At 35.9% G+C, this 72,089-nt stretch overlaps 4 protein-coding genes and 8 long non-coding RNA genes across 16 annotated transcripts in view; 3 read left to right on the top strand and 9 right to left on the bottom strand.

Annotated features, from left to right (window-relative positions):
• Nucleotides 1–5,465: 5,465 nt before the first annotated feature.
• Nucleotides 5,466–7,401, bottom strand: LOC126876250 (uncharacterized). Its single transcript, XR_007694042.1, has 2 exons — nt 7,272–7,401; nt 5,466–7,109 (listed from the first exon to the last, which is right to left on the bottom strand). It is a non-coding gene; the product is annotated as an uncharacterized LOC126876250 (long non-coding RNA).
• Nucleotides 7,402–7,484: 83 nt separating this feature from the next.
• LOC126876244 (uncharacterized) lies at nt 7,485–8,700 on the bottom strand. 2 transcript variants are annotated; one of them, XR_007694034.1, is made up of 4 exons: nt 8,463–8,700; nt 8,155–8,250; nt 7,800–8,078; nt 7,485–7,724 (listed from the first exon to the last, which is right to left on the bottom strand). It is a non-coding gene; the product is annotated as an uncharacterized LOC126876244 (long non-coding RNA). The 2 variants fall into 2 exon arrangements; XR_007694033.1 differs by having other exon boundaries at nt 8,155–8,700.
• Nucleotides 8,697–16,708, top strand: LOC126876227 (uncharacterized). The gene is made up of 5 exons (XR_007694015.1): nt 8,697–9,209; nt 13,868–14,052; nt 14,454–14,622; nt 14,897–15,130; nt 15,282–16,708. It is a non-coding gene; the product is annotated as an uncharacterized LOC126876227 (long non-coding RNA).
• LOC126876205 (venom serine protease Bi-VSP-like) lies at nt 9,150–11,186 on the bottom strand. The gene is made up of 5 exons (XM_050639075.1): nt 11,047–11,186; nt 10,778–10,975; nt 10,514–10,609; nt 10,288–10,442; nt 9,150–9,959 (listed from the first exon to the last, which is right to left on the bottom strand). Exons 1-5 carry the CDS (start codon nt 11,063–11,065, stop codon nt 9,804–9,806), a joined length of 624 nt encoding a protein of 207 aa, XP_050495032.1. The 5' UTR covers nt 11,066–11,186; the 3' UTR covers nt 9,150–9,803.
• Nucleotides 16,709–33,459: 16,751 nt separating the features above from the next.
• LOC126876249 (uncharacterized) lies at nt 33,460–35,395 on the bottom strand. Its single transcript, XR_007694041.1, has 2 exons — nt 35,266–35,395; nt 33,460–35,103 (listed from the first exon to the last, which is right to left on the bottom strand). It is a non-coding gene; the product is annotated as an uncharacterized LOC126876249 (long non-coding RNA).
• Nucleotides 35,396–35,478: 83 nt separating this feature from the next.
• On the bottom strand, nt 35,479–36,694 carry LOC126876243 (uncharacterized). Of its 2 annotated transcripts, XR_007694032.1 has the most exons (4): nt 36,457–36,694; nt 36,149–36,244; nt 35,794–36,072; nt 35,479–35,718 (listed from the first exon to the last, which is right to left on the bottom strand). It is a non-coding gene; the product is annotated as an uncharacterized LOC126876243 (long non-coding RNA). The 2 variants fall into 2 exon arrangements; XR_007694031.1 differs by having other exon boundaries at nt 36,149–36,694.
• On the top strand, nt 36,690–44,701 carry LOC126876228 (uncharacterized). The gene is made up of 5 exons (XR_007694016.1): nt 36,690–37,203; nt 41,862–42,046; nt 42,448–42,616; nt 42,891–43,124; nt 43,276–44,701. It is a non-coding gene; the product is annotated as an uncharacterized LOC126876228 (long non-coding RNA).
• LOC126876201 (venom serine protease Bi-VSP-like) lies at nt 37,144–39,180 on the bottom strand. 2 transcript variants are annotated; one of them, XM_050639069.1, is made up of 5 exons: nt 39,041–39,180; nt 38,772–38,969; nt 38,508–38,603; nt 38,282–38,436; nt 37,144–37,953 (listed from the first exon to the last, which is right to left on the bottom strand). In XM_050639069.1, the coding sequence occupies exons 1-5, from the start codon at nt 39,057–39,059 to the stop codon at nt 37,798–37,800; spliced, it is 624 nt and encodes a 207-aa protein (XP_050495026.1). In that variant the 5' UTR covers nt 39,060–39,180; the 3' UTR covers nt 37,144–37,797. The 2 variants fall into 2 exon arrangements, with proteins under 2 accessions (XP_050495026.1, XP_050495025.1); XM_050639068.1 differs by lacking the exon at nt 39,041–39,180 and having other exon boundaries at nt 38,772–39,007.
• Nucleotides 44,702–62,660: 17,959 nt separating the features above from the next.
• On the bottom strand, nt 62,661–63,439 carry LOC126876248 (uncharacterized). The gene is made up of 2 exons (XR_007694040.1): nt 63,302–63,439; nt 62,661–63,139 (listed from the first exon to the last, which is right to left on the bottom strand). It is a non-coding gene; the product is annotated as an uncharacterized LOC126876248 (long non-coding RNA).
• Nucleotides 63,440–63,514: 75 nt separating this feature from the next.
• LOC126876246 (uncharacterized) lies at nt 63,515–64,720 on the bottom strand. 2 transcript variants are annotated; one of them, XR_007694038.1, is made up of 4 exons: nt 64,493–64,720; nt 64,185–64,280; nt 63,830–64,108; nt 63,515–63,754 (listed from the first exon to the last, which is right to left on the bottom strand). It is a non-coding gene; the product is annotated as an uncharacterized LOC126876246 (long non-coding RNA). The 2 variants fall into 2 exon arrangements; XR_007694037.1 differs by having other exon boundaries at nt 64,185–64,720.
• A 180-nt stretch (nt 64,721–64,900) lies between these two features.
• LOC126876218 (omega-amidase NIT2-A-like) overlaps nt 64,901–72,089 on the top strand; it is a 12,055-nt gene continuing 4,866 nt past the window's right edge. The window contains exons 1-3 of the mRNA XM_050639091.1: nt 64,901–65,239; nt 69,898–70,082; nt 70,484–70,652. Of these exons, the coding sequence (XP_050495048.1) occupies nt 69,999–70,082; nt 70,484–70,652 (253 nt within the window). The 5' untranslated portion in view covers nt 64,901–65,239; nt 69,898–69,998. The remainder of the gene's footprint in view (nt 65,240–69,897; nt 70,083–70,483; nt 70,653–72,089) is intronic.
• LOC126876208 (venom serine protease Bi-VSP-like) lies at nt 65,372–68,480 on the bottom strand. The gene is made up of 6 exons (XM_050639078.1): nt 68,423–68,480; nt 67,077–67,128; nt 66,808–67,005; nt 66,544–66,639; nt 66,318–66,472; nt 65,372–65,989 (listed from the first exon to the last, which is right to left on the bottom strand). Exons 2-6 carry the CDS (start codon nt 67,093–67,095, stop codon nt 65,834–65,836), a joined length of 624 nt encoding a protein of 207 aa, XP_050495035.1. The 5' UTR covers nt 67,096–67,128; nt 68,423–68,480; the 3' UTR covers nt 65,372–65,833.

Here is a 72,089-nt window from a genome sequence, read left to right on the forward strand (position 1 = left end):
TAGAGTCGTTAGAATTGAGTTGCGAGTGTTGTCGAGTGTTAGAGTTGCTAGTGAGAGAGAGAGAGAGAGAGAGAGAGAGAGAGAGTTACCAAATAGTTGTCAAGTTATTTGTTGTAAATACGAGCGTTGCATTTAGTTTTCCTGTTAATCAAACATCGTTTCTCTGTCTAACTAATATCTGTATTTTCAATCCATTATTAATATATTCCGATATTACAAGTGGGGGCTCGTCCGGGATTGAATAAGACAGAGAAACGATACGATTTAACGGAGCTATTTCTGCGGGAGTAGAAAAGAATAGAATAAAATGGCAAACGTTGAAGACGAACGATTGTCGGGTGAAGAGGATTTGACGCTGGAGGAGCTGAGGAGTAAGCTCGCACAGATGAATCTGCCTATATCCGGTGCGAGATCAGTGCTGGTTGCCAGGTTGAACAGAGCGTGCAAACCTGGTCGATCTACTCCTAAGGATTCGAAGCGTGGCGAAGAACCAACAAACCAGCGAGATCTAAGGAGCAAGCAGAGAGCCGAACGCAGTCAAGAGGGAGAGGAAGACCTCGAGAAGCTGAGGACGAAAGAGCTGAGAGCGCGTCTCGTTAGCTTGGGGTTGAAGGTAACGGGAAGAAAATCCGAACTACGCGCGCGGCTACAGGCGGCCCTAGAAGGAGACGATGTATCGTCGGAAGAAGAGAGCTCCGACGAAAGTGAAGGCGAGGACGATAAACAAGGCGCGCGAGAATACAGGAGAGGCACGCGAGCGGTGTATCAGGACCGCGATGAGTAGCAGCAGAAGGTATGCGTCGGTTCGATGTTGAGTCTTAAAGACGTGGAAGACTCATTAGAGAAATTCAGCGGGGATGATCTGCTGAGGGTAAATCAGTGGGTGGAAGACTTCGAGGAAATGGCAGAAGTGTGGGGTTGGTCAGACGCCCACATGGTGGCCTATGCTAAGAAATTACTCGCAGGCTCCGCTCAGGCCTTCGTACGACAAAAACGATGCGCGAAGTCCTGGGCAAAGCTAAAAAAGGCGTTGAGGAATGAGTTTGAAAATGTAGTAAGCGACCAACAGATACATGGCGAGTTATCCCATAGAAAGAAGAAAGCAGATGAGAGTCTGCAACAATATATGTATCACATGTGCGGGATTGCAAAACAAGGAAGGGTTGATACGCAATCCTTGATAGACTACATTATTCAAGGCATTCCCGACGAGGTCGCGAACAAGACTGTGCTATACGGAGCCAGGAATATCGAGCAATTAAAAGAGCGTTTCAGGCGCTACGAAGCGATAAAAAGAGATATGGAGATGAGGACGAAATTTGAGGAGCCGAAGAGTAACAGGGTAAAGCCGGTGGCGAAGCTTTCCGAAACCGAGAGGAACAAGGAACCCGGTCGATCTGGAGATGCGAGGAAGACGCGATGCTACAATTGCTTCAAATGTAGGGAGTACGGACACATCGCATCAAGTTGCGACAATTTGGGTGAGCCCTCAAAAAAAGTTTACAGCGTGTTTCGGTCGTTACAAACAAGGCGTGGTAAGGATGTTAAGATGGAAAATTTCAAATTGAGCGCGTTGATAGACACCGGTAGTGAGCTGACTCTAATGCGAGCAGATCAGCATGTGAAAATCGGAGCGCCCAGATTAAGTCGGGAAATCGTTGGATTTGGCGGTGTCGGTTCCGGAAGGAATTTTACGCTCGGGAAATTTTCCACGAACATTATTATAGACAATGAGTCGTACTGTATAACCATACACGTAGTTCCAGACACAGTGATGCAACATTCGCTTATTATTGGCGCAGACTTTTTGGACACTGTTGAAATAAGTATAAAAGGGGGAGAATCTTTTATTAGTAGAATAAAGGACGAAAATCCCGATGAGTGTCCGGAAGTCCTCAAGATAGATGTAGAGACACAGGCGAGTGAGATAGATTTGTCACACGTTAAGGACATGCAACATAGGCTAAAAAGAGATTTGAAGAGAACCAAAGCATTGCTAAGAGACGCTCAAACGATGCTGGAGAGATCGAAAGGTGACTCGACGGGTAAAGCAGCTTTACGACAGCTGAAGAACCAGTTAGAAGATGCAGAATGCGCTAGAGCAGTTGCAGTTAAAGCGAAACAGGCACTGGAGCAAGAACCGAATGAGACGCAGGCTTCGTTGCAGGAAGTACTGCGGCAACGTTCCGAAGCAGAAGATCGTGTTAATGTAGCTAGTCGCGAACGAACTGAGCTACTGTCGCAATTGGAAGAAAATAAAGAAGAGTTAGCAGAAGTTTTGAAGAAGTATCGGGCAGCTGTGCAGCAAGTGTCGGAGGAACGGAGAATAGTGGCAAGACACGTGGTGATTGGTAAAGTGGACCACGAGATGGTGTCCTCGTCGGATTCTTGCGGCCAGCAGGAGGACTTAGCGAACATCACGAGGAGGAAGAATCTGGCTAAACAACAGCAACAGGATGTTGTTGATGATATTTGCGAATTTACTGAGAAGGATAGCGTTGCGGATGTGAGGGTTGTTTCAAGTTTTCGGATAGACTCGAAGAGAGTGAATGCAAGGCGAACGAAAAGACAAGGGAAGTCGCACGTGCGGAATCCCTCCAATAATATCGATATACAGAGGATGTGGATGACGAGGACGACGATGGGATTGTCGAGGACACGATGAACGTGAAGACCTTCGAAAAAGAAGAGATCATAGTCTCGGTAGATGGTAAGTTGTTAACGTCTTCCATGTACGAACCGAGCCTACGAAAATGTCACGATGCTGCCACGACGATCAAAGCCCCTGACAAGAGTGAAATGGGTAAACAAACAACGGAGAGGAAGATAGAGGAAGAGCGAAAGAGGAGCAGTAGCATCGAGGACGAACAGGCCGCGGTGTTCCAAGAGGAACGAGATCAGCTGCGTGCGGACGCAAAGAGACGGATTGAGGAGATCCAAATCCGAAACAAGCGGGCGTATAACAGGAGACGCAAGAAGGCGACAGCATACAGGACGGGAGATCTAGTGGCAATCGAGAGGATGCAGAGGGGTCCCGGGCTAAAGCTGCATCCGAAGTTTCTTGGACCGTATCGGGTGATAAAAGTCCTGCGAAATGACCGATGCATAGTGCAGCGAGAGGGGGAGCACGAAGGGCCACGTACAACTTCCACGGCAGCCGATCACATGAAATGGTGGAATGCTGACGATAGTGATGTAAGTGCGAGCGGCGATGATGAGCACATCTGAGGGCAGATGTGATTGTCAGGAAAGGCCGATTGTAATATCGTAGAATAGCTTTGATTGGAGATCGGCTGAAAATAGAAAAACCGTGTACGTCGTGTTTCTGTGGTTCGTTTACATTTAAGAGTGCCTACGTGACTAAAGGCACGTAGTTGGTAGTTCTTACATAGGTATGAGGGAAACAATAGACAACGTTAGAAGAAGGACGGTTTCGCTATCCAAAGCGAATCGAAAAGTGTGCGTGTTGCGAGAATCAGAGTTGATCGAGACGTCGAAGCATAGAGTCGTTAGAATTGAGTTGCGAGTGTTGTCGAGTGTTAGAGTTGCTAGTGAGAGAGAGAGAGAGAGAGAGAGAGAGTTACCAAATAGTTGTCAAGTTATTTGTTGTAAATACGAGCGTTGCATTTAGTTTTCCTGTTAATCAAACATCGTTTCTCTGTCTAACTAATATCTGTATTTTCAATCCATTATTAATAAATTATAATTAATCGAACAAAATTACACCTTTAATATATTCCGATATTACATTACCGTGATGTAATATTTATCATGCTTATTTTGTACGTAAAACGAATCGTTGGAATATTCCCGAAGCTAACGAAGCATTTCCCAAAAGTTAAACCGAAGAGATTAACGCGAATAGTTAAGTGAAATTTTTCCATTAACTTGCTGACCAACCGGCAAATAAAAAATCATAAAAATTGTTTCAATGTGTTGAGGTCACGCATAACTTCTTTTTTCATTGACGATTACCAAACAGGTAAAATTTCGAAATTGTACGAAGGCCACGTGACCAGATCGTATTGGAATTTGAAGTGCATGGAAAAAGACAACTCGAAGTACAAACCTTGAGCTGTACTACTCGAAGTACAAACGTGAACTAATGGATGCAGAAAAGCAATTAACGCCAAACATCCGAACAGCATCTTGGAGCCCGTCATTGTTCTGAAATAAAAGAAGTGACGAATTAAAAAGACGCAGGACTAATAATAATAAAGGAAACTTAGTTCGTATTATAAATTGAATTTACATCAGAAAAGAAGCACGACCAAGCGAAACAGATCGTAGAAATGACAAATATCATCGATATACGTTTCAGTGTAATTTCACTTTTGAAAATTATTTAGTTTAATACGATCGTATTCATCGCTCCGAAACTTTCATTGTGCTGCAATTTGTGCTGCGTCTTTTTAATTTCTCTATCTTTCTGTGTTTTCGGAAAAATTACTTGAAAGATTAAGAATTGCTTGCCTTATTTTATTTTCGATTAGTTAGGATTTGATTATTCCAGGTAAGGTTTATTATTTATAACAGGTTTTATCACTTGTTTATTATTTAGGAGTTTGTTATTTTAGGATTAGTACCTTTTAGGATTTCTTATCCTTCGAGTTTCTGTTTCAGATATCTAGGTCTATTTCAAGATGTTTTATTACATTAGGATTATTTATTCGATTAAGATAATTTAAGAGTTTCACAATGTACAAAGAAATAATCGCGTGAAATTTAGATTTATGCTTTAAACGTATTAAACACGCGGTAATTTCAATGTCTATAGCCTCGAACGTGTTCTGATTAGTTGTGTCATTGTCTGTGACATTGAAATCACAAAAATCCATTGCAAGTGTGCTGTCATGCAATGTGGATGTAATTGGGTTTTTTGGGGTTAGGTTGGGGTTAGGTTGTATCATTTGATTTGTACAGTACTGTTTTAACGCAAGGACAGGAAAGTTATTATATATTTCCCGTCCATTATTTGAATCGTTGTGAAGTGTAACGAATTATATTCGATTCGAGGAGATGTTAATGAATTAGCCATTTCATATGTAATTACATGGAAATAAAAATCATTGCAAAAATAATTGATCTAATGACAACGGAATTTCCAATATTTTTTTGTTTCGTCACGTCTTTTTCGTAATATATCTTTTATAGGTACGTGATTTATTAATCGTTCGAATGGAAATAATTATTCGTATAATATTCAAACGATTCTAGCCATAAAATAAATTAAAACGATACCTGTCAATGATATGCAATCTGCGTATGACGTCAACCTCGATCTATGCTTATACAAGAAATTTTATCAATCAATGACTAGATATACAATAATCAAATATTATAAAATTTCCTGAAAACCTTTAAGTGTTAATATCTTTAATATTTGCAAGTTATTGTTTAGCGCTAATTAGTTAGAATGTAACAAGTGGTGTACCAGAATTGAGATAATTAAGCCACACGAACAATCTTATTTAGATCTTTTTAATTTTTTAATTCTCTTTTGCTCTAATACTTCGTAAAATTAATCTTCATTAGCTACTACACTTCATAGAATAACAAGAGATAATTTTTCTTATATAACGTTTCATTCATAAAATCTATCATTAAAGTATATCTTCATAAAAATATCATTCCATACTAACGGTATATTTGGTGTCATACGAGATAACAGTTACCAGTGATGACATATGTAACTTTATAAAGATATCTTGTTTTATTATATATTAAAAGAATGTACTCATTGCTGCTATATTTCAGATGAAAAAAAGGAGGCAATGATTTTACAGTAAAATCGTTCGTTTACAACTGATTCATTTACATTTCATGATAATACTGTGCATTCTGAATATGCTATGATTTGGTTTAAAATAATAAATAGTCCATTCTTGCATACTATTGCTCCAGCTTTACTTGTATTTTCCATATTGGTATAAATAGAAAGACAATTAATGTCGTTCGAGTCTATTTTCGGATCATTTATATTACGTTTAATCCATATAGTTATTATATGAGACATAGTATCGTAAAATTTGGAAGAATAAAACGTTCGTACAGGAAGTACATTTTATAAAAACTCCAACAAATCTGCGTGTGCACCTAAAATACAAACTGATAGTGATTGTTCATAAGTTTATATACATTATCTAATGTCAATCGAAGGTATCAATTCTTTTTCTCCATAAGAGTACTTTTTCATTTATATGTGTTCAAAAATACATGTGTTCAACCGTGAAGCATATGTCACCTACAACGAAAAAGAGTTTTCCTATACTTAATATTTCCTTTATATACCTATGAAAGTCTATTCTTCGCGTAGTATGAAATTATGAATAAATCTGGAATATTGTTCAATCTGAAAAGAAAAATAACTTATTGACATCATTCATTGATACGAGATTAAGAATGTTTGTTTTGTCTTGCAGAAAAAGAAGGCAGCCCTCCCTTTCTTTTAATGTGAAATAGAAAGCGAAAATTTGAAAACAGATTTTTTGGAAATTTACTTGCAAATATCGTTTTCAATATCGTGATTTTCTTCCCAATGGTACTGTACTTTCAAATTTTCCAGTATCCCTCTAAAAACAAAAAGTCGAACCTCGTTATTGTTAACGTAGGCATTACAAGGAAGAGAAGTATTAGAAAGCAGCTCCTTTTTATTATGGATTTCTTTATAATCATGTAAATAAGAAATTCCGGAAATTTTTTCCTCAAGAATTTAATTCTTGTGTTTTGATTGATAATTATTACACTGCATACTAACTTTTCGCATACTGTTCGCGTCTAACAGTTTCCTAATAATAACTACTTCAAAATTACATATGTTCTTGCACGAATTCAAAAGTACGTATGATACAATTACAATTGATTCTAAAATAATAATTATTTAAAGATATTAAGATACTAATTAAACGTTTCACTGTATTTCAAAATCTGGAACAACAAATTTTTATTTATAAAAAATGAAACTGTCTTTATATATTCTTTGTCATGATGCTATTTCTTATTACCGTGTCGACATTTTTTAAAATTCATTTTGTTATCTCTACGCAATACGAAAATTCATATACTGCTTAATATTTTTTGCATATTATCCATCCACCGCATGATATCTTCTGAAAAATCAAAATATTAATGTTATATTATTACAATGCTTCTTAAATATCAATTTTTGACAAATTTGAAATCCAATATATTTTGCACAATTATTATTTATCAAAAAATTCCAAGTTAGTAACTTTCTTTTCAAATGGCAAATAACATATACTTTGACTTACCTGTAAGTTTTTGTTCCTAATCATCATTTCCTCTTATAGAACATCATTATTGTTCTTATAATTACTACCAGTGTCATAGATATTGTAGTGGCTACAACTGAATTAATAGAAAATGATAAATAACTGTGTATAACACTAACACATAATTGTGTATAACAATGACACATAACTTTTACTTACATATCTGTCGATAAGGGATTACTTACTGTGATATCCTGTTGATGTTTCTTAAGGCACTTGATTAGGTGCGATACGGTATCATTCCTTATGGTATACTGTAGATAAGTATTTTAGAAAATAACAAGAATAAATCTAAATTATTCAGAGGTTCCAGTTTCGGCTTAGACATAAATACAGGACCATTTGCAAAGAAGAAAGGGTGCGTTTCTACAGCCTCGTTATAGTAACCATGAATACCAATCTCTGAATTACTGGTTACTAAACATAAATATCCTATAAAATTTAATATATTTCTTTAATTTTTAATACATACATGAGTTAGTAGTTCTAAATTATGAATCATCCTACCTGTGATATTACGCTTTTCCTTATAATATCATCACTCGAGTGAACAACATTAAGATCATGTAAACCATGTCATCCTATCTTACTGTGAAGATACTTAGTTATGTTATCTAACATTATAAAAATATCATCAAATTCAAGTCCTTTTATTCACATCACATGGCCACGACGATCTGGTTCTTCGTTATATAATGTTCTAAAATTTGTCGTATATATAGGATGTACAAACCGTGATATCAAGGTATCAGTTCTTCCTTCCCAAGGGACAGTTTCATTAAAATTCTGATAGAATTAAAAATTAATTATTAATATTCTAACAATCATATATGTTAAATACGTTATAGTCAACGATATATACCTGAGCGAATGTAGGGGTGATTCCTTGATAATTATAAATGTCATCAGCCCACATCATTGTGCCACTTCTTTGTACTCCAGCCTCTAGATTAACAGCCTAAACAAACATACGAAATTTTATAGAAGCTGTACAAAATATAGTATATATGCGCAATATTGAAGCGTTCAAGGGGATATAAAGGTAATGTACATCACATACACGTGTACTCTCATGCAACAAAATACAATTAGATTTAATAGTATAAGCTCTTTTATTCATCATAATAGATTGGAAATTTAAGTGTCTTACGAGGGTGAGTAAAAAGTTACCCGCTCTGTCGGTGTAGAATTTATTTTAAGCAATTGTCAAAAAAGACATACATCATTTTTTGACATAATCACTCGATTTCTGTATACACTTTGTCCATTTGCCGAAGGACCTTTGTATTTTCTCATTAAAAAATGTTTTGGGCTGAGCTGCGAACCACGAATGCATCGTCGTCTTCACCTTTTCATCAGCTTTTTCGGCATCCATCTCGCACAAACTTTTTAAAATCCAAATCTGTCGTGCACTATTGCATAAGCAGAGCCGTGGCTGATTTGCAAATGATTTGCCACATTATCCAGTGTCACTCGTCTATTCCATAGAGCATAAGTTCATGAGCACGTTCAATGTTGTCATCGTGGATGTGGACGGGCGTCCAGCTGTTTTTTCATAACACTCGTGCGATCTTCTTTGAACTTTTGTGCCCATTCAAACACACTTCGTGACAAAACACTTTCTCCATAATGTGCATTAAATCTTTGATAAATATAGGCATCAAACATAACCTCCGACCACAAGAAACGAATCACAGCATCCTGCACTGTTTTCCTGCAAATCACCATTGCAAAGCGCCATTACTCGCGCAACGGTCACAAACGAATTGACGTAACACAAAGAAACCTGCGCAACAGCACTGAACAGATATTGACGTCATACGAAGAGTGCAGATGGATCAATACGGTCGACAGAAGTTTTAACTATCTGGAGTGCGGATAAATTTTTACTGAGAGTCGTATAGGAATCTATAATCTGTAAGTACACCTTTGGCTGAATGGAAATTTCTCTTACATATAGTCAAAAATGCAGAAACTGTGTATTGAATTGGAAAGTGATAAAAAATAAGTGAAGTTTCGAGGTTGCATGTGATTGCATGAGTACACAGGACGTTTTTAGCGAATAAAAAATAATTTTGAAAGACACGAGACTTATCTTGTATTTTATGCACTCTCTGTGTCCGAATTTCCAGAAGCTCTCTATCTTATGAAGTGTTTTAGATTAGCCGGAAAATTTTGTACGTACGTACAAGAAGTATACGATCTAAGTGGAATATTCCATTATTCTCTTGATACAACAGAAACGAAATTTACAGAACTTCTCAGAAAGTTGGTTTATTATTACCAAATTAATAGAATTAATACACGTTTATCATCTTTACATACCTAAGTCGTGGAGGTTTATCGTGCGTAAAAAATTAGTGTCGTTTCAAAGTTACATTTCGTACATTTTAAGCCTATAATTTGTAACGTACAAAACAATGTAAATTTGAGCTGTTTCTTATCTCCACAATAAGAAAATCCAACTTTACGTTTTTTACACAATGATATTTATGGAACAGTAATATCATATTATTGCATCGCTTGGAGAATGAAGTCAAGGTACGATGTGACCCTAGTGTAAACGCTGGGATACCCAGCTGTGCCGCACTTATAAGCATAAGACACAATACCTATTAAATACGAGGTTAATTCATGTTGTATCAGCAGTGGTCCGCCGCGGTCAGCCTGAAAGGATCGTTAAATTTTTAATCAAAGATACTGAAATATATCGATCGAATTGTATTGAAATTATACTTATATACAGTAATAATCTTCTATTGATTTGTGTATTGAAATACTCCAATTTATAACGTACATGTTATATGTATTTTGAGCAAAACTAAGATTAGAAGGAAATTAGATTAAATACCATAACGAGGTGTGAGAAGTGGGCAAAACTATTAAATTGTGTTTATCTATTATTTTTAATGTTTAAGACGTCGATTTGATGTTAATTCGAATCGACGTGTCTTCAGATACCGTATAGTTTGTAGTAACTCTGTAACTTAATTACCGTACAAGAATCCTCTCCACCCTGAGCATGTTCGGCGCATATTATACCATCAGTGATATCAGGTGCATTAGGAAATTTGGAATAAGCTATTTTGCATTCGGCGTTCTTAATCACTGGCATTTGTACTTCCATTAATGCATTACGTCGTGGTCGTCCTACGAAGAAAATAAGAAAGATATTTAAGACTGGAACTATTTAATTTTATTATAAAATTGATATCACTTACTATATCTTAATGCTCCCCATCCAGCAACAAGGGGGTTATAGCCGACGAAGTTGCTCTTTCGTAGGGGCTCTTTCGTACAAATGGGATATACGTACCCTGAAAAATAAAAAAATAAATGAAAATGCAGGAAACGAATGACCAAAAGTATGAGAAAGAATTATACACGCTTTATGACACAATATATGTGTACAGTAAGAAATTTCAGGATATGATACTTCAGTAATACTCAATAGCATATATATATATATATATTTGAGGACTTACTCGAAAATGGCACCTCCTCCACCAATCTAAGAATGACAATATTATGATTGTGTATGTTTTCTATTCCATCCATATGTGCACAATGTGCTGCGGTCAAAACATGCCTAGCCGATATCAGGGAACCTCCGCACTTCCATAGTGGTTTGTCTGGGTTTCGGGGATTACGAAAACCTAATGCAGCGATCCATGGCCAAGCGCCTAAAATGCAATAGTCATAGTTGTGAATATACATAATTTTTTCTCACATAACGGGTAACAACGATTATTACCTATTCGATATTCGATCATACAGCAGACGATAAGTACATACGTACAAATACTCTGAAATAGAGATTTGATAAAGACAGAAATTAAATTTTTATTCCAGTGGAATACAAATTATTAAATAATTCTATATAATTTCTATTTGAACTATACTGAACTATAAAGTTCAAACGTGTAATTTCTGCCCTAACAGTTTTTGATCTCTATCCATATTATTACTCCTATATCAATTTTTTATTTCAAGCAAAAAGATACTCTTCCTAACATGAAGTAAAAGAAAGAAATAATTCAAGTTAATAAGTAAAGTTACTACCGATAAAATCATAGCATTATTATTTAGTCTAATTGAAATGTACATTGATGTGCTGTTTAATGCCTTTAAAGTTCATTCTTTGCAGTAAATGGCTTATTATTAATCGGAAAGAAAGACATAAAACGTACCAAGTTCAGCTGGTTTACCATCGACCACCCTGGTATGAGAGACGTTGCTAAAACCACAGTATGGTGGTCGCAAAGCCTTATACTTATACACAGTTTTTATTAAAATTTCTCTCTTCTCTTTGTTTGGATCGTTCGGACAGCAAACGATCGTAACATTGCCCTGGTATCTGCACACTGATCGTCTATAAAAATCGGTGGCTGTACGGTACTGTATCTGCCATATTTCTTGCAGAGGTTTACATTTTCTGTAGTCAAGGCACCTGCCTTCTTGATTGTCCGGTGTGGTACATTCTGGATCAAACAATTTTAAAACATTTATACAGTTCAAAGATGCGTAAGAAAGCGACACCGATTACTCAACTTTCGAAGTAAAAGGCCGATCAAGTCCACCGGATTGCCCTACAGACACGTATTAATCCGTAAGAGTTAGTCATCATGTTGATAATAATTATCTAAAGAAACTTTTCACGTGAAAATATAAAATTTTAATTGATTAGATATTGTGTTAGCCATACTTAAGAAAGAAAATGAAAATGAATGAAATGAAAGAAAAGGACTACCTTCAACCTCATGTTTTAAATAAACACTTTGTCAGTTTTGCGGTAAATAAATTCTTAGGAATTCAGGACAGTTTTTAGTGAATCATTTTGTTTCGACCGTTCGCGGAGAGACGCGATCGCGAGATAGCACGTCAACGAGAGTTGTAAGTTCCCGTTACGATTAAATAATCGACGCCACGAACTGATCGATCCCCTTATTTCGATTATGATAATAAGGGTAGTTCAACGAAATTCCACAGAATTAACACAAATAAATTAATGTTTATTTCAACAACTTATTAACTAGAAAGATATAAATGGAACAAAAAAAATGTAACTGCGTTTTGGTTGATAAGTAATGCGCGACATACCACATGTGTTGACGGTTCGACTTCTCGAAAAGTTCTGAACGCCTTTCGATTTTTTTCCTTTTTTCTGGAAGGCGACCCCCACTACGTTCGGATCACGCCACATTCTTTTACTGCGAGGTAAAATACGGGCCACGAGTCGACGTTTCTGGAAGTCGCCCTGCTTAATGAACCATGCGCTTGCCACTACAATGTTTGTTTGCCGGGCAGACGCGACGATCCGTCTGCGACATTATAGTGCCGCGATCGATAGTTAAGAATATGACCTATTGTAAGCCGCATGGCGTAACATTCTCCCCCCGTTGAGAGGGTACCGATCAAACTAGCGAGGTGTGGTTGAAGTTCCCATCTTATTTCGTCTCGGTGGCTAGTTGTTCGGGTTTCTCGAGATCGGGTTGAATTGACAGTGGGACAAGCCTTTTGACGCCCCGATCCAAAATGCTCTTTGCCGTCTGAACTGTAGCTGTCCGGATGACACCATCGGCGCCTGGTTGAACCTTGATAACTCGGCCCAGAGGCCAATGCATGGAGGGAACGTTGTCCTCTCTGAGGATGACGATTGTGCCCTTTTGGATGCTGTGTCCACCCTTGCTCCATTTATTGCGGTTGGTTAGCTCGTTCAAATACTCCTTATGCCAGCGGTTCCAAAAATGTTGTTTAAGCTGTTGGATATGCTGCCATTTGGAGAGTCGGTTCGATGGAATGTCTCTGAAATCTCGATCACGTAAGCACATTAATGAATCGCCAATGAGGAAATGTCCGGGAGTGAGGGCTAGGAGATCATTTGGATCGGTGGAGATAGGAGTTAGCGGGCGGGAATTGAGGACTGCTTCTATTTCTATGATAAGAGTATTACGGTGTTAAGCTCATATGTTTCTGTTTCTCCACTCGCGCTGCGCCATAATATCCTTTGATATTTCCGATCCTCTGGTCGTACGAGGAATTGCCGATACATTTTCTCGATGTCGCCAGTGAGTACGTACTGATGAGCGCGGAATCTAATTAATATACAAAATAAATTGTGAATTGATTCGAGAATATAGGATTTCCCCATTTTCATGATTATCGTGATTTTTGTATAAATATATTTTTTAAGATACTAATAATTAGGTACTTATAAATTAGTATTATCAATTATTTTGCATTTATAATTCCGCCTCTAGTATAAGTGTTAATTGAAAACTAACTTTATGTTTCAAAAAGTACTAGCAAAGTCGTTGAGTAACAAGCCACTGATGCTAACACAAATAGCATTGTCGTAATTAAATATTTCTAAATATTCATTTTTCATTTTGAACCTGTAGAAACAATTTATTATATATACTATTAGCTAAGTAATTGCATATTTAATTAAGTCGAAATATAAAACTTAGTTATTTTAATAATTTAAAAAATAAAAAACTGACAAACATTTCAATTTAATTTATGGTTGGAACAAAAGACAGTTATTCTTCATTAATTGAAATATTGCAATGCAGAGTACTTTCCAAAATACGCCGAGAGTATTCCTGATGGTGAAACGAGCGTTGCTTCATCGAACGCAGCTAAAGAAAACAACATCTATGTAGTTGGTGGTACGATGCCTGAAATAGAGGGCGCTAAATTGTACAATACCTGTACTATTTGGGGTCCCGATGGAACTTTGATAGCAAAACACCGAAAGGTAAGTAATATATTCCTTTATGGCTTTGAATTTGAAAATATTGGGGTGAAGAAAGTGACTCTATCTAGGAATAATTTAGGAATATACATATGTACATACGTATACTATAACCAATTCTATAATTTACGGTTTATAAAATACGTTATGATACGGGAAACGCCCATTTTTGTTGTAATGTGTTTGTTGTTGTATAAATTTTTCACATACTTAAAATATTATTATACTTATTTTTTCTCCTTTTTAAACATTATTAAATGATAAGATTTTTTAATAAAAGAAAGTGATAAAAACGCTGTCAGTTATTAAATAAAAAATAATTAAAGTTTAGGAGTTGGTAACTTTGATATTAAATTACAAAAGTTGCAGCAATAGAATTAGCGACCACATTTTTATGTTATTAGGTACATCTATTCGACATCGACATTCCTAATAAGATTACTTTTCGAGAGAGTGATTCACTCAGTCCTGGTAACTCCCTAACGACGTTCGATGTGAAGGGCTGCAAAATAGGTATTGGCATTTGCTATGATATTAGATTCGAGGAAATGGCACGCATTTATCGGAACAAAGGTACAGTAACTTAATCGATCAATACTTAACTAGCAAAAAATTAAATATCTTTCTTAAATATATTCTATATAAAATTAATATAATCTGTAACTCTGTATAAAAAGAAGCTTAATTTAAAAAACCAGTATATTTGCTGAAAATGAAACAAATAAAAGAATTAAAAGCACAATAAGAGGACTGTCCTCGCATATTCAGAAATGATGGAATGTGAACCGTGCAACTACGAAGTTAATTGGTATTCGGTGGCTTCATATTTCCTGCTTCTCTGGGTTAGGTTGCCAAATGCTGATATATCCAGCGGCATTCAATATGACCACTGGACCACTGCACTGGTCATTACTTCAGCGTTTCAGAGCGAATGATAATCAATTATACGTTGCCTGCATATCACCGGCTCGTGTTCCTTAAGCAAGTTACGTCGCATGGGGACATACACAGTTGACCAATCCCTGGGGAAAGATTCTTTACGATTTGGAAACTCAAGAGAATATGGCAGTCACCGATATCGGTAATTTACAGCTTAAAATTAAAAGCGAGAGATCCATGATGTAATTAATTTTTAGTCTCGTTAATTTATCGATTTAGCCATCTTCCTCTGTATTTGTTGAATTTATTAGTAAGCATTACTTATTACTTCGTATGTTTCTTTTTTCTATCAGATCTAAAAGTTGTTGAGGAAGTAAGGGCTCAGATACCTACATTTTCTCAGAGACGTACAGATTTGTACGACACTGTCTGTAAGAAGGAGTAACTCTACACTAAAACAGAAAATGTTTTTTTATAATATTTCTACTACGATATCCTTTTTTTTGTGAATTATTACTAATTTCTTATCATTTGTACTAAATGAATGACTCAATTAAGAAAACCAAAACGTTATAAATAATAATCTGTATATCTTGTGTATCAACATGTAATTGGATATTATAATAATATAGGAATGCTATAATAATATAGGATAATAATATAGGAGAATAGTAATATAGAAAAAAACTACATGCTTTTAAACACCTTTAATATCGATCACATAAATTGTTATAATTCACAATGATTACGCATACATAAAAGACCCCTTGATAGTAAAATTTACGATCAAAAGGCAATTACGTATCGTTTAACAACATTTAATTTATAACACCTTTTAAACATTTAGACAGATTAACACATAACACTTCTTATATATAAACATCAATTCGAAGTTATCAGCTTGGAGAAATTGGTCGATTAATACCTGTAGATTGTCTGTCTCGATGAAAGACTTAAAGAGAGCAAAAACATGATAATGCCGCTAATATAATATTCCTTCTTTCTTGTATCTGTCTGCCTCTCAGGTCGTTTTACTAATTACAATAAGTAATTTCGCCTTCTTTGCGCTCTCTTTTAACGCATTCGAGACCGAAAGAAATTCATATCAGTCAGTAGGCAAGGGTATAGTATACATATTTTATATATAACTTATGTAGTAATGTATATATCATGTTAATTTCATATTTTTTTCAATATAGAATTATTATATATATATATGACTGTACATAATACATTATAGAATAACATAGTATATAATTTTATATTTTAAAAATATGAGGCATACTATTTAAGATTGTCATCGATTTAAAATCAAAGTATGAAAAGGATACCCTGGAGAGAGTAAAACACAGAATCATTCTAACTAAACATTCAGATCGTACCGACACCTAGGTATCGTCTTACAATTAAATCTCGGTCTCGAATGGATTAAAATGAAATACATACTTGCAGCTTCAACATCTTCAATATCGAGAAGATTCAAACTTTACAAATAAATGTAAATTGCGATGTAAAACAACGCGATGTAAAAAGGGAAAAAGGAGGAAAGAAGGAACAGGGAAGCAAAGAGAAGAAACGAATTTTTCATTTTCTCTTGCCAGGAATATAAGATGCTAAGTAATCTTCCTAAGTAATCTCCTCCAGCTTTTTCTAGTTTGATCAATAATTATTAGTACATGTTAGGAAAACAAATAGAATTTTTGTTCTCAAGCGAGGTATAATCTAAATTTTGTATGTACACAAAAATGTTAAATATCTGTAATAAACATGGTATAATCAATTTTTTTACATAAAATTATATTGTATAGGCTATTGTTATTTAAACATTTTAAATTGGATGAAGAAAAAAAATGACGCAAATAAAACGTAGGACATTTTAATTAAAGAGACTAATATAGAGATTTATCTACTTAACTGTGATTAAATCATCTCCACTTAACGCTCTACCTCTTCTATTAATTATGCTTCGTTAAACTATGATTACAGAGGATGGGTTTTTTGATAAAATGACATTCTGACAAATATATATAGATCGATATATATAGATATAGATAGACAAATATATAGATTCTTACAACAGTAGTTATGAATGAACAGTAGTTATTGTATCAATTCCGTTCTTCAGAAGCTTCATTTGTGAAAAGACAATTCGCCAGAATATGGATTCACTGTAGTTATAGCTATAGGATTTCAATCTAGTTGACAGACTTGCTTTACGTAGAGAATATCTGTCTCTTGTTCTACCTTATCGCGATTCTCTCCTCATCTTATACGCTTTGTCGAGCAAAGTAATATTGGCATATATCTCGGCTCTGGTTACAATCATTAGTTTCCGCCTAAACGGTTAGAATCACATAGCTCGCGCTCTACTCTCGTTTATTCAACATTCAGGCCATATGGTCGCATGCGACGAGTTTTATGTTAATTCCGACCGATTACAATACCTTTCTTTCGTTTACAAGGAACGACGAGACTGGCAGTTGCGTGATTTCCAATGCAAAAGCCGCGATATCTGCACGATAACCTAACCTCAACCGATTTTGTTGTACTATTCTTACGTGGACTTCGTTTGTACCACTTTCGTAACAAAAATAGAATACGTAGAACACAGCATTCCGTTATGCGATATTGTCGATTCCTAACATCCGAAAAATCAGAGATAATTATTTCCCTACAGTTGTACATTTGTGTGAAAAATTACGAACGTAAAGTTGTTTGGTGCATGCACAGTCCTCCCCTCCGCTGCATTTGCGTGGACATGCTAGAAAGATTCACTTTTCCACGGTGAAACTGTATGTATTATAATTTCATTTTTACAAAGGTCGAACATCCTACTATGCATAAATTTAATATTAATATAAGCAGGTTTCGTGTTAAGTATTACATCTGACGTATAAGCACACGTGTGTACGAGCCTTGGTTTTAAATGTCTTATAGTAGACACCGAAAAGATTATTCAGTTGGATATCTGACTCAATATCAATATTTTACTAGGAGATAACATGTTAAGAACACGTTGGTGGATGGCATGGGAGATGATGAATGAAGACATACTTCTGTGAGATACATAAAATAGTAGTCAGAACGTATTTTGGCGCTTGGGGACAGCAACAGCTTTTTTTTTTTTTATTTATTTGTTGGAATTACAATCAATTCTCGCGTTGAGAATTTTCAGTAATTTTTCTGGCGTGGCGCAGTGACATGGCTGTTTATTTACAATAAGTTAATACTTATTATAGATAGGTATAATTTATAAGTATTATAAGTAAGTGCATTAGCTTAATTTGGATAATTAAATGAATCTAACGTTTAGGTCTAGCGGGTAGTGCCTCTTCAGCCTGCGAATCTGGTCCGTCGTATCGAGTAGTCCAGTGATTAGGGGGTTTCGGTGTTTCTTGACTCTTTTGCTATATCTGTCGCTATATTTTGCTATTTCCTCTTTGACTGTAGGTATCTTGAGGTCGCGATGGATGGTTTCGTTGGTAACATACCAAGGTGCGTCTATTAAGGCTCTTAGCGTTTTCGATTGGAATCGTTGTAGTATTTCGATGTTGGAGTTACTTGCTGTTCCCCATCGCTTCCTATATCCCTATATTCCGTACTTGCTTCGCTTGGTACTTTTATAATTTTCGCAGTTACAATAAAAAATTTAATTCTTAACAGATTAAAGATTTAACCTCTTGCTTTATAGTGTACAATAATTTTTTTTTTTTTTTTTTTTTGTATAGGTTATGTGATCCATAGTTTGAGTAAGCAGTACACACACACACACACACACACACACACACACACACACACACACACACACACACACACACACACACACACACACACACACACACACACATATTTACGTGACAAGCTTTCATTTCAATCTATATTTAAGATTAATATTTTATCAGTTTCTGTTCGTAACAACATCGAAGTAGTCAATAAGTTTGAGGAGTATAATTAAGGAAGCTATGAAGCAAGAGGTTAAGAACAAATTCTGAAAGAGGTTATGTACAACTCAGTAGTACTGCTTTACATTACTCTGCGAATTACTTTTCAAGCATAAAAATAGTTTAACAGCCACTTATAGTTACTTCCTTACCATTACATTCATTAAATTCGTTTGATTTTGTAAACAAAATAACCACGCTGACCAGTCTCTTATTTAAAATAGAATTATTTTGTCATATATCCAACAGTTTACTTTCTCTTCGTAAATATTATTAATAATTTTATCAATTTCGTATACTTCCATCCTTCGTATAAGTGACAATAAATCAGAAGAGCTTCATAGCAATATTGAACAACATACAGTCAACTACAGCACCATTAGATACATCCACCATACAGTCAACTACAACACCATTAGATAACAGCAATACAATAGATTATTATTTTCTACGTGTCATTGATTCATCATCATCATTTTCCATTTTTTTAGCATATGTAAAAACGTATCTGACGTAATCTTACCTCGCTCTTTGAGTACAAAAATCCATTCAAATGAAACAAAGGGAAAAGAAATAAGAAAACAAACACTCACATACGAATCTTCATTACATAACTGTATGTACTCCTCGAGGTATAATTACTCAGACACGTTACAGCGTACCTTCTTCGTTCCCTGATGGCTGATGTTGATCGTTGACGTTTATAGTGAAAGAATTTCGTCAACGGCGCCATCTGGATCCCTGTTGAAAAATTAAACTAGCCGCAACAGCACCATTAAGCTCATCACCCAGAGTAGCTTTTGTTGCTGAGTCGTGGAGGAATTATTATCATCAACGACATAAACTTTACCAGTTCCGGTAATGTTCTTCATGTGGTCCAGGCATTCGAACTCGCAACATCGCTTTCCAAGACGAAATTTTTTGCATGTCTGTAGTAAAAAGAAATCGATCAATTGTACAGATCAATCGTCACTCGACTGCTCGAGAATTCAGATCATCCAGAGAATAGAATAGAGACGTGGAAAAATGTAGTGCGATCATCGCAGTGGGAGGAAATAGGGGGATAGGGACCAAATGAATGAACGAGATGTTAAGGACAACTGACGATAAGTTCTTCTTTTGTCGGGAATTGCATGTTTGTGAATGGTTTGTGGGTGGTTAGGTGGAGAGAATTGAAGAGTTTGGAGGTGACTGGAAGAGTGTTTTGGGCAAGGTAGATTGCAGAATGGTTGCGGTAGCATTGTGTTAATTATGGGTTTGTACATGTAATCTTTGTATGTATCACTACATACAACCTAACGTATATTTTTAATAATACATCAGAGTTTTAGTTATTTCATAGCTATGAATTTTATACTCTATAATCTTGACGTTTTATTTCACAGAAGCGTTTGAATATCCATAAAAATTAAATGAACCAATGTATTCATTATCTTATAGAGAAGATATATTATTTTTAATTATGTTCCAATTATTTATCATGATCCTGATTTCCTTATTCTGAAAATTTGAAAGGAAGTTTTGTAGTTTGATACTTTCAGCGACAAAGGGTCAATATTGCTTTAGTATATTTCGTCACATATACATGTATATCTATATGAATTGAGGACTGCTTCTATTTCTATGATAAGAGTATTACGGTGTTAAGCTCATATGTTTCTGTTTCTCCACTCGCGCTGCGCCATAATATCCTTTGATATTTCCGATCCTCTGGTCGTACGAGGAATTGCCGATACATTTTCTCGATGTCGCCAGTGAGTACGTACTGATGAGCGCGGAATCTAATTAATATACAAAATAAATTGTGAATTGATTCGAGAATATAGGATTTCCCCATTTTCATGATTATCGTGATTTTTGTATAAATATATTTTTTAAGATACTAATAATTAGGTACTTATAAATTAGTATTATCAATTATTTTGCATTTATAATTCCGCCTCTAGTATAAGTGTTAATTGAAAACTAACTTTATGTTTCAAAAAGTACTAGCAAAGTCGTTGAGTAACAAGCCACTGATGCTAACACAAATAGCATTGTCGTAATTAAATATTTCTAAATATTCATTTTTCATTTTGAACCTGTAGAAACAATTTATTATATATACTATTAGCTAAGTAATTGCATATTTAATTAAGTCGAAATATAAAACTTAGTTATTTTAATAATTTAAAAAATAAAAAACTGACAAACATTTCAATTTAATTTATGGTTGGAACAAAAGACAGTTATTCTTCATTAATTGAAATATTGCAATGCAGAGTACTTTCCAAAATACGCCGAGAGTATTCCTGATGGTGAAACGAGCGTTGCTTCATCGAACGCAGCTAAAGAAAACAACATTTATGTAGTTGGTGGTACGATGCCTGAAATAGAGGGCGCTAAATTGTACAATACCTGTACTATTTGGGGTCCCGATGGAACTTTGATAGCAAAACACCGAAAGGTAAGTAATATATTCCTTTATGGCTTTGAATTTGAAAATATTGGGGTGAAGAAAGTGACTCTATCTAGGAATAATTTAGGAATATACATATGTACATACGTATACTATAACCAATTCTATAATTTACGGTTTATAAAATACGTTATGATACGGGAAACGCCCATTTTTGTTGTAATGTGTTTGTTGTTGTATAAATTTTTCATATACTTAAAATATTATTATACTTATTTTTTCTCCTTTTTAAACATTATTAAATGATAAGATTTTTTAATAAAAGAAAGTGATAAAAACGCTGTCAGTTATTAAATAAAAAATAATTAAAGTTTAGGAGTTGGTAACTTTGATATTAAATTACAAAAGTTGCAGCAATAGAATTAGCGACCACATTTTTATGTTATTAGGTACATCTATTCGACATCGACATTCCTAATAAGATTACTTTTCGAGAGAGTGATTCACTCAGTCCTGGTAACTCCCTAACGACGTTCGATGTGAAGGGCTGCAAAATAGGTATTGGCATTTGCTATGATATTAGATTCGAGGAAATGGCACGCATTTATCGGAACAAAGGTACAGTAACTTAATCGATCAATACTTAACTAGCAAAAAATTAAATATCTTTCTTAAATATATTCTATATAAAATTAATATAATCTGTAACTCTGTATAAAAAGAAGCTTAATTTAAAAAACCAGTATATTTGCTGAAAATGAAACAAATAAAAGAATTAAAAGCACAATAAGAGGACTGTCCTCGCATATTCAGAAATGATGGAATGTGAACCGTGCAACTACGAAGTTAATTGGTATTCGGTGGCTTCATATTTCCTGCTTCTCTGGGTTAGGTTGCCAAATGCTGATATATCCAGCGGCATTCAATATGACCACTGGACCACTGCACTGGTCATTACTTCAGCGTTTCAGAGCGAATGATAATCAATTATACGTTGCCTGCATATCACCGGCTCGTGTTCCTTAAGCAAGTTACGTCGCATGGGGACATACACAGTTGACCAATCCCTGGGGAAAGATTCTTTACGATTTGGAAACTCAAGAGAATATGGCAGTCACCGATATCGGTAATTTACAGCTTAAAATTAAAAGCGAGAGATCCATGATGTAATTAATTTTTAGTCTCGTTAATTTATCGATTTAGCCATCTTCCTCTGTATTTGTTGAATTTATTAGTAAGCATTACTTATTACTTCGTATGTTTCTTTTTTCTATCAGATCTAAAAGTTGTTGAGGAAGTAAGACAAGACGAAATTTTTTGCATGTCTGTAGTAAAAAGAAATCGAATCTGGTCCGTCGTATCGAGTAGTCCAGTGATTAGGGGGTTTCGGTGTTTGTTGACTCTTTTGCTATATCTGTCGCTATATTTTGCTATTTCCTCTTTGACTGTAGGTATCTTGAGGTCGCGATGGATGGTTTCGTTGGTAACATACCAAGGTGCGTCTATTAAGGCTCTTAGCGTTTTCGATTGGAATCGTTGTAGTATTTCGATGTTGGAGTTACTTGGACAGCAACAGCTGGTGATACTGTCATACACCTCCATTTATAAACTTTCGAAAATCGATGTGACCTTCAAACTTTAGTGTATTCTGTTTCACAGCACAAAATGTTTCCGAAACGTACGTTTATTGTTACAATAAACTTGACTAGTGGCTCTGAAATACTATCCTTGAAAAAACAATGGGGAAATTGGAGCAAAAGCAGAAGGAAATAAACAAAGACCTTGTTGGTTCGTAAAAATAAAATATGCTACAGGAAAAACTTTTTCCAACGGATTGAGATGCGACAAGCTTTAAAAGCTATGACGCGAATCGAGCGTTTGTCTACAAGAGCGCATTTTCGGTGGATATATATGTCGGAATGACATTGGGGATAGGGTTGTCGGTGTTTGAGGAGTCTTCATTGAAGGTAGCCATCGTTGCGGTGTAACGAAGATACGATTTATTGACACAGGTATGAATAACACAGGTTTGACAATCTACCACGGCGGTGAGACGTCCGCGACACTAGTGACAATGGTCTCCGGTTCGATAACGAATCCGCGGCCAACGGGATGACAGATGGGCGTTCTCGCTGAATCTAAGTCTGATTCGTAAAAATAATTGCTGAGCGTAAAGACGTTACTCTTTGGTCGACGGGAGCGCGTAAAAGAATGCCCGTCCCGTCCCGATGATGCCACAGAGGAAAACTATAATGGGGTGTGTCTAAGGACACGAGATCATCGGATTCGTCGAGGAAAGCCTTCGTTTAGGAAGTAAGGGAAATTGACGTTGCTGCTAATTGGTCAATCTCCATATCGGTGGTTAGAAAAAGATGGTAGCCGCCCTCGAGGGAAAGTTGCTAGTGGGAGACGCCGCTCGTTGAAAAATATGTCTCCCCTATCTTCCCGTAGTTGGGACAAAGACTGTTTGTCTGTTTGAAGGACTTTAGTTAACTAAACCTTAAGATTTATAACGGGCCCTCGGGCTAGCCGAACATGTACTGCGGAGACGCATCGACATCTGGCAATCATCTTACTCGAAGAATAGGGTCTGCGTGTGGCGAGCCACGGGACAGAAACCGTGGGAATGTTTACTGTCGCGTGTCGCCACGAATATTTCTTTTAAGGAGAGCTATAGAATTACTCCATACCTTTGTTAGGCAAAGCGTTCATCCCTTGACCGCGGCTACGTTGGGCGACAGACTGTCACCTCGAGCCAAAGCTCACCGTCACTAATCTCGAACAATTACAATCGGATTGAATAACTACAATAGTTTAGTTACAGTTATAGTAGACTTTAGATTGCAATGTTGCGGGGCTATCCAAAGGTTCCGGTGTCCTTTCATCTCCGACATATAGATATACATGTATATGTGACGAAATATACTAAAGCAATATTGACCCTTTGTCGCTGAAAGTATCAAACTACAAAACTTCCTTTCAAATTTTCAGAATAAGGAAATCAGGATCATGATAAATAATTGGAACATAATTAAAAATAATATATCTTCTCTATAAGATAATGAATACATTGGTTCATTTAATTTTTATGGATATTCAAACGCTTCTGTGAAATAAAACGTCAAGATTATAGAGTATAAAATTCATAGCTATGAAATAACTAAAACTCTGATGTATTATTAAAAATATACGTTAGGTTGTATGTAGTGATACATACAAAGATTACATGTACAAACCCATAATTAACACAATGCTACCGCAACCATTCTGCAATCTACCTTGCCCAAAACACTCTTCCAGTCACCTCCAAACTCTTCAATTCTCTCCACCTAACCACCCACAAACCATTCACAAACATGCAATTCCCGACAAAAGAAGAACTTATCGTCAGTTGTCCTTAACATCTCGTTCATTCATTTGGTCCCTATCCCCCTATTTCCTCCCACTGCGATGATCGCACTACATTTTTCCACGTCTCTATTCTATTCTCTGGATGATCTGAATTCTCGAGCAGTCGAGTGACGATTGATCTGTACAATTGATCGATTTCTTTTTACTACAGACATGCAAGAAATTCCGTGTTGGAGAGCGATATTGCGAGTTCGAGTGCCTGGACCATCTGAAGAACGTTACCAGAACTGGTATAGTTTATGTCGTTGATGATAAGAATTCCTCCACGACTCAGCAACAAGAGCTACTCTGGGTGATGAGCTTAATGGTGCTGTTGCGGCTATTTTAATTTTTCAACAAGGATCCAGATGGCGCCGTTGACGAAATTCTTTCATTATAAACGTCAACGATCAACATCAGCCATCAGGGAACGAAGAAGGTACGCTGTAACGTGTCTGAGTAATTATACCTCGAGGAGTACATACAGTTATGTAATGAAGATTCATATGTGAGTGTTTGTTTTCTTATTTCTTTTCCCTTTGTTTCATTTGAATGGATTTTTTTACTCAAAGAGCGAGGTAAGATTACGTCAGATACGTTTTTACATATGCTAAAAAAATGGAAAATGATGATGATGAATCAATGACACGTAGAAAATTATAATCTATTGTATTGCTGTTATCTAATGGTGTTGTAGTTGACTGTATGGTGGATGTATCTAATGGTGTTGTAGTTGACTGTATGTTGTTCAATATTGCTATGAAACTCTTCTGATTCATTGTCACTTATACGAAGGATGGAAGTATGCGAATTGGGAGAAGTCAGGTTGAGAGATGCAAGATTTATACGCTCGTTCTGTCAGTTATCCCAGTGTCTGTTACGCGATAGAAAATGAACGAACTGAATAATAAATGCATTATCGGCATGAAGATTGCTTGATGTAGGCCACCGCTTTTTTTCTATCCTTCCGATACCATTTTTCTTTTTTTTCTTTTTTTGCGAAACACTTTGCTAGTCGTGAGAAGCAGCAATTCCCTTCTGCGAATCAATTACGGTTCACGAGAAATTGTATTATAGCCTGGAACGTATTCAAATTATCTTCAATTATTCTCGGCTGTTTCCATTTCCATTCGTCTCTTACGTAAGTACTCGTTTGATGTGAGACAATAATCGTTAACACCTTTAATGTCTTCAGTATTATAGAATAAGACGCGAAAATACGTTGAAACCTGACTTTTAGATTCGCGAGACTCTATAAGGCTTCGAAAGTCTCTTGTTTCAGGCCGAATAAAAAATTGTAGATGAAGAATTACATTGCGAGGTCTGTTAAGGAAAATTTTAAATCGTATCGTTGTAATAGGATTATTTCAGCGAGGGAAATTACGTGTTGCGTGCGAAGCCACGAGCTTTCTTTCAGGCTAATATACATAATTGTCCTATCGAACTTTCCATCTAAACCGTTGCGCTCACACGTGGATTTTGCATTTCAATTTTCTTACTTACAGTCCAGTCCAGTGAGACCAAGTTAAATTTTTCAGCCCTCCGAGGTAGAATATGTTTTATAGAGAGACGTACAACGCCATGAAGGGGAGACAGATCAATAAATTGGGTTATCTTTAAATTACTGACAATCATTTCATCGACGCGGTTTCACCGACACCGAGTCCCCCGGCAACGTCTGTCAAAGCTTATTTACCGATACACTGAAATCAACCACAATCATTTTACCGACCTCTTCCTTTGCTGACAGTTATTATACTCGCTGTCATATGTTATCGTTGATTATACATCTTTATTTACAAATTCGTTCCTGTGTATAACGAAACAAAGGAAGAAACGAAAATGATACGTTTCATGACGCATTGTTAAATTATTAATTAACGAGAGTTACATATCTACATGAATGCTTTGAAATGTCAGTTATAATTCATGAAAATGGATACAAGCCATTTTACTATACATAAATAGAATTATAAAGACATGTTACGTACTAATGCTTTTACGAAATATATTTCTGTATACGTTTGACGTTTCTGTATTATTCCTTATGTGCTTTCTGCTCTTGTGTTTAGCTCGTCGGAAGTAAAAATACGTTAAGCGAATCAGCTAATCTATTCGAGCGTTTCAACGGCTCAGTCTTCTCTTATGCAACTACCAAAAGAGAAGATAAGTCTTTGGTTATACAACATTTCATAACGTCCAAAGTAACGGGGCACTAATTAGTTGCAACTTTAAGACAGACCAGATATCAGTCATCGTCCGTAAATACATTTATTACGATCGTTTAAAGTTTAAAGAAACACCGTTATAAAGTCGTAATACGAGACAAAGCGAAGAGAAAGTAAACTGTTGGATATATGACAAAATAATTCTATTTTAAATAAGAGACTGGTCAGCGTGGTTATTTTGTTTACAAAATCAAACGAATTTAATGAATGTAATGGTAAGGAAGTAACTATAAGTGGCTGTTAAACTATTTTTATGCTTGAAAAGTAATTCGCAAAGTAATGTAAAGCAGTACTACTGAGTTGTACATAACCTCTTTCAGAATTTGTTCTTAACCTCTTGCTTCATAACTTCCTTAATTATACTCTTCAAACTTATTGACTACTTCGATGTTGTTACGAACAGAAACTGATAAAATATTAATCTTAAATATATATATATATATATATATACTACTTACTCAAACTATGGATCACATAACCTATACAAAAAAAAAAAAAAAAAAAAAATTATTGTACACTATAAAGCAAGAGGTTAAATCTTTAATCTGTTAAGAATTAAATTTTTTATTGTAACTGCGAAAATTATAAAAGTACCAAGCGAAGCAAGTACGGAATATATGCGGAATATGAATCGCTCAACTAACCAAAGAGCGGCTCAGTGACAAAATTAGTAAAGTAAAGACCACAAATATTACAACATTATATTCTACCACAAAATAATTCTCTATACAAAAAAGGTACACAACGAATCGATTTTTCACAACGATAAGAGTCAACAGAACCAATCAAGACCAGACGAGACTCTCATAAGACAACGATATCAGAGGGATCAAATCAGCGACTTCAATCTATGTTACAGAGTATAGTTATCAAGAAAAATTGCTCTTTTCATGAAAAGTATGGTAATGATACTCTTATAACACATTGTATATCTGGCAGTCGGATGTGCCCGTGGCCATCGGAAATGTAAAGACGACGCTTTTAGAAAGTGATAGCGCCATCGCGTATTAAAAACGCGTTAGAAGAAGGACGGTTTCGCTATCCAAGGCGAATCGAAAAGTATGCGTGTTGCGAGAATCAGAGTTGATCGAGACGTCGAAGCATAGAGTCGTTAGAATTGAGTTGCGAGTGTTGTCGAGTGTTAGAGTTGCTAGTGAGAGAGAGAGAGAGAGAGAGAGAGAGAGAGAGAGAGAGTTACCAAATAGTTGTCAAGTTATTTGTTGTAAATACGAGCGTTGCATTTAGTTTTCCTGTTAATCAAACATCGTTTCTCTGTCTAACTAATATCTGTATTTTCAATCCATTATTAATATATTCCGATATTACAAGTGGGGGCTCGTCCGGGATTGAATAAGACAGAGAAACGATACGATTTAACGGAGCTATTTCTGCGGGAGTAGAAAAGAATAGAATAAAATGGCAAACGTTGAAGACGAACGATTGTCGGGTGAAGAGGATTTGACGCTGGAGGAGCTGAGGAGTAAGCTCGCACAGATGAATCTGCCTATATCCGGTGCGAGATCAGTGCTGGTTGCCAGGTTGAACAGAGCGTGCAAACCTGGTCGATCTACTCCTAAGGATTCGAAGCGTGGCGAAGAACCAACAAACCAGCGAGATCTAAGGAGCAAGCAGAGAGCCGAACGCAGTCAAGAGGGAGAGGAAGACCTCGAGAAGCTGAGGACGAAAGAGCTGAGAGCGCGTCTCGTTAGCTTGGGGTTGAAGGTAACGGGAAGAAAATCCGAACTACGCGCGCGGCTACAGGCGGCCCTAGAAGGAGACGATGTATCGTCGGAAGAAGAGAGCTCCGACGAAAGTGAAGGCGAGGACGATAAACAAGGCGCGCGAGAATACAGGAGAGGCACGCGAGCGGTGTATCAGGACCGCGATGAGTAGCAGCAGAAGGTATGCGTCGGTTCGATGTTGAGTCTTAAAGACGTGGAAGACTCATTAGAGAAATTCAGCGGGGATGATCTGCTGAGGGTAAATCAGTGGGTGGAAGACTTCGAGGAAATGGCAGAAGTGTGGGGTTGGTCAGACGCCCACATGGTGGCCTATGCTAAGAAATTACTCGCAGGCTCCGCTCAGGCCTTCGTACGACAAAAACGATGCGCGAAGTCCTGGGCAAAGCTAAAAAAGGCGTTGAGGAATGAGTTTGAAAATGTAGTAAGCGACCAACAGATACATGGCGAGTTATCCCATAGAAAGAAGAAAGCAGATGAGAGTCTGCAACAATATATGTATCACATGTGCGGGATTGCAAAACAAGGAAGGGTTGATACGCAATCCTTGATAGACTACATTATTCAAGGCATTCCCGACGAGGTCGCGAACAAGACTGTGCTATACGGAGCCAGGAATATCGAGCAATTAAAAGAGCGTTTCAGGCGCTACGAAGCGATAAAAAGAGATATGGAGATGAGGACGAAATTTGAGGAGCCGAAGAGTAACAGGGTAAAGCCGGTGGCGAAGCTTTCCGAAACCGAGAGGAACAAGGAACCCGGTCGATCTGGAGATGCGAGGAAGACGCGATGCTACAATTGCTTCAAATGTAGGGAGTACGGACACATCGCATCAAGTTGCGACAATTTGGGTGAGCCCTCAAAAAAAGTTTACAGCGTGTTTCGGTCGTTACAAACAAGGCGTGGTAAGGATGTTAAGATGGAAAATTTCAAATTGAGCGCGTTGATAGACACCGGTAGTGAGCTGACTCTAATGCGAGCAGATCAGCATGTGAAAATCGGAGCGCCCAGATTAAGTCGGGAAATCGTTGGATTTGGCGGTGTCGGTTCCGGAAGGAATTTTACGCTCGGGAAATTTTCCACGAACATTATTATAGACAATGAGTCGTACTGTATAACCATACACGTAGTTCCAGACACAGTGATGCAACATTCGCTTATTATTGGCGCAGACTTTTTGGACACTGTTGAAATAAGTATAAAAGGGGGAGAATCTTTTATTAGTAGAATAAAGGACGAAAATCCCGATGAGTGTCCGGAAGTCCTCAAGATAGATGTAGAGACACAGGCGAGTGAGATAGATTTGTCACACGTTAAGGACATGCAACATAGGCTAAAAAGAGATTTGAAGAGAACCAAAGCATTGCTAAGAGACGCTCAAACGATGCTGGAGAGATCGAAAGGTGACTCGACGGGTAAAGCAGCTTTACGACAGCTGAAGAACCAGTTAGAAGATGCAGAATGCGCTAGAGCAGTTGCAGTTAAAGCGAAACAGGCACTGGAGCAAGAACCGAATGAGACGCAGGCTTCGTTGCAGGAAGTACTGCGGCAACGTTCCGAAGCAGAAGATCGTGTTAATGTAGCTAGTCGCGAACGAACTGAGCTACTGTCGCAATTGGAAGAAAATAAAGAAGAGTTAGCAGAAGTTTTGAAGAAGTATCGGGCAGCTGTGCAGCAAGTGTCGGAGGAACGGAGAATAGTGGCAAGACACGTGGTGATTGGTAAAGTGGACCACGAGATGGTGTCCTCGTCGGATTCTTGCGGCCAGCAGGAGGACTTAGCGAACATCACGAGGAGGAAGAATCTGGCTAAACAACAGCAACAGGATGTTGTTGATGATATTTGCGAATTTACTGAGAAGGATAGCGTTGCGGATGTGAGGGTTGTTTCAAGTTTTCGGATAGACTCGAAGAGAGTGAATGCAAGGCGAACGAAAAGACAAGGGAAGTCGCACGTGCGGAATCCCTCCAATAATATCGATATACAGAGGATGTGGATGACGAGGACGACGATGGGATTGTCGAGGACACGATGAACGTGAAGACCTTCGAAAAAGAAGAGATCATAGTCTCGGTAGATGGTAAGTTGTTAACGTCTTCCATGTACGAACCGAGCCTACGAAAATGTCACGATGCTGCCACGACGATCAAAGCCCCTGACAAGAGTGAAATGGGTAAACAAACAACGGAGAGGAAGATAGAGGAAGAGCGAAAGAGGAGCAGTAGCATCGAGGACGAACAGGCCGCGGTGTTCCAAGAGGAACGAGATCAGCTGCGTGCGGACGCAAAGAGACGGATTGAGGAGATCCAAATCCGAAACAAGCGGGCGTATAACAGGAGACGCAAGAAGGCGACAGCATACAGGACGGGAGATCTAGTGGCAATCGAGAGGATGCAGAGGGGTCCCGGGCTAAAGCTGCATCCGAAGTTTCTTGGACCGTATCGGGTGATAAAAGTCCTGCGAAATGACCGATGCATAGTGCAGCGAGAGGGGGAGCACGAAGGGCCACGTACAACTTCCACGGCAGCCGATCACATGAAATGGTGGAATGCTGACGATAGTGATGTAAGTGCGAGCGGCGATGATGAGCACATCTGAGGGCAGATGTGATTGTCAGGAAAGGCCGATTGTAATATCGTAGAATAGCTTTGATTGGAGATCGGCTGAAAATAGAAAAACCGTGTACGTCGTGTTTCTGTGGTTCGTTTACATTTAAGAGTGCCTACGTGACTAAAGGCACGTAGTTGGTAGTTCTTACATAGGTATGAGGGAAACAATAGACAACGTTAGAAGAAGGACGGTTTCGCTATCCAAAGCGAATCGAAAAGTGTGCGTGTTGCGAGAATCAGAGTTGATCGAGACGTCGAAGCATAGAGTCGTTAGAATTGAGTTGCGAGTGTTGTCGAGTGTTAGAGTTGCTAGTGAGAGAGAGAGAGAGAGAGAGAGAGAGTTACCAAATAGTTGTCAAGTTATTTGTTGTAAATACGAGCGTTGCATTTAGTTTTCCTGTTAATCAAACATCGTTTCTCTGTCTAACTAATATCTGTATTTTCAATCCATTATTAATAAATTATAATTAATCGAACAAAATTACACCTTTAATATATTCCGATATTACATTACCGTGATGTAATATTTATCATGCTTATTTTGTACGTAAAACGAATCGTTGGAATATTCCCGAAGCTAACGAAGCATTTCCCAAAAGTTAAACCGAAGAGATTAACGCGAATAGTTAAGTGAAATTTTTCCATTAACTTGCTGACCAACCGGCAAATAAAAAATCATAAAAATTGTTTCAATGTGTTGAGGTCACGCATAACTTCTTTTTTCATTGACGATTACCAAACAGGTAAAATTTCGAAATTGTACGAAGGCCACGTGACCAGATCGTATTGGAATTTGAAGTGCATGGAAAAAGACAACTCGAAGTACAAACCTTGAGCTGTACTACTCGAAGTACAAACGTGAACTAATGGATGCAGAAAAGCAATTAACGCCAAACATCCGAACAGCATCTTGGAGCCCGTCATTGTTCTGAAATAAAAGAAGTGACGAATTAAAAAGACGCAGGACTAATAATAATAAAGGAAACTTAGTTCGTATTATAAATTGAATTTACATCAGAAAAGAAGCACGATCAAGCGAAACAGATCGTAGAAATGACAAATATCATCGATATACGTTTCAGTGTAATTTCACTTTTGAAAATTATTTAGTTTAATACGATCGTATTCATCGCTCCGAAACTTTCATTGTGCTGCAATTTGTGCTGCGTCTTTTTAATTTCTCTATCTTTCTGTGTTTTCGGAAAAATTACTTGAAAGATTAAGAATTGCTTGCCTTATTTTATTTTCGATTAGTTAGGATTTGATTATTCCAGGTAAGGTTTATTATTTATAACAGGTTTTATCACTTGTTTATTATTTAGGAGTTTGTTATTTTAGGATTAGTACCTTTTAGGATTTCTTATCCTTCGAGTTTCTGTTTCAGATATCTAGGTCTATTTCAAGATGTTTTATTACATTAGGATTATTTATTCGATTAAGATAATTTAAGAGTTTCACAATGTACAAAGAAATAATCGCGTGAAATTTAGATTTATGCTTTAAACGTATTAAACACGCGGTAATTTCAATGTCTATAGCCTCGAACGTGTTCTGATTAGTTGTGTCATTGTCTGTGACATTGAAATCACAAAAATCCATTGCAAGTGTGCTGTCATGCAATGTGGATGTAATTGGGTTTTTTGGGGTTAGGTTGGGGTTAGGTTGTATCATTTGATTTGTACAGTACTGTTTTAACGCAAGGACAGGAAAGTTATTATATATTTCCCGTCCATTATTTGAATCGTTGTGAAGTGTAACGAATTATATTCGATTCGAGGAGATGTTAATGAATTAGCCATTTCATATGTAATTACATGGAAATAAAAATCATTGCAAAAATAATTGATCTAATGACAACGGAATTTCCAATATTTTTTTGTTTCGTCACGTCTTTTTCGTAATATATCTTTTATAGGTACGTGATTTATTAATCGTTCGAATGGAAATAATTATTCGTATAATATTCAAACGATTCTAGCCATAAAATAAATTAAAACGATACCTGTCAATGATATGCAATCTGCGTATGACGTCAACCTCGATCTATGCTTATACAAGAAATTTTATCAATCAATGACTAGATATACAATAATCAAATATTATAAAATTTCCTGAAAACCTTTAAGTGTTAATATCTTTAATATTTGCAAGTTATTGTTTAGCGCTAATTAGTTAGAATGTAACAAGTGGTGTACCAGAATTGAGATAATTAAGCCACACGAACAATCTTATTTAGATCTTTTTAATTTTTTAATTCTCTTTTGCTCTAATACTTCGTAAAATTAATCTTCATTAGCTACTACACTTCATAGAATAACAAGAGATAATTTTTCTTATATAACGTTTCATTCATAAAATCTATCATTAAAGTATATCTTCATAAAAATATCATTCCATACTAACGGTATATTTGGTGTCATACGAGATAACAGTTACCAGTGATGACATATGTAACTTTATAAAGATATCTTGTTTTATTATATATTAAAAGAATGTACTCATTGCTGCTATATTTCAGATGAAAAAAAGGAGGCAATGATTTTACAGTAAAATCGTTCGTTTACAACTGATTCATTTACATTTCATGATAATACTGTGCATTCTGAATATGCTATGATTTGGTTTAAAATAATAAATAGTCCATTCTTGCATACTATTGCTCCAGCTTTACTTGTATTTTCCATATTGGTATAAATAGAAAGACAATTAATGTCGTTCGAGTCTATTTTCGGATCATTTATATTACGTTTAATCCATATAGTTATTATATGAGACATAGTATCGTAAAATTTGGAAGAATAAAACGTTCGTACAGGAAGTACATTTTATAAAAACTCCAACAAATCTGCGTGTGCACCTAAAATACAAACTGATAGTGATTGTTCATAAGTTTATATACATTATCTAATGTCAATCGAAGGTATCAATTCTTTTTCTCCATAAGAGTACTTTTTCATTTATATGTGTTCAAAAATACATGTGTTCAACCGTGAAGCATATGTCACCTACAACGAAAAAGAGTTTTCCTATACTTAATATTTCCTTTATATACCTATGAAAGTCTATTCTTCGCGTAGTATGAAATTATGAATAAATCTGGAATATTGTTCAATCTGAAAAGAAAAATAACTTATTGACATCATTCATTGATACGAGATTAAGAATGTTTGTTTTGTCTTGCAGAAAAAGAAGGCAGCCCTCCCTTTCTTTTAATGTGAAATAGAAAGCGAAAATTTGAAAACAGATTTTTTGGAAATTTACTTGCAAATATCGTTTTCAATATCGTGATTTTCTTCCCAATGGTACTGTACTTTCAAATTTTCCAGTATCCCTCTAAAAACAAAAAGTCGAACCTCGTTATTGTTAACGTAGGCATTACAAGGAAGAGAAGTATTAGAAAGCAGCTCCTTTTTATTATGGATTTCTTTATAATCATGTAAATAAGAAATTCCGGAAATTTTTTCCTCAAGAATTTAATTCTTGTGTTTTGATTGATAATTATTACACTGCATACTAACTTTTCGCATACTGTTCGCGTCTAACAGTTTCCTAATAATAACTACTTCAAAATTACATATGTTCTTGCACGAATTCAAAAGTACGTATGATACAATTACAATTGATTCTAAAATAATAATTATTTAAAGATATTAAGATACTAATTAAACGTTTCACTGTATTTCAAAATCTGGAACAACAAATTTTTATTTATAAAAAATGAAACTGTCTTTATATATTCTTTGTCATGATGCTATTTCTTATTACCGTGTCGACATTTTTTAAAATTCATTTTGTTATCTCTACGCAATACGAAAATTCATATACTGCTTAATATTTTTTGCATATTATCCATCCACCGCATGATATCTTCTGAAAAATCAAAATATTAATGTTATATTATTACAATGCTTCTTAAATATCAATTTTTGACAAATTTGAAATCCAATATATTTTGCACAATTATTATTTATCAAAAAATTCCAAGTTAGTAACTTTCTTTTCAAATGGCAAATAACATATACTTTGACTTACCTGTAAGTTTTTGTTCCTAATCATCATTTCCTCTTATAGAACATCATTATTGTTCTTATAATTACTACCAGTGTCATAGATATTGTAGTGGCTACAACTGAATTAATAGAAAATGATAAATAACTGTGTATAACACTAACACATAATTGTGTATAACAATGACACATAACTTTTACTTACATATCTGTCGATAAGGGATTACTTACTGTGATATCCTGTTGATGTTTCTTAAGGCACTTGATTAGGTGCGATACGGTATCATTCCTTATGGTATACTGTAGATAAGTATTTTAGAAAATAACAAGAATAAATCTAAATTATTCAGAGGTTCCAGTTTCGGCTTAGACATAAATACAGGACCATTTGCAAAGAAGAAAGGGTGCGTTTCTACAGCCTCGTTATAGTAACCATGAATACCAATCTCTGAATTACTGGTTACTAAACATAAATATCCTATAAAATTTAATATATTTCTTTAATTTTTAATACATACATGAGTTAGTAGTTCTAAATTATGAATCATCCTACCTGTGATATTACGCTTTTCCTTATAATATCATCACTCGAGTGAACAACATTAAGATCATGTAAACCATGTCATCCTATCTTACTGTGAAGATACTTAGTTATGTTATCTAACATTATAAAAATATCATCAAATTCAAGTCCTTTTATTCACATCACATGGCCACGACGATCTGGTTCTTCGTTATATAATGTTCTAAAATTTGTCGTATATATAGGATGTACAAACCGTGATATCAAGGTATCAGTTCTTCCTTCCCAAGGGACAGTTTCATTAAAATTCTGATAGAATTAAAAATTAATTATTAATATTCTAACAATCATATATGTTAAATACGTTATAGTCAACGATATATACCTGAGCGAATGTAGGGGTGATTCCTTGATAATTATAAATGTCATCAGCCCACATCATTGTGCCACTTCTTTGTACTCCAGCCTCTAGATTAACAGCCTAAACAAACATACGAAATTTTATAGAAGCTGTACAAAATATAGTATATATGCGCAATATTGAAGCGTTCAAGGGGATATAAAGGTAATGTACATCACATACACGTGTACTCTCATGCAACAAAATACAATTAGATTTAATAGTATAAGCTCTTTTATTCATCATAATAGATTGGAAATTTAAGTGTCTTACGAGGGTGAGTAAAAAGTTACCCGCTCTGTCGGTGTAGAATTTATTTTAAGCAATTGTCAAAAAAGACATACATCATTTTTTGACATAATCACTCGATTTCTGTATACACTTTGTCCATTTGCCGAAGGACCTTTGTATTTTCTCATTAAAAAATGTTTTGGGCTGAGCTGCGAACCACGAATGCATCGTCGTCTTCACCTTTTCATCAGCTTTTTCGGCATCCATCTCGCACAAACTTTTTAAAATCCAAATCTGTCGTGCACTATTGCATAAGCAGAGCCGTGGCTGATTTGCAAATGATTTGCCACATTATCCAGTGTCACTCGTCTATTCCATAGAGCATAAGTTCATGAGCACGTTCAATGTTGTCATCGTGGATGTGGACGGGCGTCCAGCTGTTTTTTCATAACACTCGTGCGATCTTCTTTGAACTTTTGTGCCCATTCAAACACACTTCGTGACAAAACACTTTCTCCATAATGTGCATTAAATCTTTGATAAATATAGGCATCAAACATAACCTCCGACCACAAGAAACGAATCACAGCATCCTGCACTGTTTTCCTGCAAATCACCATTGCAAAGCGCCATTACTCGCGCAACGGTCACAAACGAATTGACGTAACACAAAGAAACCTGCGCAACAGCACTGAACAGATATTGACGTCATACGAAGAGTGCAGATGGATCAATACGGTCGACAGAAGTTTTAACTATCTGGAGTGCGGATAAATTTTTACTGAGAGTCGTATAGGAATCTATAATCTGTAAGTACACCTTTGGCTGAATGGAAATTTCTCTTACATATAGTCAAAAATGCAGAAACTGTGTATTGAATTGGAAAGTGATAAAAAATAAGTGAAGTTTCGAGGTTGCATGTGATTGCATGAGTACACAGGACGTTTTTAGCGAATAAAAAATAATTTTGAAAGACACGAGACTTATCTTGTATTTTATGCACTCTCTGTGTCCGAATTTCCAGAAGCTCTCTATCTTATGAAGTGTTTTAGATTAGCCGGAAAATTTTGTACGTACGTACAAGAAGTATACGATCTAAGTGGAATATTCCATTATTCTCTTGATACAACAGAAACGAAATTTACAGAACTTCTCAGAAAGTTGGTTTATTATTACCAAATTAATAGAATTAATACACGTTTATCATCTTTACATACCTAAGTCGTGGAGGTTTATCGTGCGTAAAAAATTAGTGTCGTTTCAAAGTTACATTTCGTACATTTTAAGCCTATAATTTGTAACGTACAAAACAATGTAAATTTGAGCTGTTTCTTATCTCCACAATAAGAAAATCCAACTTTACGTTTTTTACACAATGATATTTATGGAACAGTAATATCATATTATTGCATCGCTTGGAGAATGAAGTCAAGGTACGATGTGACCCTAGTGTAAACGCTGGGATACCCAGCTGTGCCGCACTTATAAGCATAAGACACAATACCTATTAAATACGAGGTTAATTCATGTTGTATCAGCAGTGGTCCGCCGCGGTCAGCCTGAAAGGATCGTTAAATTTTTAATCAAAGATACTGAAATATATCGATCGAATTGTATTGAAATTATACTTATATACAGTAATAATCTTCTATTGATTTGTGTATTGAAATACTCCAATTTATAACGTACATGTTATATGTATTTTGAGCAAAACTAAGATTAGAAGGAAATTAGATTAAATACCATAACGAGGTGTGAGAAGTGGGCAAAACTATTAAATTGTGTTTATCTATTATTTTTAATGTTTAAGACGTCGATTTGATGTTAATTCGAATCGACGTGTCTTCAGATACCGTATAGTTTGTAGTAACTCTGTAACTTAATTACCGTACAAGAATCCTCTCCACCCTGAGCATGTTCGGCGCATATTATACCATCAGTGATATCAGGTGCATTAGGAAATTTGGAATAAGCTATTTTGCATTCGGCGTTCTTAATCACTGGCATTTGTACTTCCATTAATGCATTACGTCGTGGTCGTCCTACGAAGAAAATAAGAAAGATATTTAAGACTGGAACTATTTAATTTTATTATAAAATTGATATCACTTACTATATCTTAATGCTCCCCATCCAGCAACAAGGGGGTTATAGCCGACGAAGTTGCTCTTTCGTAGGGGCTCTTTCGTACAAATGGGATATACGTACCCTGAAAAATAAAAAAATAAATGAAAATGCAGGAAACGAATGACCAAAAGTATGAGAAAGAATTATACACGCTTTATGACACAATATATGTGTACAGTAAGAAATTTCAGGATATGATACTTCAGTAATACTCAATAGCATATATATATATATATATTTGAGGACTTACTCGAAAATGGCACCTCCTCCACCAATCTAAGAATGGCAATATTATGATTGTGTATGTTTTCTATTCCATCCATATGTGCACAATGTGCTGCGGTCAAAACATGCCTAGCCGATATCAGGGAACCTCCGCACTTCCATAGTGGTTTGTCTGGGTTTCGGGGATTACGAAAACCTAATGCAGCGATCCATGGCCAAGCGCCTAAAATGCAATAGTCATAGTTGTGAATATACATAATTTTTTCTCACATAACGGGTAACAACGATTATTACCTATTCGATATTCGATCATACAGCAGACGATAAGTACATACGTACAAATACTCTGAAATAGAGATTTGATAAAGACAGAAATTAAATTTTTATTCCAGTGGAATACAAATTATTAAATAATTCTATATAATTTCTATTTGAACTATACTGAACTATAAAGTTCAAACGTGTAATTTCTGCCCTAACAGTTTTTGATCTCTATCCATATTATTACTCCTATATCAATTTTTTATTTCAAGCAAAAAGATACTCTTCCTAACATGAAGTAAAAGAAAGAAATAATTCAAGTTAATAAGTAAAGTTACTACCGATAAAATCATAGCATTATTATTTAGTCTAATTGAAATGTACATTGATGTGCTGTTTAATGCCTTTAAAGTTCATTCTTTGCAGTAAATGGCTTATTATTAATCGGAAAGAAAGACATAAAACGTACCAAGTTCAGCTGGTTTACCATCGACCACCCTGGTATGAGAGACGTTGCTAAAACCACAGTATGGTGGTCGCAAAGCCTTATACTTATACACAGTTTTTATTAAAATTTCTCTCTTCTCTTTGTTTGGATCGTTCGGACAGCAAACGATCGTAACATTGCCCTGGTATCTGCACACTGATCGTCTATAAAAATCGGTGGCTGTACGGTACTGTATCTGCCATATTTCTTGCAGAGGTTTACATTTTCTGTAGTCAAGGCACCTGCCTTCTTGATTGTCCGGTGTGGTACATTCTGGATCAAACAATTTTAAAACATTTATACAGTTCAAAGATGCGTAAGAAAGCGACACCGATTACTCAACTTTCGAAGTAAAAGGCCGATCAAGTCCACCGGATTGCCCTACAGACACGTATTAATCCGTAAGAGTTAGTCATCATGTTGATAATAATTATCTAAAGAAACTTTTCACGTGAAAATATAAAATTTTAATTGATTAGATATTGTGTTAGCCATACTTAAGAAAGAAAATGAAAATGAATGAAATGAAAGAAAAGGACTACCTTCAACCTCATGTTTTAAATAAACACTTTGTCAGTTTTGCGGTAAATAAATTCTTAGGAATTCAGGACAGTTTTTAGTGAATCATTTTGTTTCGACCGTTCGCGGAGAGACGCGATCGCGAGATAGCACGTCAACGAGAGTTGTAAGTTCCCGTTACGATTAAATAATCGACGCCACGAACTGATCGATCCCCTTATTTCGATTATGATAATAAGGGTAGTTCAACGAAATTCCACAGAATTAACACAAATAAATTAATGTTTATTTCAACAACTTATTAACTAGAAAGATATAAATGGAACAAAAAAAATGTAACTGCGTTTTGGTTGATAAGTAATGCGCGACATACCACATGTGTTGACGGTTCGACTTCTCGAAAAGTTCTGAACGCCTTTCGATTTTTTTCCTTTTTTCTGGAAGGCGACCCCCACTACGTTCGGATCACGCCACATTCTTTTACTGCGAGGTAAAATACGGGCCACGAGTCGACGTTTCTGGAAGTCGCCCTGCTTAATGAACCATGCGCTTGCCACTACAATGTTTGTTTGCCGGGCAGACGCGACGATCCGTCTGCGACATTATAGTGCCGCGATCGATAGTTAAGAATATGACCTATTGTAAGCCGCATGGCGTAACATTCTCCCCCCGTTGAGAGGGTACCGATCAAACTAGCGAGGTGTGGTTGAAGTTCCCATCTTATTTCGTCTCGGTGGCTAGTTGTTCGGGTTTCTCGAGATCGGGTTGAATTGACAGTGGGACAAGCCTTTTGACGCCCCGATCCAAAATGCTCTTTGCCGTCTGAACTGTAGCTGTCCGGATGACACCATCGGCGCCTGGTTGAACCTTGATAACTCGGCCCAGAGGCCAATGCATGGAGGGAACGTTGTCCTCTCTGAGGATGACGATTGTGCCCTTTTGGATGCTGTGTCCACCCTTGCTCCATTTATTGCGGTTGGTTAGCTCGTTCAAATACTCCTTATGCCAGCGGTTCCAAAAATGTTGTTTAAGCTGTTGGATATGCTGCCATTTGGAGAGTCGGTTCGATGGAATGTCTCTGAAATCTCGATCACGTAAGCACATTAATGAATCGCCAATGAGGAAATGTCCGGGAGTGAGGGCTAGGAGATCATTTGGATCGGTGGAGATAGGAGTTAGCGGGCGGGAATTGAGGACTGCTTCTATTTCTATGATAAGAGTATTACGGTGTTAAGCTCATATGTTTCTGTTTCTCCACTCGCGCTGCGCCATAATATCCTTTGATATTTCCGATCCTCTGGTCGTACGAGGAATTGCCGATACATTTTCTCGATGTCGCCAGTGAGTACGTACTGATGAGCGCGGAATCTAATTAATATACAAAATAAATTGTGAATTGATTCGAGAATATAGGATTTCCCCATTTTCATGATTATCGTGATTTTTGTATAAATATATTTTTTAAGATACTAATAATTAGGTACTTATAAATTAGTATTATCAATTATTTTGCATTTATAATTCCGCCTCTAGTATAAGTGTTAATTGAAAACTAACTTTATGTTTCAAAAAGTACTAGCAAAGTCGTTGAGTAACAAGCCACTGATGCTAACACAAATAGCATTGTCGTAATTAAATATTTCTAAATATTCATTTTTCATTTTGAACCTGTAGAAACAATTTATTATATATACTATTAGCTAAGTAATTGCATATTTAATTAAGTCGAAATATAAAACTTAGTTATTTTAATAATTTAAAAAATAAAAAACTGACAAACATTTCAATTTAATTTATGGTTGGAACAAAAGACAGTTATTCTTCATTAATTGAAATATTGCAATGCAGAGTACTTTCCAAAATACGCCGAGAGTATTCCTGATGGTGAAACGAGCGTTGCTTCATCGAACGCAGCTAAAGAAAACAACATCTATGTAGTTGGTGGTACGATGCCTGAAATAGAGGGCGCTAAATTGTACAATACCTGTACTATTTGGGGTCCCGATGGAACTTTGATAGCAAAACACCGAAAGGTAAGTAATATATTCCTTTATGGCTTTGAATTTGAAAATATTGGGGTGAAGAAAGTGACTCTATCTAGGAATAATTTAGGAATATACATATGTACATACGTATACTATAACCAATTCTATAATTTACGGTTTATAAAATACGTTATGATACGGGAAACGCCCATTTTTGTTGTAATGTGTTTGTTGTTGTATAAATTTTTCACATACTTAAAATATTATTATACTTATTTTTTCTCCTTTTTAAACATTATTAAATGATAAGATTTTTTAATAAAAGAAAGTGATAAAAACGCTGTCAGTTATTAAATAAAAAATAATTAAAGTTTAGGAGTTGGTAACTTTGATATTAAATTACAAAAGTTGCAGCAATAGAATTAGCGACCACATTTTTATGTTATTAGGTACATCTATTCGACATCGACATTCCTAATAAGATTACTTTTCGAGAGAGTGATTCACTCAGTCCTGGTAACTCCCTAACGACGTTCGATGTGAAGGGCTGCAAAATAGGTATTGGCATTTGCTATGATATTAGATTCGAGGAAATGGCACGCATTTATCGGAACAAAGGTACAGTAACTTAATCGATCAATACTTAACTAGCAAAAAATTAAATATCTTTCTTAAATATATTCTATATAAAATTAATATAATCTGTAACTCTGTATAAAAAGAAGCTTAATTTAAAAAACCAGTATATTTGCTGAAAATGAAACAAATAAAAGAATTAAAAGCACAATAAGAGGACTGTCCTCGCATATTCAGAAATGATGGAATGTGAACCGTGCAACTACGAAGTTAATTGGTATTCGGTGGCTTCATATTTCCTGCTTCTCTGGGTTAGGTTGCCAAATGCTGATATATCCAGCGGCATTCAATATGACCACTGGACCACTGCACTGGTCATTACTTCAGCGTTTCAGAGCGAATGATAATCAATTATACGTTGCCTGCATATCACCGGCTCGTGTTCCTTAAGCAAGTTACGTCGCATGGGGACATACACAGTTGACCAATCCCTGGGGAAAGATTCTTTACGATTTGGAAACTCAAGAGAATATGGCAGTCACCGATATCGGTAATTTACAGCTTAAAATTAAAAGCGAGAGATCCATGATGTAATTAATTTTTAGTCTCGTTAATTTATCGATTTAGCCATCTTCCTCTGTATTTGTTGAATTTATTAGTAAGCATTACTTATTACTTCGTATGTTTCTTTTTTCTATCAGATCTAAAAGTTGTTGAGGAAGTAAGGGCTCAGATACCTACATTTTCTCAGAGACGTACAGATTTGTACGACACTGTCTGTAAGAAGGAGTAACTCTACACTAAAACAGAAAATGTTTTTTTATAATATTTCTACTACGATATCCTTTTTTTGTGAATTATTACTAATTTCTTATCATTTGTACTAAATGAATGACTCAATTAAGAAAACCAAAACGTTATAAATAATAATCTGTATATCTTGTGTATCAACATGTAATTGGATATTATAATAATATAGGAATGCTATAATAATATAGGATAATAATATAGGAGAATAGTAATATAGAAAAAAACTACATGCTTTTAAACACCTTTAATATCGATCACATAAATTGTTATAATTCACAATGATTACGCATACATAAAAGACCCCTTGATAGTAAAATTTACGATCAAAAGGCAATTACGTATCGTTTAACAACATTTAATTTATAACACCTTTTAAACATTTAGACAGATTAACACATAACACTTCTTATATATAAACATCAATTCGAAGTTATCAGCTTGGAGAAATTGGTCGATTAATACCTGTAGATTGTCTGTCTCGATGAAAGACTTAAAGAGAGCAAAAACATGATAATGCCGCTAATATAATATTCCTTCTTTCTTGTATCTGTCTGCCTCTCAGGTCGTTTTACTAATTACAATAAGTAATTTCGCCTTCTTTGCGCTCTCTTTTAACGCATTCGAGACCGAAAGAAATTCATATCAGTCAGTAGGCAAGGGTATAGTATACATATTTTATATATAACTTATGTAGTAATGTATATATCATGTTAATTTCATATTTTTTTCAATATAGAATTATTATATATATATATGACTGTACATAATACATTATAGAATAACATAGTATATAATTTTATATTTTAAAAATATGAGGCATACTATTTAAGATTGTCATCGATTTAAAATCAAAGTATGAAAAGGATACCCTGGAGAGAGTAAAACACAGAATCATTCTAACTAAACATTCAGATCGTACCGACACCTAGGTATCGTCTTACAATTAAATCTCGGTCTCGAATGGATTAAAATGAAATACATACTTGCAGCTTCAACATCTTCAATATCGAGAAGATTCAAACTTTACAAATAAATGTAAATTGCGATGTAAAACAACGCGATGTAAAAAGGGAAAAAGGAGGAAAGAAGGAACAGGGAAGCAAAGAGAAGAAACGAATTTTTCATTTTCTCTTGCCAGGAATATAAGATGCTAAGTAATCTTCCTAAGTAATCTCCTCCAGCTTTTTCTAGTTTGATCAATAATTATTAGTACATGTTAGGAAAACAAATAGAATTTTTGTTCTCAAGCGAGGTATAATCTAAATTTTGTATGTACACAAAAATGTTAAATATCTGTAATAAACATGGTATAATCAATTTTTTTACATAAAATTATATTGTATAGGCTATTGTTATTTAAACATTTTAAATTGGATGAAGAAAAAAAATGACGCAAATAAAACGTAGGACATTTTAATTAAAGAGACTAATATAGAGATTTATCTACTTAACTGTGATTAAATCATCTCCACTTAACGCTCTACCTCTTCTATTAATTATGCTTCGTTAAACTATGATTACAGAGGATGGGTTTTTTGATAAAATGACATTCTGACAAATATATATAGATCGATATATATAGATATAGATAGACAAATATATAGATTCTTACAACAGTAGTTATGAATGAACAGTAGTTATTGTATCAATTCCGTTCTTCAGAAGCTTCATTTGTGAAAAGACAATTCGCCAGAATATGGATTCACTGTAGTTATAGCTATAGGATTTCAATCTAGTTGACAGACTTGCTTTACGTAGAGAATATCTGTCTCTTGTTCTACCTTATCGCGATTCTCTCCTCATCTTATACGCTTTGTCGAGCAAAGTAATATTGGCATATATCTCGGCTCTGGTTACAATCATTAGTTTCCGCCTAAACGGTTAGAATCACATAGCTCGCGCTCTACTCTCGTTTATTCAACATTCAGGCCATATGGTCGCATGCGACGAGTTTTATGTTAATTCCGACCGATTACAATACCTTTCTTTCGTTTACAAGGAACGACGAGACTGGCAGTTGCGTGATTTCCAATGCAAAAGCCGCGATATCTGCACGATAACCTAACCTCAACCGATTTTGTTGTACTATTCTTACGTGGACTTCGTTTGTACCACTTTCGTAACAAAAATAGAATACGTAGAACACAGCATTCCGTTATGCGATATTGTCGATTCCTAACATCCGAAAAATCAGAGATAATTATTTCCCTACAGTTGTACATTTGTGTGAAAAATTACGAACGTAAAGTTGTTTGGTGCATGCACAGTCCTCCCCTCCGCTGCATTTGCGTGGACATGCTAGAAAGATTCACTTTTCCACGGTGAAACTGTATGTATTATAATTTCATTTTTACAAAGGTCGAACATCCTACTATGCATAAATTTAATATTAATATAAGCAGGTTTCGTGTTAAGTATTACATCTGACGTATAAGCACACGTGTGTACGAGCCTTGGTTTTAAATGTCTTATAGTAGACACCGAAAAGATTATTCAGTTGGATATCTGACTCAATATCAATATTTTACTAGGAGATAACATGTTAAGAACACGTTGGTGGATGGCATGGGAGATGATGAATGAAGACATACTTCTGTGAGATACATAAAATAGTAGTCAGAACGTATTTTGGCGCTTGGGGACAGCAACAGCTTTTTTTTTTTTTTTATTTATTTGTTGGAATTACAATCAATTCTCGCGTTGAGAATTTTCAGTAATTTTTCTGGCGTGGCGCAGTGACATGGCTGTTTATTTACAATAAGTTAATACTTATTATAGATAGGTATAATTTATAAGTATTATAAGTAAGTGCATTAGCTTAATTTGGATAATTAAATGAATCTAACGTTTAGGTCTAGCGGGTAGTGCCTCTTCAGCCTGCGAATCTGGTCCGTCGTATCGAGTAGTCCAGTGATTAGGGGGTTTCGGTGTTTCTTGACTCTTTTGCTATATCTGTCGCTATATTTTGCTATTTCCTCTTTGACTGTAGGTATCTTGAGGTCGTGATGGATGGTTTCGTTGGTAACATACCAAGGTGCGTCTATTAAGGCTCTTAGCGTTTTCGATTGGAATCGTTGTAGTATTTCGATGTTGGAGTTACTTGCTGTTCCCCATCGCTTCCTATATCCCTATATTCCGTACTTGCTTCGCTTGGTACTTTTATAATTTTCGCAGTTACAATAAAAAATTTAATTCTTAACAGATTAAAGATTTAACCTCTTGCTTTATAGTGTACAATAATTTTTTTTTTTTTTTTTTTTTTTTTTTTTTTTTTTTTTTTTTTTGTATAGGTTATGTGATCCATAGTTTGAGTAAGCAGTACACACACACACACACACACACACACACACACACACACACACACACACACACACACACACACACACACACACACACACACACACACACACACACACACACACACACACACACATATTTACGTGACAAGCTTTCATTTCAATCTATATTTAAGATTAATATTTTATCAGTTTCTGTTCGTAACAACATCGAAGTAGTCAATAAGTTTGAGGAGTATAATTAAGGAAGCTATGAAGCAAGAGGTTAAGAACAAATTCTGAAAGAGGTTATGTACAACTCAGTAGTACTGCTTTACATTACTTTGCGAATTACTTTTCAAGCATAAAAATAGTTTAACAGCCACTTATAGTTACTTCCTTACCATTACATTCATTAAATTCGTTTGATTTTGTAAACTAAATAACCACGCTGACCAGTCTCTTATTTAAAATAGAATTATTTTGTCATATATCCAACAGTTTACTTTCTCTTCGTAAATATTATTAATAATTTTATCAATTTCGTATACTTCCATCCTTCGTATAAGTGACAATAAATCAGAAGAGCTTCATAGCAATATTGAACAACATACAGTCAACTACAGCACCATTAGATACATCCACCATACAGTCAACTACAACACCATTAGATAACAGCAATACAATAGATTATTATTTTCTACGTGTCATTGATTCATCATCATCATTTTCCATTTTTTTAGCATATGTAAAAACGTATCTGACGTAATCTTACCTCGCTCTTTGAGTACAAAAATCCATTCAAATGAAACAAAGGGAAAAGAAATAAGAAAACAAACACTCACATACGAATCTTCATTACATAACTGTATGTACTCCTCGAGGTATAATTACTCAGACACGTTACAGCGTACCTTCTTCGTTCCCTGATGGCTGATGTTGATCGTTGACGTTTATAGTGAAAGAATTTCGTCAACGGCGCCATCTGGATCCCTGTTGAAAAATTAAACTAGCCGCAACAGCACCATTAAGCTCATCACCCAGAGTAGCTTTTGTTGCTGAGTCGTGGAGGAATTATTATCATCAACGACATAAACTTTACCAGTTCCGGTAATGTTCTTCATGTGGTCCAGGCATTCGAACTCGCAACATCGCTTTCCAAGACGAAATTTTTTGCATGTCTGTAGTAAAAAGAAATCGATCAATTGTACAGATCAATCGTCACTCGACTGCTCGAGAATTCAGATCATCCAGAGAATAGAATAGAGACGTGGAAAAATGTAGTGCGATCATCGCAGTGGGAGGAAATAGGGGGATAGGGACCAAATGAATGAACGAGATGTTAAGGACAACTGACGATAAGTTCTTCTTTTGTCGGGAATTGCATGTTTGTGAATGGTTTGTGGGTGGTTAGGTGGAGAGAATTGAAGAGTTTGGAGGTGACTGGAAGAGTGTTTTGGGCAAGGTAGATTGCAGAATGGTTGCGGTAGCATTGTGTTAATTATGGGTTTGTACATGTAATCTTTGTATGTATCACTACATACAACCTAACGTATATTTTTAATAATACATCAGAGTTTTAGTTATTTCATAGCTATGAATTTTATACTCTATAATCTTGACGTTTTATTTCACAGAAGCGTTTGAATATCCATAAAAATTAAATGAACCAATGTATTCATTATCTTATAGAGAAGATATATTATTTTTAATTATGTTCCAATTATTTATCATGATCCTGATTTCCTTATTCTGAAAATTTGAAAGGAAGTTTTGTAGTTTGATACTTTCAGCGACAAAGGGTCAATATTGCTTTAGTATATTTCGTCACATATACATGTATATCTATATGAATTGAGGACTGCTTCTATTTCTATGATAAGAGTATTACGGTGTTAAGCTCATATGTTTCTGTTTCTCCACTCGCGCTGCGCCATAATATCCTTTGATATTTCCGATCCTCTGGTCGTACGAGGAATTGCCGATACATTTTCTCGATGTCGCCAGTGAGTACGTACTGATGAGCGCGGAATCTAATTAATATACAAAATAAATTGTGAATTGATTCGAGAATATAGGATTTCCCCATTTTCATGATTATCGTGATTTTTGTATAAATATATTTTTTAAGATACTAATAATTAGGTACTTATAAATTAGTATTATCAATTATTTTGCATTTATAATTCCGCCTCTAGTATAAGTGTTAATTGAAAACTAACTTTATGTTTCAAAAAGTACTAGCAAAGTCGTTGAGTAACAAGCCACTGATGCTAACACAAATAGCATTGTCGTAATTAAATATTTCTAAATATTCATTTTTCATTTTGAACCTGTAGAAACAATTTATTATATATACTATTAGCTAAGTAATTGCATATTTAATTAAGTCGAAATATAAAACTTAGTTATTTTAATAATTTAAAAAATAAAAAACTGACAAACATTTCAATTTAATTTATGGTTGGAACAAAAGACAGTTATTCTTCATTAATTGAAATATTGCAATGCAGAGTACTTTCCAAAATACGCCGAGAGTATTCCTGATGGTGAAACGAGCGTTGCTTCATCGAACGCAGCTAAAGAAAACAACATCTATGTAGTTGGTGGTACGATGCCTGAAATAGAGGGCGCTAAATTGTACAATACCTGTACTATTTGGGGTCCCGATGGAACTTTGATAGCAAAACACCGAAAGGTAAGTAATATATTCCTTTATGGCTTTGAATTTGAAAATATTGGGGTGAAGAAAGTGACTCTATCTAGGAATAATTTAGGAATATACATATGTACATACGTATACTATAACCAATTCTATAATTTACGGTTTATAAAATACGTTATGATACGGGAAACGCCCATTTTTGTTGTAATGTGTTTGTTGTTGTATAAATTTTTCACATACTTAAAATATTATTATACTTATTTTTTCTCCTTTTTAAACATTATTAAATGATAAGATTTTTTAATAAAAGAAAGTGATAAAAACGCTGTCAGTTATTAAATAAAAAATAATTAAAGTTTAGGAGTTGGTAACTTTGATATTAAATTACAAAAGTTGCAGCAATAGAATTAGCGACCACATTTTTATGTTATTAGGTACATCTATTCGACATCGACATTCCTAATAAGATTACTTTTCGAGAGAGTGATTCACTCAGTCCTGGTAACTCCCTAACGACGTTCGATGTGAAGGGCTGCAAAATAGGTATTGGCATTTGCTATGATATTAGATTCGAGGAAATGGCACGCATTTATCGGAACAAAGGTACAGTAACTTAATCGATCAATACTTAACTAGCAAAAAATTAAATATCTTTCTTAAATATATTCTATATAAAATTAATATAATCTGTAACTCTGTATAAAAAGAAGCTTAATTTAAAAAACCAGTATATTTGCTGAAAATGAAACAAATAAAAGAATTAAAAGCACAATAAGAGGACTGTCCTCGCATATTCAGAAATGATGGAATGTGAACCGTGCAACTACGAAGTTAATTGGTATTCGGTGGCTTCATATTTCCTGCTTCTCTGGGTTAGGTTGCCAAATGCTGATATATCCAGCGGCATTCAATATGACCACTGGACCACTGCACTGGTCATTACTTCAGCGTTTCAGAGCGAATGATAATCAATTATACGTTGCCTGCATATCACCGGCTCGTGTTCCTTAAGCAAGTTACGTCGCATGGGGACATACACAGTTGACCAATCCCTGGGGAAAGATTCTTTACGATTTGGAAACTCAAGAGAATATGGCAGTCACCGATATCGGTAATTTACAGCTTAAAATTAAAAGCGAGAGATCCATGATGTAATTAATTTTTAGTCTCGTTAATTTATCGATTTAGCCATCTTCCTCTGTATTTGTTGAATTTATTAGTAAGCATTACTTATTACTTCGTATGTTTCTTTTTTCTATCAGATCTAAAAGTTGTTGAGGAAGTAAGACAAGACGAAATTTTTTGCATGTCTGTAGTAAAAAGAAATCGAATCTGGTCCGTCGTATCGAGTAGTCCAGTGATTAGGGGGTTTCGGTGTTTGTTGACTCTTTTGCTATATCTGTCGCTATATTTTGCTATTTCCTCTTTGACTGTAGGTATCTTGAGGTCGCGATGGATGGTTTCGTTGGTAACATACCAAGGTGCGTCTATTAAGGCTCTTAGCGTTTTCGATTGGAATCGTTGTAGTATTTCGATGTTGGAGTTACTTGGACAGCAACAGCTGGTGATACTGTCATACACCTCCATTTATAAACTTTCGAAAATCGATGTGACCTTCAAACTTTAGTGTATTCTGTTTCACAGCACAAAATGTTTCCGAAACGTACGTTTATTGTTACAATAAACTTGACTAGTGGCTCTGAAATACTATCCTTGAAAAAACAATGGGGAAATTGGAGCAAAAGCAGAAGGAAATAAACAAAGACCTTGTTGGTTCGTAAAAATAAAATATGCTACAGGAAAAACTTTTTCCAACGGATTGAGATGCGACAAGCTTTAAAAGCTATGACGCGAATCGAGCGTTTGTCTACAAGAGCGCATTTTCGGTGGATATATATGTCGGAATGACATTGGGGATAGGGTTGTCGGTGTTTGAGGAGTCTTCATTGAAGGTAGCCATCGTTGCGGTGTAACGAAGATACGATTTATTGACACAGGTATGAATAACACAGGTTTGACAATCTACCACGGCGGTGAGACGTCCGCGACACTAGTGACAATGGTCTCCGGTTCGATAACGAATCCGCGGCCAACGGGATGACAGATGGGCGTTCTCGCTGAATCTAAGTCTGATTCGTAAAAATAATTGCTGAGCGTAAAGACGTTACTCTTTGGTCGACGGGAGCGCGTAAAAGAATGCCCGTCCCGTCCCGATGATGCCACAGAGGAAAACTATAATGGGGTGTGTCTAAGGACACGAGATCATCGGATTCGTCGAGGAAAGCCTTCGTTTAGGAAGTAAGGGAAATTGACGTTGCTGCTAATTGGTCAATCTCCATATCGGTGGTTAGAAAAAGATGGTAGCCGCCCTCGAGGGAAAGTTGCTAGTGGGAGACGCCGCTCGTTGAAAAATATGTCTCCCCTATCTTCCCGTAGTTGGGACAAAGACTGTTTGTCTGTTTGAAGGACTTTAGTTAACTAAACCTTAAGATTTATAACGGGCCCTCGGGCTAGCCGAACATGTACTGCGGAGACGCATCGACATCTGGCAATCATCTTACTCGAAGAATAGGGTCTGCGTGTGGCGAGCCACGGGACAGAAACCGTGGGAATGTTTACTGTCGCGTGTCGCCACGAATATTTCTTTTAAGGAGAGCTATAGAATTACTCCATACCTTTGTTAGGCAAAGCGTTCATCCCTTGACCGCGGCTACGTTGGGCGACAGACTGTCACCTCGAGCCAAAGCTCACCGTCACTAATCTCGAACAATTACAATCGGATTGAATAACTACAATAGTTTAGTTACAGTTATAGTAGACTTTAGATTGCAATGTTGCGGGGCTATCCAAAGGTTCCGGTGTCCTTTCATCTCCGACATATAGATATACATGTATATGTGACGAAATATACTAAAGCAATATTGACCCTTTGTCGCTGAAAGTATCAAACTACAAAACTTCCTTTCAAATTTTCAGAATAAGGAAATCAGGATCATGATAAATAATTGGAACATAATTAAAAATAATATATCTTCTCTATAAGATAATGAATACATTGGTTCATTTAATTTTTATGGATATTCAAACGCTTCTGTGAAATAAAACGTCAAGATTATAGAGTATAAAATTCATAGCTATGAAATAACTAAAACTCTGATGTATTATTAAAAATATACGTTAGGTTGTATGTAGTGATACATACAAAGATTACATGTACAAACCCATAATTAACACAATGCTACCGCAACCATTCTGCAATCTACCTTGCCCAAAACACTCTTCCAGTCACCTCCAAACTCTTCAATTCTCTCCACCTAACCACCCACAAACCATTCACAAACATGCAATTCCCGACAAAAGAAGAACTTATCGTCAGTTGTCCTTAACATCTCGTTCATTCATTTGGTCCCTATCCCCCTATTTCCTCCCACTGCGATGATCGCACTACATTTTTCCACGTCTCTATTCTATTCTCTGGATGATCTGAATTCTCGAGCAGTCGAGTGACGATTGATCTGTACAATTGATCGATTTCTTTTTACTACAGACATGCAAGAAATTCCGTGTTGGAGAGCGATATTGCGAGTTCGAGTGCCTGGACCATCTGAAGAACGTTACCAGAACTGGTATAGTTTATGTCGTTGATGATAAGAATTCCTCCACGACTCAGCAACAAGAGCTACTCTGGGTGATGAGCTTAATGGTGCTGTTGCGGCTATTTTAATTTTTCAACAAGGATCCAGATGGCGCCGTTGACGAAATTCTTTCATTATAAACGTCAACGATCAACATCAGCCATCAGGGAACGAAGAAGGTACGCTGTAACGTGTCTGAGTAATTATACCTCGAGGAGTACATACAGTTATGTAATGAAGATTCATATGTGAGTGTTTGTTTTCTTATTTCTTTTCCCTTTGTTTCATTTGAATGGATTTTTTTACTCAAAGAGCGAGGTAAGATTACGTCAGATACGTTTTTACATATGCTAAAAAAATGGAAAATGATGATGATGAATCAATGACACGTAGAAAATTATAATCTATTGTATTGCTGTTATCTAATGGTGTTGTAGTTGACTGTATGGTGGATGTATCTAATGGTGTTGTAGTTGACTGTATGTTGTTCAATATTGCTATGAAACTCTTCTGATTCATTGTCACTTATACGAAGGATGGAAGTATGCGAATTGGGAGAAGTCAGGTTGAGAGATGCAAGATTTATACGCTCGTTCTGTCAGTTATCCCAGTGTCTGTTACGCGATAGAAAATGAACGAACTGAATAATAAATGCATTATCGGCATGAAGATTGCTTGATGTAGGCCACCGCTTTTTTTCTATCCTTCCGATACCATTTTTCTTTTTTTTCTTTTTTTGCGAAACACTTTGCTAGTCGTGAGAAGCAGCAATTCCCTTCTGCGAATCAATTACGGTTCACGAGAAATTGTATTATAGCCTGGAACGTATTCAAATTATCTTCAATTATTCTCGGCTGTTTCCATTTCCATTCGTCTCTTACGTAAGTACTCGTTTGATGTGAGACAATAATCGTTAACACCTTTAATGTCTTCAGTATTATAGAATAAGACGCGAAAATACGTTGAAACCTGACTTTTAGATTCGCGAGACTCTATAAGGCTTCGAAAGTCTCTTGTTTCAGGCCGAATAAAAAATTGTAGATGAAGAATTACATTGCGAGGTCTGTTAAGGAAAATTTTAAATCGTATCGTTGTAATAGGATTATTTCAGCGAGGGAAATTACGTGTTGCGTGCGAAGCCACGAGCTTTCTTTCAGGCTAATATACATAATTGTCCTATCGAACTTTCCATCTAAACCGTTGCGCTCACACGTGGATTTTGCATTTCAATTTTCTTACTTACAGTCCAGTCCAGTGAGACCAAGTTAAATTTTTCAGCCCTCCGAGGTAGAATATGTTTTATAGAGAGACGTACAACGCCATGAAGGGGAGACAGATCAATAAATTGGGTTATCTTTAAATTACTGACAATCATTTCATCGACGCGGTTTCACCGACACCGAGTCCCCCGGCAACGTCTGTCAAAGCTTATTTACCGATACACTGAAATCAACCACAATCATTTTACCGACCTCTTCCTTTGCTGACAGTTATTATACTCGCTGTCATATGTTATCGTTGATTATACATCTTTATTTACAAATTCGTTCCTGTGTATAACGAAACAAAGGAAGAAACGAAAATGATACGTTTCATGACGCATTGTTAAATTATTAATTAACGAGAGTTACATATCTACATGAATGCTTTGAAATGTCAGTTATAATTCATGAAAATGGATACAAGCCATTTTACTATACATAAATAGAATTATAAAGACATGTTACGTACTAATGCTTTTACGAAATATATTTCTGTATACGTTTGACGTTTCTGTATTATTCCTTATGTGCTTTCTGCTCTTGTGTTTAGCTCGTCGGAAGTAAAAATACGTTAAGCGAATCAGCTAATCTATTCGAGCGTTTCAACGGCTCAGTCTTCTCTTATGCAACTACCAAAAGAGAAGATAAGTCTTTGGTTATACAACATTTCATAACGTCCAAAGTAACGGGGCACTAATTAGTTGCAACTTTAAGACAGACCAGATATCAGTCATCGTCCGTAAATACATTTATTACGATCGTTTAAAGTTTAAAGAAACACCGTTATAAAGTCGTAATACGAGACAAAGCGAAGAGAAAGTAAACTGTTGGATATATGACAAAATAATTCTATTTTAAATAAGAGACTGGTCAGCGTGGTTATTTTGTTTACAAAATCAAACGAATTTAATGAATGTAATGGTAAGGAAGTAACTATAAGTGGCTGTTAAACTATTTTTATGCTTGAAAAGTAATTCGCAAAGTAATGTAAAGCAGTACTACTGAGTTGTACATAACCTCTTTCAGAATTTGTTCTTAACCTCTTGCTTCATAACTTCCTTAATTATACTCTTCAAACTTATTGACTACTTCGATGTTGTTACGAACAGAAACTGATAAAATATTAATCTTAAATATATATATATATATATATATACTACTTACTCAAACTATGGATCACATAACCTATACAAAAAAAAAAAAAAAAAAAAAATTATTGTACACTATAAAGCAAGAGGTTAAATCTTTAATCTGTTAAGAATTAAATTTTTTATTGTAACTGCGAAAATTATAAAAGTACCAAGCGAAGCAAGTACGGAATATATGCGGAATATGAATCGCTCAACTAACCAAAGAGCGGCTCAGTGACAAAATTAGTAAAGTAAAGACCACAAATATTACAACATTATATTCTACCACAAAATAATTCTCTATACAAAAAAGGTACACAACGAATCGATTTTTCACAACGATAAGAGTCAACAGAACCAATCAAGACCAGACGAGACTCTCATAAGACAACGATATCAGAGGGATCAAATCAGCGACTTCAATCTATGTTACAGAGTATAGTTATCAAGAAAAATTGCTCTTTTCATGAAAAGTATGGTAATGATACTCTTATAACACATTGTATATCTGGCAGTCGGATGTGCCCGTGGCCATCGGAAATGTAAAGACGACGCTTTTAGAAAGTGATAGCGCCATCGCGTATTAAAAACGCGTTAGAAGAAGGACGGTTTCGCTATCCAAGGCGAATCGAAAAGTGTGCGTGTTGCGAGAATCAGAGTTGATCGAGACGTCGAAGCATAGAGTCGTTAGAATTGAGTTGCGAGTGTTGTCGAGTGTTAGAGTTGCTAGTGAGAGAGAGAGAGAGAGAGAGAGAGAGTTACCAAATAGTTGTCAAGTTATTTGTTGTAAATACGAGCGTTGCATTTAGTTTTCCTGTTAATCAAACATCGTTTCTCTGTCTAACTAATATCTGTATTTTCAATCCATTATTAATATATTCCGATATTACAAGTGGGGGCTCGTCCGGGATTGAATAAGACAGAGAAACGATACGATTTAACGGAGCTATTTCTGCGGGAGTAGAAAAGAATAGAATAAAATGGCAAACGTTGAAGACGAACGATTGTCGGGTGAAGAGGATTTGACGCTGGAGGAGCTGAGGAGTAAGCTCGCACAGATGAATCTGCCTATATCCGGTGCGAGATCAGTGCTGGTTGCCAGGTTGAACAGAGCGTGCAAACCTGGTCGATCTACTCCTAAGGATTCGAAGCGTGGCGAAGAACCAACAAACCAGCGAGATCTAAGAAGCAAGCAGAGAGCCGAACGCAGTCAAGAGGGAGAGGAAGACCTCGAGAAGCTGAGGACGAAAGAGCTGAGAGCGCGTCTCGTTAGCTTGGGGTTGAAGGTAACGGGAAGAAAATCCGAACTACGCGCGCGGCTACAGGCGGCCCTAGAAGGAGACGATGTATCGTCGGAAGAAGAGAGCTCCGACGAAAGTGAAGGCGAGGACGATAAACAAGGCGCGCGAGAATACAGGAGAGGCACGCGAGCGGTGTATCAGGACCGCGATGAGTAGCAGCAGAAGGTATGCGTCGGTTCGATGTTGAGTCTTAAAGACGTGGAAGACTCATTAGAGAAATTCAGCGGGGATGATCTGCTGAGGGTAAATCAGTGGGTGGAAGACTTCGAGGAAATGGCAGAAGTGTGGGGTTGGTCAGACGCCCACATGGTGGCCTATGCTAAGAAATTACTCGCAGGCTCCGCTCAGGCCTTCGTACGACAAAAACGATGCGCGAAGTCCTGGGCAAAGCTAAAAAAGGCGTTGAGGAATGAGTTTGAAAATGTAGTAAGCGACCAACAGATACATGGCGAGTTATCCCATAGAAAGAAGAAAGCAGATGAGAGTCTGCAACAATATATGTATCACATGTGCGGGATTGCAAAACAAGGAAGGGTTGATACGCAATCCTTGATAGACTACATTATTCAAGGCATTCCCGACGAGGTCGCGAACAAGACTGTGCTATACGGAGCCAGGAATATCGAGCAATTAAAAGAGCGTTTCAGGCGCTACGAAGCGATAAAAAGAGATATGGAGATGAGGACGAAATTTGAGGAGCCGAAGAGTAACAGGGTAAAGCCGGTGGCGAAGCTGTCCGAAACCGAGAGGAACAAGGAACCCGGTCGATCTGGAGATGCGAGGAAGACGCGATGCTACAATTGCTTCAAATGTAGGGAGTACGGACACATTGCATCAAGTTGCGACAATTTGGGTGAGCCCTCAAAAAAAGTTTACAGCGTGTTTCGGTCGTTACAAACAAGGCGTGGTAAGGATGTTAAGATGGAAAATTTCAAATTGAGCGCGTTGATAGACACCGGTAGTGAGCTGACTCTAATGCGAGCAGATCAGCATGTGAAAATCGGAGCGCCCAGATTAAGTCGGGAAATCGTTGGATTTGGCGGTGTCGGTTCCGGAAGGAATTTTACGCTCGGGAAATTTTCCACGAACATTATTATAGACAATGAGTCGTACTGTATAACCATACACGTAGTTCCAGACACAGTGATGCAACATTCGCTTATTATTGGCGCAGACTTTTTGGACACTGTTGAAATAAGTATAAAAGGGGGAGAATCTTTTATTAGTAGAATAAAGGACGAAAATCCCGATGAGTGTCCGGAAGTCCTCAAGATAGATGTAGAGACACAGGCGAGTGAGATAGATTTGTCACACGTTAAGGACATGCAACATAGGCTAAAAAGAGATTTGAAGAGAACCAAAGCATTGCTAAGAGACGCTCAAACGATGCTGGAGAGATCGAAAGGTGACTCGACGGGTAAAGCAGCTTTACGACAGCTGAAGAACCAGTTAGAAGATGCAGAATGCGCTAGAGCAGTTGCAGTTAAAGCGAAACAGGCACTGGAGCAAGAACCGAATGAGACGCAGGCTTCGTTGCAGGAAGTACTGCGGCAACGTTCCGAAGCAGAAGATCGTGTTAATGTAGCTAGTCGCGAACGAACTGAGCTACTGTCGCAATTGGAAGAAAATAAAGAAGAGTTAGCAGAAGTTTTGAAGAAGTATCGGGCAGCTGTGCAGCAAGTGTCGGAGGAACGGAGAATAGTGGCAAGACACGTGGTGATTGGTAAAGTGGACCACGAGATGGTGTCCTCGTCGGATTCTTGCGGCCAGCAGGAGGACTTAGCGAACATCACGAGGAGGAAGAATCTGGCTAAACAACAGCAACAGGATGTTGTTGATGATATTTGCGAATTTACTGAGAAGGATAGCGTTGCGGGTGCGAGGGTTGTTTCAAGTTTTCGGATAGACTCGAAGAGAGTGAATGCAAGGCGAACGAAAAGACAAGGGAAGTCGCACGTGCGGAATCCCTCCAATAATATCGATATACAGAGGATGTGGATGACGAGGACGACGATGGGATTGTCGAGGACACGATGAACGTGAAGACCTTCGAAAAAGAAGAGATCATAGTCTCGGTAGATGGTAAGTTGTTAACGTCTTCCATGTACGAACCGAGCCTACGAAAATGTCACGATGCTGCCACGACGATCAAAGCCCCTGACAAGAGTGAAATGGGTAAACAAACAACGGAGAGGAAGATAGAGGAAGAGCGAAAGAGGAGCAGTAGCATCGAGGACGAACAGGCCGCGGTGTTCCAAGAGGAACGAGATCAGCTGCGTGCGGACGCAAAGAGACGGATTGAGGAGATCCAAATCCGAAACAAGCGGGCGTATAACAGGAGACGCAAGAAGGCGACAGCATACAGGACGGGAGATCTAGTGGCAATCGAGAGGATGCAGAGGGGTCCCGGGCTAAAGCTGCATCCGAAGTTTCTTGGACCGTATCGGGTGATAAAAGTCCTGCGAAATGACCGATGCATAGTGCAGCGAGAGGGGGAGCACGAAGGGCCACGTACAACTTCCACGGCAGCCGATCACATGAAATGGTGGAATGCTGACGATAGTGATGTAAGTGCGAGCGGCGATGATGAGCACATCTGAGGGCAGATGTGATTGTCAGGAAAGGCCGATTGTAATATCGTAGAATAGCTTTGATTGGAGATCGGCTGAAAATAGAAAAACCGTGTACGTCGTGTTTCTGTGGTTCGTTTACATTTAAGAGTGCCTACGTGACTAAAGGCACGTAGTTGGTAGTTCTTACATAGGTATGAGGGAAACAATAGACAACGTTAGAAGAAGGACGGTTTCGCTATCCAAAGCGAATCGAAAAGTGTGCGTGTTGCGAGAATCAGAGTTGATCGAGACGTCGAAGCATAGAGTCGTTAGAATTGAGTTGCGAGTGTTGTCGAGTGTTAGAGTTGCTAGTGAGAGAGAGAGAGAGAGAGAGAGAGAGTTACCAAATAGTTGTCAAGTTATTTGTTGTAAATACGAGCGTTGCATTTAGTTTTCCTGTTAATCAAACATCGTTTCTCTGTCTAACTAATATCTGTATTTTCAATCCATTATTAATAAATTATAATTAATCGAACAAAATTACACCTTTAATATATTCCGATATTACATTACCGTGATGTAATATTTATCATGCTTATTTTGTACGTAAAACGAATCGTTGGAATATTCCCGAAGCTAACGAAGCATTTCCCAAAAGTTAAACCGAAGAGATTAACGCGAATAGTTAAGTGAAATTTTTCCATTAACTTGCTGACCAACCGGCAAATAAAAAATCATAAAAATTGTTTCAATGTGTTGAGGTCACGCATAACTTCTTTTTTCATTGACGATTACCAAACAGGTAAAATTTCGAAATTGTACGAAGGCCACGTGACCAGATCGTATTGGAATTTGAAGTGCATGGAAAAAGACAACTCGAAGTACAAACCTTGAGCTGTACTACTCGAAGTACAAACGTGAACTAATGGATGCAGAAAAGCAATTAACGCCAAACATCCGAACAGCATCTTGGAGCCCGTCATTGTTCTGAAATAAAAGAAGTGACGAATTAAAAAGACGCAGGACTAATAATAATAAAGGAAACTTAGTTCGTATTATAAATTGAATTTACATCAGAAAAGAAGCACGATCAAGCGAAACAGATCGTAGAAATGACAAATATCATCGATATACGTTTCAGTGTAATTTCACTTTTGAAAATTATTTAGTTTAATACGATCGTATTCATCGCTCCGAAACTTTCATTGTGCTGCAATTTGTGCTGCGTCTTTTTAATTTCTCTATCTTTCTGTGTTTTCGGAAAAATTACTTGAAAGATTAAGAATTGCTTGCCTTATTTTATTTTCGATTAGTTAGGATTTGATTATTCCAGGTAAGGTTTATTATTTATAACAGGTTTTATCACTTGTTTATTATTTAGGAGTTTGTTATTTTAGGATTAGTACCTTTTAGGATTTCTTATCCTTCGAGTTTCTGTTTCAGATATCTAGGTCTATTTCAAGATGTTTTATTACATTAGGATTATTTATTCGATTAAGATAATTTAAGAGTTTCACAATGTACAAAGAAATAATCGCGTGAAATTTAGATTTATGCTTTAAACGTATTAAACACGCGGTAATTTCAATGTCTATAGCCTCGAACGTGTTCTGATTAGTTGTGTCATTGTCTGTGACATTGAAATCACAAAAATCCATTGCAAGTGTGCTGTCATGCAATGTGGATGTAATTGGGTTTTTTGGGGTTAGGTTGGGGTTAGGTTGTATCATTTGATTTGTACAGTACTGTTTTAACGCAAGGACAGGAAAGTTATTATATATTTCCCGTCCATTATTTGAATCGTTGTGAAGTGTAACGAATTATATTCGATTCGAGGAGATGTTAATGAATTAGCCATTTCATATGTAATTACATGGAAATAAAAATCATTGCAAAAATAATTGATCTAATGACAACGGAATTTCCAATATTTTTTTGTTTCGTCACGTCTTTTTCGTAATATATCTTTTATAGGTACGTGATTTATTAATCGTTCGAATGGAAATAATTATTCGTATAATATTCAAACGATTCTAGCCATAAAATAAATTAAAACGATACCTGTCAATGATATGCAATCTGCGTATGACGTCAACCTCGATCTATGCTTATACAAGAAATTTTATCAATCAATGACTAGATATACAATAATCAAATATTATAAAATTTCCTGAAAACCTTTAGGTGTTAATATCTTTAATATTTGCAAGTTATTGTTTAGCGCTAATTAGTTAGAATGTAACAAGTGGTGTACCAGAATTGAGATAATTAAGCCACACGAACAATCTTATTTAGATCTTTTTAATTTTTTAATTCTCTTTTGCTCTAACACTTCGTAAAATTAATCTTCATTAGCTACTACACTTCATAGAATAACAAGAGATAATTTTTCTTATATAACGTTTCATTCATAAAATCTATCATTAAAGTATATCTTCATAAAAATATCATTCCATACTAACGGTATATTTGGCGTCATACGAGATAACAGTTACCAGTGATGACATATGTAACTTTATAAAGATATCTCGTTTTATTATATATTAAAAGAATGTACTCATTGCTGCTATATTTCAGATGAAAAAAAGGAGGCAACGATTTTACAGTAAAATCGTTCGTTTACAACTGATTCATTTACATTTCATGATAATACTGTGCATTCTGAATATGCTATGATTTGGTTTAAAATAATAAATAGTCCATTCTTGCATACTATTGCTCCAGCTTTACTTGTATTTTCGATATTGGTATAAATAGAAAGACAATTAATGTCGTTCGAGTCTATTTTCGGATCATTTATATTACGTTTAATCCATATAGTTATCATATGAGACATAGTATCGTAAAATTTGGAAGAATAAAACGTTCGTACAGGAAGTACATTTTATAAGAACTCCAACAAATCTGCGTGTGCACCTAAAATACAAACTGATAGTGATAGTGATTGTTCATAAGTTTATATACATTATCTAATGTCAATCGAAGGTATCAATTCTTTTTCTCCATAAGAGTACTTTTTCATTTATATGTGTTCAAAAATACATGTGTTCAACCGTGAAGCATATGTCACCTACAACGAAAAAGAGTTTTCCTATACTTAATATTTCCTTTATATACCTATGAAAGTCTATTCTTCGCGTAGTATGAAATTATGAATAAATCTGGAATATTGTTCAATCTGAAAAGAAAAATAACTTATTGACATCATTCATTGATACGAGATTCAGAATGTTTGTTTTGTCTTGCAGAAAAAGAAGGCAGCCCTCCCTTTCTTTTAATGTGAAATAGAAAGCGAAAATTTGAAAACAGATTTTTTGGAAATTTACTTGCAAATATCGTTTTCAATATCGTGATTTTCTTCCCAATGGTACTGTACTTTCAAATTTTCCAGTATCCCTCTAAAAACAAAAAGTCGAACCTCGTTATTGTTAACGTAGGCATTACAAGGAAGAGAAGTATTAGAAAGCAGCTCCTTTTTGTTATGGATTTCTTTATAATCATGTAAATAAGAAATTCCGGAAATTTTTTCCTAAAGAATTTAATTCTTGTGCTTTGATTGATAATTATTACACTACATACTAACTTTTCGCATACTGTTCGCGTCTAACAGTTTCCTAATAATAACTACTTCAAAATTACATATGTTCTTGCACGAATTCAAAAGTACGTATGATACAATTACAATTGATTCTAAAATAATAATTATTTAAAGATATTAAGATACTAATTAAACGTTTCACTGTATTTCAAAATCTGGAACAACAAATTTTTATTTATAAAAAATGAAACTGTCTTTATATATTCTTTGTCATGATGCTATTTCTTATTACCGTGTCGACATTTTTTAAAATTCATTTTGTTATCTCTACGCAATAGGAAAATTCATATACTGCTTAATATTTTTTGCATATTATCCATCCACCGCATGATATCTTCTGAAAAATCAAAATATTAATGTTATATTATTACAATGCTTCTTAAATATCAATTTTTGACAAATTTGAAATCCAATATATTTTGCACAATTATTATTTATCAAAAAATTCCAAGTTAGTAACTTTCTTTTCAAATGGCAAATAACATATACTTTGACTTACCTGTAAGTTTTTGTTCCTAATCATCATTTCCTCTTATAGAACATCATTATTGTTCTTATAATTACTACCAGTGTCATAGATATTGTAGTGGCTACAACTGAATTAATAGAAAATGATAAATAACTGTGTATAACACTAACACATAATTGTGTATAACAATGACACATAACTTTTACTTACATATCTGTCGATAAGGGATTACTTACTGTGATATCCTGTTGATGTTTCTTAAGGCACTTGATTAGGTGCGATACGGTATCATTCCTTATGGTATACTGTAGATAAGTATTTTAGAAAATAACAAGAATAAATCTAAATTATTCAGAGGTTCCAGTTTCGGCTTAGACATAAATACAGGACCATTTGCAAAGAAGAAAGGGTGCGTTTCTACAGCCTCGTTATAGTAACCATGAATACCAATCTCTGAATTACTGGTTACTAAACATAAATATCCTATAAAATTTAATATATTTCTTTAATTTTTAATACATACATGAGTTAGTAGTTCTAAATTATGAATCATCCTACCTGTGATATTACGCTTTTCCTTATAATATCATCACTCGAGTGAACAACATTAAGATCATGTAAACCATGTCATCCTATCTTACTGTGAAGATACTTAGTTATGTTATCTAACATTATAAAAATATCATCAAATTCAAGTCCTTTTATTCACATCACATGGCCACGACGATCTGGTTCTTCGTTATATAATGTTCTAAAATTTGTCGTATATATAGGATGTACAAACCGTGATATCAAGGTATCAGTTCTTCCTTCCCAAGGGACAGTTTCATTAAAATTCTGATAGAATTAAAAATTAATTATTAATATTCTAACAATCATATATGTTAAATACGTTATAGTCAACGATATATACCTGAGCGAATGTAGGGGTGATTCCTTGATAATTATAAATGTCATCAGCCCACATCATTGTGCCACTTCTTTGTACTCCAGCCTCTAGATTAACAGCCTAAACAAACATACGAAATTTTATAGAAGCTGTACAAAATATAGTATATATGCGCAATATTGAAGCGTTCAAGGGGATATAAAGGTAATGTACATCACATACACGTGTACTCTCATGCAACAAAATACAATTAGATTTAATAGTATAAGCTCTTTTATTCATCATAATAGATTGGAAATTTAAGTGTCTTACGAGGGTGAGTAAAAAGTTACCCGCTCTGTCGGTGTAGAATTTATTTTAAGCAATTGTCAAAAAAGACATACATCATTTTTTGACATAATCACTCGATTTCTGTATACACTTTGTCCATTTGCCGAAGGACCTTTGTATTTTCTCATTAAAAAATGTTTTGGGCTGAGCTGCGAACCACGAATGCATCGTCGTCTTCACCTTTTCATCAGCTTTTTCGGCATCCATCTCGCACAAACTTTTTAAAATCCAAATCTGTCGTGCACTATTGCATAAGCAGAGCCGTGGCTGATTTGCAAATGATTTGCCACATTATCCAGTGTCACTCGTCTATTCCATAGAGCATAAGTTCATGAGCACGTTCAATGTTGTCATCGTGGATGTGGACGGGCGTCCAGCTGTTTTTTCATAACACTCGTGCGATCTTCTTTGAACTTTTGTGCCCATTCAAACACACTTCGTGACAAAACACTTTCTCCATAATGTGCATTAAATCTTTGATAAATATAGGCATCAAACATAACCTCCGACCACAAGAAACGAATCACAGCATCCTGCACTGTTTTCCTGCAAATCACCATTGCAAAGCGCCATTACTCGCGCAACGGTCACAAACGAATTGACGTAACACAAAGAAACCTGCGCAGCAGCACTGAACAGATATTGACGTCATACGAAGAGTGCAGATGGATCAATACGGTCGACAGAAGTTTTAACTATCTGGAGTGCGGATAAATTTTTACTGAGAGTCGTATAGGAATCTATAATCTGTAAGTACACCTTTGGCTGAATGGAAATTTCTCTTACATATAGTCAAAAATGCTGAAACTGTGTATTGAATTGGAAAGTGATAAAAAATAAGTGAAGTTTCGAGGTTGCATGTGATTGCATGAGTACACAGGACGTTTTTAGCGAATAAAAAATAATTTTGAAAGACACGAGACTTATCTTGTATTTTATGCACTCTCTGTGTCCGAATTTCCAGAAGCTCTCTATCTTATGAAGTGTTTTAGATTAGCCGGAAAATTTTGTACGTACGTACAAGAAGTATACGATCTAAGTGGAATATTCCATTATTCTCTTGATACAACAGAAACGAAATTTACAGAACTTCTCAGAAAGTTGGTTTATTATTACCAAATTTATAGAATTAATATACGTTTATCATCTTTACATACCTAAGTCGTGGAGGTTTATCGTGCGTAAAAAATTAGTGTCGTTTCAAAGTTACATTTCGTACATTTTAAGCCTATAATTTGTAACGTACAAAACAATGTAAATTTGAGCTGTTTCTTATCTCCACAATAAGAAAATCCAACTTTACGTTTTTTACACAATGATATTTATGGAACAGTAATATCATATTATTGCATCGCTTGGAGAATGAAGTCAAGGTACGATGTGACCCTAGTGTAAACGCTGGGATACCCAGCTGTGCCGCACTTATAAGCATAAGACACAATACCTATTAAATACGAGGTTAATTCATGTTGTATCAGCAGTGGTCCGCCGCGGTCAGCCTGAAAGGATCGTTAAATTTTTAATCAAAGATACTGAAATATATCGATCGAATTGTATTGAAATTATACTTATATACAGTAATAATCTTCTATTGATTTGTGTATTGAAATACTCCAATTTATAACGTACATGTTATATGTATTTTGAGCAAAACTAAGATTAGAAGGAAATTAGATTAAATACCATAACGAGGTGTGAGAAGTGGGCAAAACTATTAAATTGTGTTTATCTATTATTTTTAATGTTTAAGACGTCGATTTGATGTTAATTCGAATCGACGTGTCTTCAGATACCGTATAGTTTGTAGTAACTCTGTAACTTAATTACCGTACAAGAATCCTCTCCACCCTGAGCATGTTCGGCGCATATTATACCATCAGTGATATCAGGTGCATTAGGAAATTTGGAATAAGCTATTTTGCATTCGGCGTTCTTAATCACTGGCATTTGTACTTCCATTAATGCATTACGTCGTGGTCGTCCTACGAAGAAAATAAGAAAGATATTTAAGACTGGAACTATTTAATTTTATTATAAAATTGATATCACTTACTATATCTTAATGCTCCCCATCCAGCAACAAGGGGGTTATAGCCGACGAAGTTGCTCTTTCGTAGGGGCTCTTTCGTACAAATGGGATATACGTACCCTGAAAAATAAAAAAATAAATGAAAATGCAGGAAACGAATGACCAAAAGTATGAGAAAGAATTATACACGCTTTATGACACAATATATGTGTACAGTAAGAAATTTCAGGATATGATACTTCAGTAATACTCAATAGCATATATATATATATATATTTGAGGACTTACTCGAAAATGGCACCTCCTCCACCAATCTAAGAATGGCAATATTATGATTGTGTATGTTTTCTATTCCATCCATATGTGCACAATGTGCTGCGGTCAAAACATGCCTAGCCGATATCAGGGAACCTCCGCACTTCCATAGTGGTTTGTCTGGGTTTCGGGGATTACGAAAACCTAATGCAGCGATCCATGGCCAAGCGCCTAAAATGCAATAGTCATAGTTGTGAATATACATAATTTTTTCTCACATAACGGGTAACAACGATTATTACCTATTCGATATTCGATCATACAGCAGACGATAAGTACATACGTACAAATACTCTGAAATAGAGATTTGATAAAGACAGAAATTAAATTTTTATTCCAGTGGAATACAAATTATTAAATAATTCTATATAATTTCTATTTGAACTATACTGAACTATAAAGTTCAAACGTGTAATTTCTGCCCTAACAGTTTTTGATCTCTATCCATATTATTACTCCTATATCAATTTTTTATTTCAAGCAAAAAGATACTCTTCCTAACATGAAGTAAAAGAAAGAAATAATTCAAGTTAATAAGTAAAGTTACTACCGATAAAATCATAGCATTATTATTTAGTCTAATTGAAATGTACATTGATGTGCTGTTTAATGCCTTTAAAGTTCATTCTTTGCAGTAAATGGCTTATTATTAATCGGAAAGAAAGACATAAAACGTACCAAGTTCAGCTGGTTTACCATCGACCACCCTGGTATGAGAGACGTTGCTAAAACCACAGTATGGTGGTCGCAAAGCCTTATACTTATACACAGTTTTTATTAAAATTTCTCTCTTCTCTTTGTTTGGATCGTTCGGACAGCAAACGATCGTAACATTGCCCTGGTATCTGCACACTGATCGTCTATAAAAATCGGTGGCTGTACGGTACTGTATCTGCCATATTTCTTGCAGAGGTTTACATTTTCTGTAGTCAAGGCACCTGCCTTCTTGATTGTCCGGTGTGGTACATTCTGGATCAAACAATTTTAAAACATTTATACAGTTCAAAGATGCGTAAGAAAGCGACACCGATTACTCAACTTTCGAAGTAAAAGGCCGATCAAGTCCACCGGATTGCCCTACAGACACGTATTAATCCGTAAGAGTTAGTCATCATGTTGATAATAATTATCTAAAGAAACTTTTCACGTGAAAATATAAAATTTTAATTGATTAGATATTGTGTTAGCCATACTTAAGAAAGAAAATGAAAATGAATGATATGAAAGAAAAGGACTACCTTCAACCTCATGTTTTAAATAAACACTTTGTCAGTTTTGCGGTAAATAAATTCTTAGGAATTCAGGACAGTTTTTAGTGAATCATTTTGTTTCGACCGTTCGCGGAGAGACGCGATCGCGAGATAGCACGTCAACGAGAGTTGTAAGTTCCCGTTACGATTAAATAATCGACGCCACGAACTGATCGATCCCCTTATTTCGATTATGATAATAAGGGTAGTTCAACGAAATTCCACAGAATTAACACAAATAAATTAATGTTTATTTCAACAACTTATTAACTAGAAAGATATAAATGGAACAAAAAAAATGTAACTGCGTTTTGGTTGATAAGTAATGCGCGACATACCACATGTGTTGACGGTTCGACTTCTCGAAAAGTTCTGAACGCCTTTCGATTTTTTTCCTTTTTTCTGGAAGGCGACCCCCACTACGTTCGGATCACGCCACATTCTTTTACTGCGAGGTAAAATACGGGCCACGAGTCGACGTTTCTGGAAGTCGCCCTGCTTAATGAACCATGCGCTTGCCACTACAATGTTTGTTTGCCGGGCAGACGCGACGATCCGTCTGCGACATTATAGTGCCGCGATCGATAGTTAAGAATATGACCTATTGTAAGCCGCATGGCGTAACATTCTCCCCCCGTTGAGAGGGTACCGATCAAACTAGCGAGGTGTGGTTGAAGTTCCCATCTTATTTCGTCTCGGTGGCTAGTTGTTCGGGTTTCTCGAGATCGGGTTGAATTGACAGTGGGACAAGCCTTTTGACGCCCCGATCCAAAATGCTCTTTGCCGTCTGAACTGTAGCTGTCCGGATGACACCATCGGCGCCTGGTTGAACCTTGATAACTCGGCCCAGAGGCCAATGCATGGAGGGAACGTTGTCCTCTCTGAGAATGACGATTGTGCCCTTTTGGATGCTGTGTCCACCCTTGCTCCATTTATTGCGGTTGGTTAGCTCGTTCAAATACTCCTTATGCCAGCGGTTCCAAAAATGTTGTTTAAGCTGTTGGATATGCTGCCATTTGGAGAGTCGGTTCGATGGAATGTCTCTGAAATCTCGATCACGTAAGCACATTAATGAATCGCCAATGAGGAAATGTCCGGGAGTGAGGGCTAGGAGATCATTTGGATCGGTGGAGATAGGAGTTAGCGGGCGGGAATTGAGGACTGCTTCTATTTCTATGATAAGAGTATTACGGTGTTAAGCTCATATGTTTCTGTTTCTCCACTCGCGCTGCGCCATAATATCCTTTGATATTTCCGATCCTCTGGTCGTACGAGGAATTGCCGATACATTTTCTCGATGTCGCCAGTGAGTACGTACTGATGAGCGCGGAATCTAATTAATATACAAAATAAATTGTGAATTGATTCGAGAATATAGGATTTCCCCATTTTCATGATTATCGTGATTTTTGTATAAATATATTTTTTAAGATACTAATAATTAGGTACTTATAAATTAGTATTATCAATTATTTTGCATTTATAATTCCGCCTCTAGTATAAGTGTTAATTGAAAACTAACTTTATGTTTCAAAAAGTACTAGCAAAGTCGTTGAGTAACAAGCCACTGATGCTAACACAAATAGCATTGTCGTAATTAAATATTTCTAAATATTCATTTTTCATTTTGAACCTGTAGAAACAATTTATTATATATACTATTAGCTAAGTAATTGCATATTTAATTAAGTCGAAATATAAAACTTAGTTATTTTAATAATTTAAAAAATAAAAAACTGACAAACATTTCAATTTAATTTATGGTTGGAACAAAAGACAGTTATTCTTCATTAATTGAAATATTGCAATGCAGAGTACTTTCCAAAATACGCCGAGAGTATTCCTGATGGTGAAACGAGCGTTGCTTCATCGAACGCAGCTAAAGAAAACAACATCTATGTAGTTGGTGGTACGATGCCTGAAATAGAGGGCGCTAAATTGTACAATACCTGTACTATTTGGGGTCCCGATGGAACTTTGATAGCAAAACACCGAAAGGTAAGTAATATATTCCTTTATGGCTTTGAATTTGAAAATATTGGGGTGAAGAAAGTGACTCTATCTAGGAATAATTTAGGAATATACATATGTACATACGTATACTATAACCAATTCTATAATTTACGGTTTATAAAATACGTTATGATACGGGAAACGCCCATTTTTGTTGTAATGTGTTTGTTGTTGTATAAATTTTTCACATACTTAAAATATTATTATACTTATTTTTTCTCCTTTTTAAACATTATTAAATGATAAGATTTTTTAATAAAAGAAAGTGATAAAAACGCTGTCAGTTATTAAATAAAAAATAATTAAAGTTTAGGAGTTGGTAACTTTGATATTAAATTACAAAAGTTGCAGCAATAGAATTAGCGACCACATTTTTATGTTATTAGGTACATCTATTCGACATCGACATTCCTAATAAGATTACTTTTCGAGAGAGTGATTCACTCAGTCCTGGTAACTCCCTAACGACGTTCGATGTGAAGGGCTGCAAAATAGGTATTGGCATTTGCTATGATATTAGATTCGAGGAAATGGCACGCATTTATCGGAACAAAGGTACAGTAACTTAATCGATCAATACTTAACTAGCAAAAAATTAAATATCTTTCTTAAATATATTCTATATAAAATTAATATAATCTGTAACTCTGTATAAAAAGAAGCTTAATTTAAAAAACCAGTATATTTGCTGAAAATGAAACAAATAAAAGAATTAAAAGCACAATAAGAGGACTGTCCTCGCATATTCAGAAATGATGGAATGTGAACCGTGCAACTACGAAGTTAATTGGTATTCGGTGGCTTCATATTTCCTGCTTCTCTGGGTTAGGTTGCCAAATGCTGATATATCCAGCGGCATTCAATATGACCACTGGACCACTGCACTGGTCATTACTTCAGCGTTTCAGAGCGAATGATAATCAATTATACGTTGCCTGCATATCACCGGCTCGTGTTCCTTAAGCAAGTTACGTCGCATGGGGACATACACAGTTGACCAATCCCTGGGGAAAGATTCTTTACGATTTGGAAACTCAAGAGAATATGGCAGTCACCGATATCGGTAATTTACAGCTTAAAATTAAAATATAATATATATATATATAACTGTACATAATACATTATAGAATAACATAGTATATAATTTTATATTTTAAAAATATGAGGGATACTATTTAAGATTGTCATCGATTTAAAATCAAAGTGTGAAAAGGATACCCTGGAGAGAGTAAAACACAGAATCATTCTAACTAAACATTCAGATCGTACCGACACTTAGGTATCGTCTTACAATTAAATCTCGGTCTCGAATGGATTAAAATGAAATACATACTTGCAGCTTCAACATCTTCAATATCGAGGAGATTCAAACTTTACAAATAAATGTAAATTGCGATGTAAAACAAAGCGATGTAAAAAGGGAAAAGGAGGAAAGAAGGAACAGGGAAGCAAAGAGAAGAAACGAATTTTTCATTTTCTCGAAACTGGATCAAGTTTCAATGCGTTAAAAGGGAGCGCAAAGAAGTCGAAATTACTTATTGTAATTAGTAAAACGACCTGAGAGGCAGACAGATACAAGAAAGAAGGAATATTATATTAGCGGCATTTTTGTAGCCATTATATAGGGTTTCGATCGCATAATTAATCAGTATCAACTTACCAGTCTTTAACGGAAGGACAAAAAGAAGAGCAGACGGCACACAGACCGCAATCATGATCATTTTCAAGTAGAATCTCAAACTGCCGTACATCTTCGAAAACTTCGTTAGTCGTAAGGGATCAAAGGATGATGTCCGTGCTGCGGAAAATAGATGAGAAGCGGCTATTTCAACAACCACCGTGTAGGTACTGCACTAGCCAGAAGTATCTGCGACAGAAATCAGAATACACTCGTTTTCGCATGGTTGGATCAATTTCGCGTGGGACTAACCTGATTGAACCTAACGCGGGATAATTGCTCAACTCACGACTTTAACCAGCCCGCTTGATTCT

This window comes from Bombus huntii, unplaced genomic scaffold (genome assembly GCF_024542735.1).
Source record: "Bombus huntii isolate Logan2020A unplaced genomic scaffold, iyBomHunt1.1 ctg00000067.1, whole genome shotgun sequence".
NCBI classification, from domain to species: Eukaryota; Metazoa; Arthropoda; class Insecta; order Hymenoptera; family Apidae; genus Bombus; species Bombus huntii.

Excerpts from the sequence above, each read along its gene's own strand:
- LOC126876208 (XM_050639078.1), bottom strand. Across the intron at positions 66,640-66,807 it reads GGAGGAGGTGCCATTTTCGA|GGTACGTATATCCCATTTGT; the intron begins GTAAGTCCTCAA and ends TTTATTTTTCAG. Across the intron at positions 65,990-66,317 it reads GTGGAGAGGATTCTTGTACG|GCTGACCGCGGCGGACCACT; the intron begins GTAATTAAGTTA and ends CGATCCTTTCAG.
- LOC126876201 (XM_050639068.1), bottom strand. The coding sequence starts at position 39,003 with ATGTATATTCACAACTATGACTATTGCATTTTAGGCGCTTGGCCATGG. Across the intron at positions 38,437-38,507 it reads ATGGGGAGCATTAAGATATA|GACGACCACGACGTAATGCA; the intron begins GTAAGTGATATC and ends TTTTCTTCGTAG. Across the intron at positions 37,954-38,281 it reads GTGGAGAGGATTCTTGTACG|GCTGACCGCGGCGGACCACT; the intron begins GTAATTAAGTTA and ends CGATCCTTTCAG.
- LOC126876205 (XM_050639075.1), bottom strand. Across the intron at positions 10,443-10,513 it reads ATGGGGAGCATTAAGATATA|GACGACCACGACGTAATGCA; the intron begins GTAAGTGATATC and ends TTTTCTTCGTAG. Across the intron at positions 9,960-10,287 it reads GTGGAGAGGATTCTTGTACG|GCTGACCGCGGCGGACCACT; the intron begins GTAATTAAGTTA and ends CGATCCTTTCAG.